Source organism: Thunnus albacares, chromosome 12, assembly GCF_914725855.1.
Source record: "Thunnus albacares chromosome 12, fThuAlb1.1, whole genome shotgun sequence".
NCBI lineage: Eukaryota > Metazoa > Chordata > Actinopteri > Scombriformes > Scombridae > Thunnus > Thunnus albacares.
Window position 1 is genome coordinate 14,992,546 of NC_058117.1, and position 60,948 is coordinate 15,053,493.

At 39.5% G+C, this 60,948-nt stretch overlaps 2 protein-coding genes across 5 annotated transcripts; one reads left to right on the forward strand and one right to left on the reverse strand.

Annotated features, from left to right (window-relative positions):
* Positions 1-8,901: 8,901 nt before the first annotated feature.
* On the forward strand, positions 8,902-48,419 carry tnn (tenascin N). 4 transcript variants are annotated; one of them, XM_044369325.1, is made up of 22 exons: positions 8,902-9,116; positions 15,611-15,808; positions 16,116-16,316; positions 16,572-16,946; positions 21,783-21,916; positions 22,019-22,148; positions 23,859-24,041; positions 24,264-24,353; positions 31,323-31,586; positions 33,992-34,255; positions 34,776-35,039; positions 35,796-36,059; positions 36,584-36,847; positions 37,370-37,633; positions 39,474-39,737; positions 42,268-42,398; positions 43,078-43,216; positions 43,423-43,574; positions 43,678-43,774; positions 43,897-44,061; positions 44,658-44,821; positions 46,562-48,419. In XM_044369325.1, the coding sequence occupies exons 2-22, from the start codon at positions 15,613-15,615 to the stop codon at positions 46,709-46,711; spliced, it is 4,155 nt and encodes a 1,384-aa protein (XP_044225260.1). In that variant the 5' UTR covers positions 8,902-9,116; positions 15,611-15,612; the 3' UTR covers positions 46,712-48,419. The 4 variants fall into 4 exon arrangements, with proteins under 4 accessions (XP_044225260.1, XP_044225263.1, XP_044225262.1 ...); XM_044369328.1 differs by lacking the exon at positions 37,370-37,633; XM_044369327.1 differs by lacking the exon at positions 34,776-35,039.
* Positions 48,420-50,936: 2,517 nt separating this feature from the next.
* On the reverse strand, positions 50,937-59,264 carry LOC122994278 (uncharacterized protein KIAA0040). Its single transcript, XM_044368878.1, has 2 exons — positions 58,943-59,264; positions 50,937-55,572 (listed from the first exon to the last, which is right to left on the reverse strand). The coding sequence occupies exon 2, from the start codon at positions 54,899-54,901 to the stop codon at positions 54,569-54,571; it is 333 nt and encodes a 110-aa protein (XP_044224813.1). The 5' UTR covers positions 54,902-55,572; positions 58,943-59,264; the 3' UTR covers positions 50,937-54,568.
* Between the last annotated feature and the right edge of the window lie 1,684 nt (positions 59,265-60,948).

Sequence of the window (60,948 nt, forward strand, 5' to 3'; positions counted from 1 at the left end):
GCAGATAAGGTGTATTTAGTGTCACAACTGCAACAGATTTACAGGATTTTGTTTCATTGGATTATTTTCACTCTTTTGGAAGTCCACGGATAAGCATATGTCCCCAAATCTACACCATGTATTCTATCCCATAACTGTTTGTTCCATTAACAGTGTAAAATGAGCATCAGCCACAAATGTTGGCAGGAAGTGACACAGTTTTACTTGCTTGAGCTTGTCTCTTTTTTAACTCTCACCTTGTTTCTTCTTCTCAGAGACAAGCAGAAATCACCAGTGAGTCCATGAGATCAAAAAGCATGAAAGTATGAGCAGTGCTGGGTTATGTCAGTAGGTGGACCTGGGGTCAGGTCTATTCATGGGGTCTCATGACAGCATGACCTGACCCTGAAGACTGGTATTCACATCAGCCCAGGAAGCTCTGTAACAGCTGTTGACACCAGCTCATTTGTCAGAATGCTGCTTGACTTGGCTTGTCTATTCCAATTAACTCATTTACTAATGTGCTTCACTGGCTCATATGAATAAGGACTCATTAATTATCATTCTCATGGCAGGTTCGTCTTATTTTATGTGCGCATGTGCCTATTAATTAATTATGGTTTTTTTTGTGAAAAATTGAGACAAATGGATTCACACTTCTGGCAAATGGCTCTTAGTTTTGTAAGTTGTGATCTAAAGCAGATGTGACAGAAAAAGCCCCACCATGTACTGTACTCATGATGTCACGTCTGAATCCAGACCACAGACGATGTTACAGATTATTGTCAGATCATTGTAATGCTCATTACCATATGCTGCCTAACAAAACAGAAGCCACATTAAAATAATCTTTAAAAACTATCTGCCCGGTCACAGTAGTTGAGCAACATTAACGGATAATCACGATGTAGACGTACAATTACCCCACATATGCTGCCTTTGTACACTGTGTGGTTGATAAAGAACATAAAACTTAGCTGTGGTGTGCATTAGAGCGGACTGGAAACAGAGCAGCAGCTTATAGTCTCAAGTGTGTGTTTATGTGTGTGCAAGTTTGATTGTATGTGCACCATGTGGTAACAACAAAGGCCTTGAAAGGAACACATTCAACCAAACCAAACCAAACCTCCAACCATATGGCATTAGTTTGTTTCCCCTTAAATGACTTGAGTCTTTATCTAAACTGCATCCTCTAATCTGATCTGCTTTCCACTAGACTCCCACACATTCAGTTTACACTGTTAGAAAATAAAAACAGCCTCCAAAACATCTCACCATAAACATGAAGAATGTGCCATCTTTGACCCTGCTTTCTCTAATCTGATCTTATCTTTTACATGTAAACATGGGGAAACAGTGTATCCCTACTTCTGCGTGTTTAGACAAGAATGGAAAAATCTACTTTCTTGCCACGGTGAGGGAACGTGTCAGCTTTGAGTTGGCTGTGTTAATCTAGCCTAATAACCTGCAGACAAGCCAGACATTTAGTCCGTCTTTAAACATATTTCATGTGTTATATATCTGTGGGTGCTATTTGGATCTGTCTGTCAGTTCCCATTTCGCACACAGCCCCTCACACTGCAGCTCCCCTTCAGATCAAATCAGCCCTCTCAATCAACAGTTTCCAGATCCTCAAGGAAACATGCAATCAGTGATGTTCCAGTTCAGCTTACCACAGTTAGCCTGTGCGTGATTAAATGTGCCATGCGGTTCAAAGGGTAGAGTTAATGTCCTTCTTGTATATTTACTTGAAAGGACTTGTTGAGAGTTCAGGTTTAAGTTACTGAAAGCGGTTGTTTGAGCCCAGATACACATGCTGATTAAGTTATAATGTACCAGTAAAATGTCTTTACTAATGTCATCAGTAGCCTCAAACCTCTTAAGTGGAGGGTCTGTCTGATATATGTGTTTTAATGACAGGGGGCTAGCCTTTGTGTGGACCCACAAAATCTCTTTTTTTTTTTTGTCCATTAAAAACATGTCAGTGAGCCTCAATGTTGCATGCTCCTTCGGCCCAAAGATTACCTTGACATTAGTTTGTTTAGAAACAGCTCCAAAGAGTAAGAACAGCAATCACGTTTTCAGTCTCAAGAGAGTAGTTCTTTGTACAGCAGATGCCACTGCGCATGTGCAGGAACATGGTTCTGTTTACAGTCGCTTTGTCAGCTTGTTAGGCTACATATCACAACCTATTGACTTTGTACGAAAGTCCTTTGAGAAATTTACAATGTAGTGCAAAGTCAAGAGGTTGTGATATGCAGCACAACAAGCTAGTGAAGCACTGTATACGCAGTGGCGTGTGCTGTACATAGAACTACATAGAACTCTGGAACGTGATCGCTGTTATTAGTGTTTGGGACAGTTTCTAAACAAATTAAGATGCTCATACTCTGAGGTGAAGGAACATGTCACTCAGTGCAACGGTGTGTCTCACTGACTGTTTTGTTTTGATCTATATCACAGAGGAATGCAATATATCAGGCTTTGGACACACATACAATACTTGTAAGTAGGATGAGATCATTGTTGGTTTGGCTCTTCACATGAGATTTAGAAGAAAATATAGAAAATCACCACCCATATAACATAGAGTTCATCGTAATAGCACAGATGTGTTAAGTCAGACATGCACTAATATATAATGCTGGCACGTAGCTGTGGGTGGGCCTGAGTGCCAAGTGGGTGGGCCCAGACCCACTCAGGCCCACCCACAGCTACGTGCCAGCTCAGAAAGCTTCCTTTTTTGCTGGATCATCCAGTGAACAGCTGTCAGTGAATACTGTTGCAATTATCTGACCATTATTATTGTTTATTGGGTATAGTTTTTGTTGGGTGTACAACTGGATTTTATACTGATGTTGCTGCGTCTGCCATCTGTGTGTGTGTGTGTCTGTGTGTTTGTCTGTGTGTGTGTGTGTGTGTGTGTGTGAGTGAGTGAGTGTGTGTGCATGTGTGTGGTTTATGTGGCCACCATGCCAGGCTATGTTCAGGCGAAATTTTTAACATTACTAGGCATGATGGTGCAAGTGTACCTCTATCCATATGCTGCACTGTTGCATCTGTCAGCTGTGTGTGTGTGAATATGAAGCCACCATGCCAGGCTATGCAATGCTGTTAATGTTCATCTTGGTGCCTGTAACATTACCTCTGGCATGTATAATTAAACTGTGGTGCATTCAGGCAAGTATGGTTGCAATGACCTATGCGTTTCAGATCCCATTAAGTGATCGGTCTTTGACACGCCAGGCCCACCTGATTTTCTCTGTGCCCACCCACACTTTGATTTCTGCCTATGCTACTGATATAATGTAGTCATTAGCTCGGTTAACAACATCTTTGGCATAACTGGTTGTGTTTCATATATCATCTTAATTATGGCAGTGCGTTCGGCAGCTTAAATTCCTTTTGTAAACAACAGTTGAAAGTTCTCACACCATGGCTGTTCAAACTGGAAATATATGAGCATCAGGAGAGCTGCTATTTATCTTGGCTGGGAGGAAAAACAAGATGATACCAAATAGCTGCAGCAAGACAGAGGAGTGGACAATAAATGACTTCCTCTATTTAGCAAGCATTCAAACTCAGATCCAAAATCAGCAGAAGGGATTATGTCGGGAGCAGAGATCAAGGTTTGTCAGCAATGTCATAGTTTCATTCTTAACATAGTGTTATTCGAGAATAGTAACAGAATCTAATATAAGTAATTTGTTAGTGGCCATCATAATGGACTACTGATAAGATGTATGTGAGTAAGAGACAGGAGTGCACTGTAAAATCTTATACTTTTATAAATGGCTAAGAATCTGTGGAAATCAATAGAAACACTTTTCAATTTATTATAACTATTGATGTTGTCATGACAAACCTTCATAGGAAAGAATGTGGCCCACGAGGACTTTAACAGTGCTTTTCAGTTTAAATGAGAAACTCTGTAACTATTGTTGCCCCACCACTGTGTCTTAATGCAGCTTTACAAGATGTTTTTAAAATATCACCATAGCAACCAACTACCAGCAATACCCACAGAATGCTAAAGACAACATCTATGATTGGCTGAACTGAAGTCTGATTCTAACCACAAGGCAGATGCTGATATGTGGCCAAGACAAAACTTCATATAAGCATTCAGGAAAGATTGTTTATTATGCAGGATAGTGGGAGAACTCTTATCTGCATCTTAAATGACCGCTTCTAACAGGTTTTGATATGGATCCAAAATAGCATTCTATTTATGGGGGTTCGGTAACCAAAATCATGATGAGGGACTTCCTTAGCTTCTTGAGGGTGATCACCGTTCCTCTTCTTGAAACTTGTGTCTGCACTAAATGTTGTAAGACGATGAGGTAAATATAAACCACATGCTATGACTAACCCTACTAACCAGATCCCAACTTAACTGAAAAGCAGTGTAATTGTTATTGTGCACCCAACCAGTAAGTTTTCACACATTTTTCTAAATTTTTTGCATTGTAAATCTGTCAGTATCTCTATATTCTCTAGCTAAGAAGTTAGAGGTAAAACATAGTAAATGTTTTATGAGAAATTAAAGTAATTTGTTTTATTTCAGGGTGTTTTCATTTTGTTCCAGATGCTTCTATTCAGCAAGTGCACGTGTACTGTACATACACAGGGTTAAGTAAGAATTTAAATACAGACTCAAAATGAATACATTTATTAATTAATAAAGCAGCCTTATCTTCATATAGGAGGCTGATTATGCTGCATTCATGCTATGTCGGATGGATGGGAAGGATCGGGAAAAAAAGGGTTTAAAATACTGTGCATTGGCAAAATTACATTATAACCATTAAATGTGGGTTTAATTACATAGAACGATGTACTTTGGCTGAAGTGAGGCGTCCATGTTGGCTTGGTTTTCAGGCTTGGTTTTATTATTAATTGCCAAGCCGGATATAGCGGAGCTTTCAGAAAAAATTCCAGTTTCCCAGTCACAATTATGACTTGGATGTTGACGTGAACGATATTTACAAGTTGGAAACATGTAATTATGGTAACTCTGATATGGCATGAATGTGGCATTATTATTTATTCTATAAGCATCACAGGGAAGAGGAAGACATTTTATGCCCTGTCTCAGCATCTTCTTATGAAGTGCAGGCAACTTCAATAAGATTATGCAGGTATCTATCAACTGTGGTGACCTTTATATGTCATGGTTCCCATTTTGATGTTGTCAAAAAAAAAGCACCTTCAGCCAGACAGGCAGCCTGACAGAAAAAGAACAAGGATAAATGAAAAGGAATGTAAGAGGTGTGTGGGCTCTTTTAATAAGAGTTCAGAGATTGTCTTTTTCCCGGAAAAGGGATACAAAGTACAGACATGCGTCACATTAAAGGAGACATAATATAAAATTCCTCCTGCTGTGACGAATTCTGTTACATCTGCTGCTAGTGTGGTGGGTTACATTTCCTGGCATGCTGAAACCAACAAGCGCTTACAATGGAAAAACGTAACGCATGAAATATTTTCTCATTGTCCCGTGACGCACTGTAAATGTCATCACATCCCACACAGCATGTCTTTACAACAGAGTGCTTGAATGGAGTTCAATGTGCCGATTTGATATGATGTGTGTTCTTTATGTTCACCGAAGCTGAGGATTCCCCCTTGTTTTGTTAGGAATGACCGACAGATTTGTTCAGATCAAATCCGGAAGGAAAGAGGAATTGATTAGAAGATAATGTGATGGGATTATTTAGCACACATGTAGTGAGTGAGGACAAAACTTCTGATGCTCTGAGACCCTCTCTTTTTGAAAACTTTCTTATTTTTATGATTTCACACAGGGTAAGTAAACAGTACCTGATTAAATGCAATAGAGGAAGTTGTAATTCCACAGGAAAAATGTTTTTTGAGGTACCAAAACCAAACCACAAAGCCAAATGGAAAAGGTCTTTCTTGTGATGTATGTTGAGGGGTTGTCAGGTGCAACACACTCTTAAAGTGTGGGAACAAACTGTAGTCTTACTGATTGGTCTATGTGTGTGTGTGTGTGTTACTGCATTCTTCTGTGCTGGTGTGGAATCGGTTCACCCGATCCAAAATCCTAGTCATAATTAGGTCCAAACTTTCAAAACTGATCCCAGATAAGCAACTAACAGTGTTCTCACATTCCTGCACACACAGACTGATGCAAACACATGCAAGGACACAGATACATATGCCAACCATGATACATACATACTGTACATGCATACTCTTGCTGCCTGCCATCCCTGTTCTTTATACTGTAGCATTTACTGTATGTAGTAGAATCAGTAGTATGTCACAGTTTTTATAAGAAATACTGTTGTTTATTAATGTAGAGTTTAACTCACCTTCAAAGTCTCTACGGGAGGTCTGTGGACCTGAAAGAAACATGAAGCAAATGCAAATGCCTACATGACAGAAACGCCTCAGTCGTTGATTTGTTAATTATAACCAATATGGTGAGGGAAAATGTCTGTTTTCACTATCAGATCAGTCTTCATCTGCCTTTCATCTTTTCTTTCTTCCATAACAACCTGATTCCATGTGATTTTATCCTCTACTCTGACAAAGTTAATTAACTGAACTCCAGATGTACATCTACAGATGCTTCTTTCTAATGACAGAAAAAGTGAGAGAGAGCACATGGTAAAATGAAATTCAAGGCAACTCAATTAATCTTTGTAGTCTTTATTATCTATGCATGATATAATTGAAAGTGTCCTAGTTTCACTGTTCTCTGATCATGTAAATTAGTAGGTTTGGTAGAAAGCTCTGCTGCAGGAATCAGAGGCTGAACACTACACGCCGATGTTGCAAGGATGCAGTGCGTTTTAACTTCCAGAGGAACTGTAAACTCTCTGTAATGACTGTGTCATTATGGAGCATCCGGTGATTTATTCATCTCTGTCCCTGGTCCAGGGAGCAGTTTGTTTCTAGAGACACTGCTGCAGAATGACAGATATTACCTTCCAAGAGCTGCGGTGGCTCTCAGTGCCAACATTGGCATCCATATTCTCTTGGATTTTTTTAACTTTACTATTAAAACACATAATACATCCATGACTTTCCCATTATCACCATTGCCCGCTATAACAGCACTTTTTAAAAATTAAAGATAGAGATTAAACGATATACGTAATGTGAAAGGTTTCACTCAAAGTGACAAACTCACTCAAAACTTTTACCGAACTGTGCAGTTCCCGTCAGCTCTATGGAGCATTTCAACATTTTTCAGCTCATTGTTCCGGTTTTCTGCCCTGCAACTTTACTGGTTTGATTCACTCTCATCAGCCTTGTGTCTAGCCACAGCAGGCAGCAATGCTCTGATAAACCCACTATACACTACTGGTCCAGCATCAAATGGACAGAAAACATTGGCAACTAGCTGGTAAATATATAGTGGAGCATTTAGTAGTTGGAGCTATTTTCCTGAGGTTAGTTGTTAAGTTTCTGCTGAATGTGTAAATAATGAGCTGTTTCCTAATTTGTTCACCTTAACTTTATGGGGTGATAATATGTCAGTGTTGTGTTTAGAGCTTGTCGTGCGCTTTCTTCTTCTTTCTTCATTCTTTTAAGTAAACCAATCTTTGCATTAATTTGTATTTTATTGCCTGTAGATTCTAAAAAAAAAAACAATTACCTTCCTTTATGAATTGTCCTATAAATTTGTCCTTTATTTTTCTCTTTAGTGCGTGATAATTTACTACATCCAGCCTTTCAGCCAGACGTTTCCTGTATTGGTGTTCAAACATGGAAACAACAGAACACTATATTGAATTCACACACATGGTTTTGGTACCAGTCGTGCCATCAGATTATTGGATAAGATTAACAATAAGTAAGCACTGTCCAACATGTTACAATTAAAAGCAGGACCACCATTTGCTCTGTATAAACAACCACACCTGCCCCCTCAACTCCAGTTTCACTTGAACAATCCTTCTGTCTTCTGTGTTCCCACAGAAATTCGAAACCATAGTTATATATTTAGAAACAAACAGTCACTGTCAGCGTAAACTATTGCCAACCTTGACACCTGGAGTCTTTGGTGATGGTAGTAGATGCATAACAGAAACCAAACTGAAACAGAATACTTTTTTGTCTTTTTGTGCTTTGATGTGATCGCAATGCAGGCCGAAGGGGTACGTTTTTGATCGTGAAGTTTGTGGTTTTTCCATCGGCTTGAAGGAGTTAGCCTGCTATGTGTCTTCACAGCATGTTCAGCGGTGGCCCAGAAATAACGTGAGAACATTTCAGAGAGGATAGTGCATAAATATCAAATCAAGTCAAGACTTTGGTTTCTAACTGCCAATCATCCAACCAACAATAAATGGTCGAAACAGTCTTGTGATTATTATCACAATTTTCCAGAATACGATCCCATATCCCCAGAAGGTTTTATTCCAGGAAATGCCACCAGTCCTTTTTTTTCTTTTTTGTCTCCATCTGTAACACAATCTGTATGCCACTTCTATTCTTGTCATTTGAATCCTAATTTTCCAATGCCTGGATTCCAACCCATGTCTTTTAAATCATATCAAGTACTCATGTGTACAGTTTTGATTTTGGAATAACAACGTTTTCTGTCAAATATAACCCCTCCCCAGTGACTCCTTCTGTCCTCAGTCGACTCTAGGTTTTTCTTGGCTTCGCTCTCGACCCCTTGAATCCAACCTTTATCCAGTTACTGTGTTTAAGACCTTACTGCTTCTGCTGAAGCGATTAATTTCAACCTCCTCTGCTACCATAACCAAAAACATATAAAAAAAACAAAAATATTAAAAAGTGAAGAAAGTGTTGAGATGATGGAAAGGGAGGTGTGTTTAGTGATTGGGGTTGGGTGTGGGTGGGTGGGGGGGTTGAAGGAGTAAATGCTGCTTATTATCTCTTTCTCCTCCCTTTTCATTCAAACACTTGAGAAGAGGAGGAATAGAGACACTCCCAAACTAACTGCCCATTGGCCCGTAGGCATTTGGGAGAGATTTTAACAATTGAAAAGGGAGAGAGCAAAAGTCTCTGGCAGTGTAGAGGTCTTTCAGTCATTGGCCTGGGCCTGTCAACAGGTGACAGAGGGAGAGGCTTAGTGAGTGAAGTTCCAAGAAAAGATAGGCAGAAGTAGAAAGAAGAGTTTAAGAAAACCTTCAAGGGTAAGGCAACATTTCAATTGTGTTATTTATTTCTCAGTGATTTAAACTCTGAACTAAATTTGCAATACATGCAATACAGTAGGCTTATGTCTTTTTTTTATAATTGAATTTCTGATTTTGTGAGATAGTGCTGGTCATCATCAACCTGTAGGTATGTGATGCTTTTAAAAGTTTTAGTGTAGATTTTGTTCCAATCAGTATAAGATTTGAAGTCAAGGCTGATAATTCTGCTGTGCTCAATGATGCTCTTGTCTTTTTCTAAATGATTCTAAGGGGACAAATTAAACTTTTTCTTCCTTTTTGGTACTCTTTCTCCCTCTCTCTATCATTTCACACTTCAAATTCCTTCTCATCTTATTCCTCTTTGTCTCCATCCATCTAAACTCCCTTCACTCTCTACTCCAGCCCCTCTCACTTCCACTCTGCTGTCAGGTATTTGACAGTCTAAAGTTTAACTTGACACCTGGAATTTATCAAGTGTCCCGGGACTGTAGCTGTTAGTATCTAAGTTTGGGGTTTGCCTTGCAGCACTTTGATGATGAGAAAGTTCTGGAAATCTTTGTCAGCGATAAATATTGATATGTGAGAGGTTTGACGCACTGAATGAATATATGTGAGCAGTTGTCAAGTGCTGGTGCTCAGTGCATAGTTGCATTTTCTTCTGCATTCACAAGCATTGAAAGCTGTTTTCTTCAGTTTCTTTAGTTTTTTGTGTGTGTTGCTGTCAATAGATGTGTCTTGACATGTTTGTTTGTTGTGTGCCCATTTTATCTTTAAATGTATTCATGTATAATAAAATACATGAGATATTTCAGTAAGATGAAATTTTATTTAGATAGATGAAAACATTTTGAAATTTGAATTAGTTTAAAGGTAATTTCTATTTAAATTAAATATTTATAAATGTTCAGACAACACTGCATAAATCAACAAAGTTATTTTCCCACTGGAGCAGCCGTGAAGGCTTTCAGTTGCTGTAAAATGTATTAGAGTTAATATTTACGATTTGTATATCCAGTTAATATCCACATTGTATTGTAGATAATCCCATATTGTCTGTCAACAAGCCTGCCAGTACTGATTTTCCCCAGTGATAATAGCATATATTTAAGTATAAATATTTATTATAACTATGTGTGAGGGAGATAGATATTCACGCAGGGCTGTCGATCCAGTAGATTTACCTTTAATGCTACTGTGCTGGCTCAGGGGATACACAGAAGCCCTTGCAAAATGAGCTACAGATGTGGGCCCTCAGCCATGTGAAATGATAGAGAGAGGGAGACAGAAAGCAGGAAAGAGAAAGAGAGAGAGAGAGAGACCCACAACCCTGAATGGGCGGTTTATAAAAAGTGTTCAGATTGCATAACGTGACAGCTTTCATGGAAACCTCACAACTCAAACCTTTTTTTATCCACCTTCACAAATTGAAAATGACCCACGGGCACATGAAAGCTACTCAAAACACATTTGTATTATTTCAGAAACTTATCTCTGTCAAGGATTTAGGCTGATTTATTAATGCACGAGTTGTGCTTTTTTTCCGGTGGGTTATGTTTTCACCTGAAAGCCCCAGTGAGGAGAACGGAGCCTCTATGACGCAAGGTCCTTATCGAGGTCTCCTTGTGGTCTGCATGGCAGCAGGAGGCAGACAGAATCATGAAGATATGAGCTCCACTCTCAGACGATAATTGCTTTCAGCCTCGTTTTATTCATTTCAGTTTCCCTGTTCTGTCTGCAAGCTGCTGCGAAAGGAAGGGAAAGGAATGACCACAAACATGGCAAAGTTTACAACCGCATATAAAGGCGCGACCTTGCAGCTCCTCCTTTTCAACCCTCTCATCTTCTCATCCTTAGGCTTCTTGGTTTGGTCCAATGAGATTTGTCTTGAGTTGAAACCTGCCAAAACAATCACCCTTTTGTCTAAGGCTTAATGGCTCTCCTGAGAGGAAAGGGCAAACATGCACAGGCTGACCAGGTCGCCTCTCTCTCTCTGTCTTTGTATGTGTATTACATGATTTTTGTTCGTGTTTGTTTCACTCGCTTCTTCCCTTTCTCTCTTTCTCTCATCTCAATGCTTGCACAATTAGTTTCCAGAGCTCTGAGAATATATAATATAAAGTAGGACTTTTAGAAAAATCCATCTATAAACACACAAGCATCCCTCACAGCTTGTCAAGAGGCCTTCAGTGAAAGGTGTCTGTGGAGCCAGACAGTATTGTCTCTGTGACTGTATTACTCTTATTACCTCTGGAGGCAACCCACCCCCGCACCTCACCCCACCCCTTGTCTGTAAATGACCAGTTTCACACACATACTGTACACACATGGGCAGAGTCCCACACACTGTTTTCTCCCATATAAAACAGTGAACACTCATCACAGGTAGTCAACAAACATTTTACAGGCCTATTGACATAGCTCTGCTTTGACGCAGAAAAGTTACTGTCAGGAAGGAATTTTTAACTGTATTCACGGACATGTTGAATTTTACTTGCAAGGGTTTCAAAGTCATGCTGAAAAGCTATTAGGATGTACAGAGAGGCAGCATAACCAGACTGAAGCCACTCTGTTTTCTCGCTTCATCCTACAGTCTTATGCATGTTGAGTCGGAGTAACTAATAACAGTCAAGTGGCTTTAAAGGATGAATGTGCTGGACAGTGATGGCAAACACAGGGTTTAGCATCTTTAAGTCAAGTTAAGCCCTTCTGCTTTCAAAATAATCAAACTTTCTGCTTTGTGTCTTGACAATCATTTAATGCTACAAACATCCAGTTTTTCATTCATTCAGTGGTATCTAATCGTACTTGTTATTTCACAGTCCAACGATAATCGGCTCCTTCCATCCTTTTATATTTGCGAGACCCACAGTTCAGTCTCTAAATGTTTTGCTCATAGAGACTTAACACAATCTCTCAGGTTTCATTGTTAAAACTGGATGGAAACAATTAGAGAGTTTAAAAAAAAACTGCAGTGCAGAACCAATCCAATTCTTCAGGGCGGCCCTTCATATTGGGGTGGTGACTTGCAGTTCACTATGGAGGAGAATGGGGGGAAAGCATCGTTTCTGGTAAGGCGTGTCCTTGAGAAAACGTAAGAGGTGCATGTTTGTTAGCAACCGTTCTTGCCGTTGTTCAAGCAATAAATCCAACAATCCAGCAATTTATAACTGGGCTTTCAGTCACTCTACCAGAGGGTTTTTATTTTCATAGACCACACAAGCTTAGCTCAGTTTTAAACCTTCACACTAGAATGTTTAATTCAGATAAAAGTCTGAAAAAGCATGTCAGAAACAAAACATTATTATCCATCCTTACATCCATCTAATTATTACTCCATCCATCTATCCACTCATCCATTTGTCTGTTGTTATTCATCAGCCCATCAATCCGTATATACAGTATCTATATATCTGTCCATTCATCCTGCAGTAATCCTAATTCTGACTGCCCCACTTCCCTCTCCATTCCCCATTTCCTCTCTCCATTGATTCCTCCATCTGTCTCTTTCTCCCACATTGGGACATTCTCAACAGTCAGTAGCAGCCCTCTGCTATGCTTGGAAGGTCATAGTGCTATCTTCTCCAAGAGAAATAAGGGAAGGGCCTAAAAACTGTGAGCATCAAATAAAACCTTGACAGGGAGCTATAAACATGCTCGTTAAGCATCTCTGCCCTCCAGCACTAAGTACCATCCCACATAGTATACTGTCTCTAATGTGGCTAACTACTGATCTCTCCATCACACTCTTTCCATCATTCCCTCTCTCTCACCTATTCACTCTCTCTCACTCACTTCATCTCTCGCACTCTTCAGTTTTTTTTGGTCTCTCTCCCCTTACTTTCCATCTGTCTCTCTTTATGTTTCTTTTTCTTCATTTCTGGTTTGCCCTCCTAAGTCTTGGCCATTGATAAAACACTCACTGAAGTCTAAGTTTCGGCCACCACATAGGGTCAAAAAAAGCAATTTCCCAGTGATGTCATGGCTTGGATTTCTTGCACAGACACCAACCTCAAACTTTTGACCAGCAGCAATCAAACAGACAGCTAAAATAACTAAACAAGGTCAGGCATATTGAGTTTGGACAACTTAAAAACAGATTGCACTAATTACTATTTCTCTCCCTAAAAATGGACTGGAGCATTTTGAATTATAGAGCTACTTGAGTTATGTCCTGCGTAAATCATCTGAAGGAAGATTCTTAGACCAAAGTTTATTTTACTGAAAACAAATTGTGTCCAATTGAGTAAAGTAGCTTTCCACCTTTGCTATTTAAAATATGTAAGACCTTTCCATACCACTGAAGGGGTCAGGTTTTCTCGTGTAAGGTGCCTGCTGAGAATCCCTGTTAATCTGATAATGGTATCATTATGGTGGCCTGGGGGATGAGCAGGTTTTAGGCCCACTTGCTGACATTTTAATGTTCCAGCCAATGCTCACACTGTGTCCAGTGGGATTTTTAGGATCTGTTTCTCTCTGCATTTTTTTTTTTTACCTTCTCCATCTGTTTTAGTCTTTAATGCTCAATGAGCAAATAGGGGCTTCCAGTTAGTCAATTTCTCTATTAGCAAACAGGTTAGAAAACAGCTGAATGAATTTACAGAATTACAAATATACAAATATTCTATTCAGCTTTTATAGTTCCCATATTAAAGTGTGGCTAAAACATTGAAATAAGATTGAGGAAGGGAGTTCTTTATCTCTTTTCTGTATCTCCTACCTGATACTGTCCTCTATGGTTATGCAGTATGTGCAGCATTGAAACAAATTTGGGTTTTTATATATATATATATATATATATATATATATATATATATATATATATATATATATATATATATATATACTGCTTTACAGTTTTCCAGTTGTCAAGCATCAGAGCAAGGCCCCCTACAATTTATAGCTGAGCATTCAGTCACTTTATTAGAGGTTTTGTGTTTCCATAAACCACACAAACTCAGCACAGTTAGATCAGAAGTTCTTTCTGCTGCTATTTACACTTTTACACCAGAAAGTTGAATTCAGACCAAAGTAAAAAGGCCAGCTGATCGTTAAAACAGGGCTTCTATTTTGAAAGCATGTAATTTGGCTTCTTGGGGAAGCCATGGTAAGGATTTTTGGTTCACATGACATCACCGTCATTAGACACAATGACATCACTGAGGAGGTTCTGCACCCGTTGACGATCTGAAACGCCTGACCGAGCACAATTAATGGTTTAGGGCTAAAGGATCTCTGGTTAAGTGCTGACTGCTCACATTCTGCAGCCATACTGTGGAATGAGAGCATCACACACACACACACATACACACACACACCTCAGTGATGGTTCAGGTTTCCTCAGATTAAATATACAGCAGCGTGCCCCACTGAATGTAATGTAACTTATATATCGTCCAGACAGTATTTCTGTCTTCAGTTCTCTATAGAACACTGACTGGAAAATATAATGTTGACCCTTTTTCAACCCTGGAGACTCAGGACCAGTCAGCCATGACGACAAACATCTACAGTTTCTGTAGTCTGTTATGCAAAGTTCGTGCTGAAGATACAATCTATAAAAAAATGTATAAATTTGCGCTAAAGAACAGATGGAATATTTAATTTCCAAATGAAGTCTTGTCTCATGCCACTTCGTGTGACAATCTTAGAAGTGAATTTAATGTGGCTCAGTAAAGAGTGATGAAGTTTATTCTTATGAAAGCTTTTTATGTATGGTAAAATCAAACAATTAACATTTTGAAAAATATGCTTGTTGCCTTACCTAAAGTCAGGTAAGCAATGTTTAGCCTATAGCTACAATTATGACTTTGTTTTTTCTTAGGAGAGATAATTCTATTTCCGCTTCTTTAAAGGGAAAATATGTTTATTCACCTTCTTTCCAAGAGTTAGCTCATCAAACCTTTGGAAAGATGGTGAATAAGAGCATCCCAGGTCCAACTATATTGATCAAATAAACACAACAAACAGTAAAGTAAAAAACTGAATAAGTGTATATCCCAAAATGTTGAACTATTCTTTTACTGATATATTATAGCATGCTGGCACTGCAATGGGTTCACTAATGGTAAAAACTTTTGCATTTTTGTTTTCTATCCCAGCGTACTAACTGCAGTTCAAACCACAAAATACCCTTCTGTCCTTTTTACTGTTTCATGGAAACAATACATTTATGATACATATTTGGTTTGGAAAGGGCCAATGCCCTTTAAAAGGAATACATTCCAGCCAGTGTTCTGCGTGCACATACATACATGCTGTACAAATTTAGAAAATAATATTGCAACAAGGTTTTTTTAGGCACGTATCATTTATTTCATTCCATAGTTACACTCGAAATTAGCCTAATGGCTCCAGAAATCATCGTAAAATCATTCAAATTTAGCTCATCTCTTATTTGTGCCCTGTGTGCATAGGATGTCTACCTTGTGTCAAAAAGAAACAGTGAAAATTCAGAGAAATTAATAATGACATACTCTTATCTTGTCCTCTAGCCATGACCACTAGATTTCTGTGGAGGGCCCTGAGCCTGCTGGCCCTACTCTGCACCATCTCACGCTTCAGCTTCGCTGACAACCACCTGGGCCCTTCAGCTCCAGAGCAGGGAGTCACCTTCAGCCATGTCTATAAAATCGACATCCCAGGGAGCACCAGTTGTAAACTAGAGCGCCTGCCAATCCAGGACCAAGCAGGTCATAAACAAAATAAAAATGAAAGAGAGAATGCAACTGAGAATAAGTAGAAGCAAGAACAGGAATATGAAAGTACATGGAGCATTCTCCATATATACAGAGTGCTGATAACCAAAACAGAAATACATAATGATAAATGCTTTTTTTTCTGAGATCATATCTACTATATCATTGTGTGTGAACAATTGTGACCGATATACAGTACCAGTCGAAAGTTTGGACACACCATCCCATTCCCTTGAATGAGAAACTTTTGACTGGTACTGTATTTAGCAATCAAAAAGTTGAATTCTGTCACATTTTGTAGGTCTGCAGACAGAAACCACTACGAATGGAGAAAATGACATCACCTTCAGACACAATCTCATGCTGCAAATGCCCAAGTGTGACTGTGAGGAGTCAGAAGATTTCAAGTCTCTCTTGTACAGAGTTAATGGGTTGGAAGAAGAAGTCAACTACCTGAAGACCCAGTGTGCTCAGGGATGTTGTGGAAGAGGTGGCGCTGCAGGTAGGCTGAATCACAACGATTATATTATTAGGAAGCTGAGCTGAGAGGTCAACCCTTGACCCAGAATTTACAGGATAAACTAGTGGAAAGTGTAGGTTGCAGTAGGGAGGGAGCTGCAGACAATCTTATTTTACACCCTGACAACACTATATTTTCTATGAGCTAGTTTAAAGCAGCGATATATATGTGAAGAGATATGATCAATAAAAAGCAAGTAAAGGAACTACACCTTTACACCTTTACACCTTTCTCTAGGTGTGGACACAAGCTGTAGTGGTCATGGTACCTACCAACACGACACCTGCAGCTGCCTCTGTAACCCCGGATGGGAAGGCCCAGATTGCTCGGTGTCCTCCTGCCCCGACGAATGCAATGACAATGGCCGTTGTGTGGATGGGAAGTGTGTTTGCCATCAGGGCTACACAGGAGACGACTGCAGCCAGCTGATGTGTCCAGACAACTGCAATGACAAGGGACACTGCGTGAATGGAAAATGTGTGTGCTTCCCACACTTCACTGGCGAGGACTGCAGCATCCAGAAGTGTCCCAATGACTGCATTGGTAACGGCCGCTGTGTGGATGGCCAGTGCATCTGTGATGAAGGCTTTTATGGGGAGGATTGTTCATTAGGTAAGCTATGCAAATGCTTAATATCACAAACTTTTTTTGTGTGTGTATAATAACTTGATACATAATTGATGGATATATCTCAGAGTGCTTAAGGGCCCAGTTACAAATAGAGGCTAGAGGCCAGGTGCTCCCTTGGTGTTTTGTTCTCAGGACTGTACATCAATTCCTTCAATAAAGAGTTATTAAAGGGGGAAAAAAGAAAGCAGTAATCTTGTGAACTATCAGTAAGTTTGCTAACTGACAGTTGGCGGAATCTTTGCAAATCCAGAGATTACAATAATTGCATTGAAATGAATTGATTTCAGATCCTGATTTTGTGTTGTAAAGTGGACTATCTGGACAGTCGGAAAGTCTTTGAAAATCCTGGTGAGAAATGTATCTAGAAAAATGTTCAACAATGTATTATAGTCTATTTGTTCCTTGCAGGTCATAGATCATTCATACAAGATTTCTCCCTGAGGGCCATTCTTATCCTGCGTAGCTACCTGCAACATTTCCTATCATGCAGCATAATAACTTTTTATGACCAAGGCTTGAATTTAGTTTAACCTTCTTTATAGAGTCACCTCTTTTGGCTAAGCTGACATAAAACTGTGAATATTAACTGTTATATCATGGAAAACACAGATGCTACAAGCAGCTAAGGGGCCATTAAAAACATAACACTTTCCCCTAAAGCTCAATTCACCTTCATATAAATTTCCGTGCTATAGTATATCATTTAGTAAAACTTTGAGGACATACTTGAATGAATTCTTAAGACTTACACTGTTGCACTTGCACCAGCTGAACAGCTACAATCTGTTTGATTCATGCTTCAGCGTCCATGGCTCATCAGCTGATTGGCGACAGGTCTTTTTCACAGCTGACATTTTGACTTGTAAACGTCAGGATTCAAGTGTCCCAGTACGCCATGACAGTGTGATCGTGAGCCAGTATGCACAGTACCAGGACCCTGAAACCAAAGCAGCTAAACGGAGTACAGCCGTTATTAATTCTGGTAGCTGCAGTTGAAGTATAGTGGAGTCATATTCATGCAGGTACAGAGTTTTCTAAACCAACAGTTCTCACTCTGCTGCTGCCTTATGAATGAGTAATGAATTCTCTCAAATCCCCCATTAAATCCAAGTTTACCTTTTAACATTTGTGACTAAGTTATACATGACTACATCTGAAAGATCTGTAATCATCATTTGCTGGCTGAGAAGGCAGATAAACTACAATTTTGAGTGGAAGCCTAATTAGTTTTCACAATCTGTATAAAACCTGAAAATGAGATAAATAGCATAAGTGTTGATTTGACACATTGAAATAACAGCTGCAGTCTACTTTCCGGTATTTTTCACCTTATTTTTCACAAGCTACTTGCTCCAAATACTGGCGGCCACAATGCAGAAATTTTAAGAAGATAAGCTTGAAATGTTATGATATAAGTTACACTGGGAGCGATCAGCTAGATAATTTCTCTAGAGAAGAGTCACCAGAATATTGGTCTCTCTCAAGTACAAAAACATACAGTCCATAAAGTAATGTTACAGAGTGATGTGTGTGAGTTAGCCATTACAAATTATTATTAACAAGCAACAGCTGATAAAGGCTGCCGTCCATCACATTTGTCATTTTAACCTTTGAAAGCAATGGTCAGCATGAGAAGCTACTGCCTGAATGTTTTGTACTGTGCATTGCCTTTAATGAATAAAAAAGAGCAAGGAGACATAAAATTATTTGTTAGTGTCAGAGTTTAGTGAATCCAGGTATTTGACCAAGCAGAAACCAGATCCAAAATCAAACCAGCTATTAACAATGCTTCTCCACTCTAGACCAATCTCCTCCTCATGCTTTAAGGCTTTTGGTACTGGTGCTCTCTAAGATATAACGATTTTAATAACCAATGGAGAGTCTGCTTTAAAGAACAGAACATTATTGGCCAATTCTAACAGCAAACTATTTGCAATAAACAGTCAACTCCTTGACATAAGTTTCTTTAACTGTACCTAACGTTATGGCAGTTATCATGATGGCCAAAGTGACCTACTTCTGTGGTATTCAAAGAATCTCTCCAACAGTTATTTCAGATAGAGCAGCTGATGGGGCCCGTTCTGACCCCGTCACTGCTGGTAGCCTTGGCCTCCAGACAACTTATGACATCAGGTCACATAATACCACAGGAATAAAATAACGCCTGTCAGTCTTTTTGGGGCTCCATCTAGCTTTAACCCTGTAGAAGAAGCATCATCTTTCCTGTTAAATGCACTGCTCACCAAACCACTATTGCTGTACTGCCTGAGGAACAGAGCACAAAATTATATTTTGTGGCAATTTCAGGCCAGACAAGCAAAAAGGTGAGTAATGGCAGCCAAGCATGGACAGTTTAATTCACTGAGTTCACACTATGAGTTTATGACAGTTTCTAAGGAGATTTTGACAATTTGACTGCAGGTCAGTGGCAGATAATTTCACTTTGTCAAAGTGCTTGTCTCTGCAGAATAGGCTTTAAAATAATCTCCTATATATAACATCTGTCTTTACTTGTCTATGGCATTTCTTTCTCTACATTTAACCCAGAGTACAGTGCACATACTTAAAAAACTGGAGATTTTCTGCAAGTGGATCCATCAAAGGTTGCCACACAACCAATGTCAGGTCCTGAACCACAGTTTTAGAACCTAGAATAGAGCATAAATGGTTCAGGCTCCACAGTAGCAGGTCAGCTACGTCAAACCCTTGATAGCGATTTAGTTTCCTCAAGCTGTGTTTTGCTCTGCAGAGGCAGAGAATACCTAGCTTCGTGTGTAGGTGCTATTGAACAGATTCCAACGTCAACAGTGGCACCGTGTCAGAGGAAAAGTCAGGGAGGAAGGGAAAGTGGGAGGTAACAAAAAATAATAAATTGTGTTGATTTTAGGTGTTAGTAATAATAGTGGTAATAAGCACAGGGAGAAGAGCAGCACAAAAGCAAAACAATGAAGACATTCTTTGCTTTATGTGGCTACTTGCCATTTCAACACCTGGATGATGGATGTCAATCTGCTCTGTGGGTGATGACTCTTGAGGTGATGGTTTTAGATATACTGTACATCTGGGATAGTGCAGTTTAATTCAACACCACTGATGAAAGCTTCAATATTATTTTCTATCTCCACTATCAAAGGCAGATCTCATGTGGTGCTTTAACAATCAAAATATTTTTAGCTTGTCTATCCATAAGATTATGGTGAAAAACAGAGGAAAGTTTAGCAACCACATCTAATGAAGTCTGGATATAATATGGGTGAGATTATGAAAAGTGAACATAGACTCAATGTCTTTAGAGCCACAACACAATGCAGATGCTTTGGATAATTCTTACTGTATCCTCTTTGACCGTCTCGGAAATGTTTCCTTTGATTTACAGGCAATTTCAAAGACAAAAAGATACTGTTCAACATAATGCACCCTTTGAATTTGTCTTGAACCATATTTGGTCACTTCTGAATTGTCTCAGAAAGACGATTCATGTGACTAATGTTAAAATATTAAAAACAGATGGAGAACTTTGTAGAAATTATAGTACACAGGAACATATTTTGAACAGCATTAACTTCTTTTGTGCTCACTCACTGCAGATTTACAGTCTTCTTAAGAAGTCCAAACAAGTTGAATGAGTCATTTTTTCCTTCTTCTAAAAGTATTTAACTAATTTTCAATCAGAGAATACACAAATCTCCATTATGTTCCACTTTTTCCAATATCAACATGTTAATTTATGGACCCAAGCTGTTCTGAAATATTATTTGAGGGTAAAGATTGTTGATCGTCGTGCCTTGAGTAGCAACAGGGGGATATTAGCTGCTACTGGATGGAAAAAGACTGCTACATTTGAGGAAAAACATTAAGCTTCCTTACTTTGCCGTGTGGAACAGCATCTAAACCTGATGTGAATTCTTTCCTTGCCAAAGTTATGGCAGACTCCTTTACCACCCGTTTCACATTTTTCCCTTGAAATATGCTTACGTACTATGCTTTACTTACTAAATCTACCACCATCTACCATATATTTCCCTCCATCGTACCCACAGAAAGTTCTTCTTGTTCATGGAAAGCCTCACTCCGCAACACTGCTGACTTGCTGTCTTCTGTCTTTTGGCTGCTGTTTTGTTATTGTACTCCCCCATACTTATATACCTTTTTATTCGCCCCCCCGCCATATTTTTTCCACCACCTCCAGTGGCGAACTCTGCCCTTGTATTATACGACAACCTCTAAAAAGCAATATCTTTTCCCAGTTTCCATCTCAGGTTCGGGAATAAACCTCAATGCTCAAAATAGTGCATTCCTTTTGCTTGTATCATGACTTTACTCACACGGTGTAAGAGAGAGAGACAGGTAAAAGAGAAGAGAAGCTGTAAGAGCATGTAAAGAATATGAAACAATAACACTATAACACAATGGTGTTGAAGAAATTTGTCCAACCTTCTAGGCAGCCAATATTTTCATTTTAGCGTGCTTTCACCTTCCAGAGACTTAAAACCTGCTTAAGTTAAGTAATCCAAATAAACGATGATGAATGAAAGCCACGTCTACTTTTATTGTTCAAGTTGAATTAATCCTGTAAAACTGAGTAATGGACAATGTTTAGATACATATGTACTTAATGTACCACCCTGATGAAAGAAATGTTTGGGCAACAAACACAGCAAATGGTAGAAGAGTTGCGAAACATGACTTTGATTCAGTTTATTTTATTAGATTTGCACAACTCTTCCATGATCACATGAACATGAAACTGTCAAGGAAGCAATTGAAGAAATAAAAGCTATTTTTCTCTGTCTCTGTGTACCTCTTTTTCTCCTTTAGTCTTCAGTCCTCAGGGTCTGCGGCTGGTCCGGCTGACTGACGTCTCTCTCCTGGTTGAGTGGGAGTCTGTTCGTGGGGCAGAGTATTACATTCTGACATATCAGCCAAAAGATGGAGGGAGTGGACTGCAGCAGGCAAGTTGTTTTTTGTCTCTTTTTGGTCTCATCTGTAGATAATAAATAAAGGATGTAGCATAAGACCACATATTTAAACATCTTTGTTTCAATCCACATTAGGTTCGGGTTCCCAACACAGATAACTCATACCTCATAACAGGACTGATTCCTGGGGTCACCTACATTGTCAAGATACACGCTGTCATCAAAGAAATCCAAAGTGAAGCAGACAAGATTGAGGCTACCACAGGTGAGCACAGATAGTTGTGATTAGGACTGAAAATCAAGCATTATTGAGGCCTTAAAATGAGTTTCTTTTGTCTAAATAACCATGTTTTCAGTGCTGCTGACGCGGAATGGAGCTGGGTGCAGTGTGTAGGCTTTAAATGTGTCAGTGGCTTAGAGCAAAGGTAGACATGACCTATAAAAGACTCATGTGGCAGGGGGGCCAGGTATGGCCTGAGGTCTGGGAGATTTAGTTAGATTTTCTGTGGATTAAATGGTCACATTTGAGGTCAAAATGAAGTACATGGGTGGTGAGGCATGAAAACACAAATGGCAGACTTAAATGTTATGCACAGGGAGGTGTTGCGGACTAAGAAAGTAGATTTTACAGAAGAAGATCAACAAATGTGAGATGAAGGGTCACCTATAAATTTTGAATACTGGATTTGTGAATTTGTGCAATAAGAGTTGGGTTAATACCTAAAATCATTTCAATATCACTTCTTGATATGGGCAGTCACATGTTTAAGATATATATACACGAACGAATGGAAAGTCAGTTCCACTTATGCTAAATTACTTGCAGTATCCCTGTGTCAGATGAGGTATCCCAATCAATCATATACTTCTTTAACACAAATGCTGTGCTAAAAAGCAATGAATAAGCTGCAGCCTGTCATTAGTAACTGGTTCATTGAGCGCTGGTTTGTTAGTCATTCAATTTATAAGTAATTACAAGGAGATGACTCTACGGATGTGTTTAAGGGAAATGAGACTTGCTAACAGATGTGGTTGGCAACAGATGTGAAGAGAATGAGTTTACTAGACTAGGATTGGTGGGACAAAGTGAGACAGACACACAGACAGACAGATGGAGAGATTGAGTTCAACTCTAAAATGTGGTTAGCCTGGTTATCCACGGAAAAATGTCACAGAACATGGCATTCCCATAAAGGCATGAGAAAACACGCCATCATCTGGCTTATGGTTGTGTGAGGAGTACACACGTTTCACTGGTCACATAGTTTTCAACTTCAAACGATGATCTGCTTCAAAAGAGGATTTAAGTGAATGCTTTTCTTCCCCTCCTACACCACCCCGGAAAACACAATAGCTGACTATTAAAATATGCAAAGTCCTTTTTCCATTTAGTACCATTTGTTTTGTTTTGATGGTTCACATCTTTCTGTCTTGTTCCACCATATGCTGCAAATACTCACATCCCTCCTGGCTATTCCCACATTCTAACTGTAGCTGTATGTGCAGTTATATATATTTTTATACTTATGCCCAAAATGCTGAATGTAACTTTGTCTGGCAATATCAAGTGGCTATGTGTTAAAATGCTTAGCTTTCACTTTAAATATGTACTATCTATGACTTCTTTGATGTTAATGGAGTGTTGTGTCAAAAAAAAAAAAAAATTACATGGTAGGACAGAAATACGAGTCAGAACTTACTAGACCGGATTGAAAGTCACTTTAATTTTTTAAAATAGGACAAAATAATATTTTGTTTTATTTGCTTGATTACCAAAATGGAATTCCTGCTCAGCTTCCTTCCCAGAAAGCTCACATGTCAGGGAGATCAAGACATTTGGGAGCAGAGCAGGGCAGATTCTTGCCATTTTAGAGGCTTTAACTTAGGATTTCCAGGGTTTTAAGGGCCATGTCTGTACTGCCCGTTTTCCCTTGCTGTCTATTTATAATGAACTTGACACTTCTGTCCTCCCCAGATGTATCCGCTATTGATAATATCCGAGTTCTTGGCCAGACAGAAGTCTCTATCCAGGTGGACTGGAAGAACCCGCAAGCTGAAGTGGATCACTTCAGGCTTACTCACACTGACCCAGCAGGACAGGAGGAAGAGCTGAACATACAGAAGAGCCAAGAGGCAAGAACCAAACACACTATTGTGGGTAAGTGTTGGAACAGATTAAACCCAAGTTTGCACAGAAGCTGTGAATATATGTAAAAACTGGAATATGTGGAATATGCTCATAAAATCATTTCATATAATTATATCACAAACTGATAATGTAATAAATTTAAATAAAGATGTTTAGATGATCACGTTCATGTAATTAATTGAGTATCATAATGCTACATTTTAGAGTTTAAACAAATGTGTGTTTCTGCAGGTCTATATCCAGGAACAGAGTACGTGATCTCAGTGCAGGCCATCAAAGGAACCACTGAGGGAAAATCTTCCTCTGTCACGGGTGTCACAGGTCAGTGTCAACACATTCAGGATCCATTTAACCTAATGTGGCTATGTGTTACTGTGCTTTAGGGGTGACCAGCACTTTAACAAATTCTATATCATCAGTGATCACAAAATGGACCTAATTTTCCTGAAATGAAATATGGCTGTACAGAAATTGCATTCAGACTGCATTTGTGCTATCTTTGGCTGTTTCTGAATTGGATGACACTTAAAATAATAGATCAGCCACTTGTGGAACTGAAACACATTAGAGACACAGTGAAGATATGCATTTTTCCACTTTGAATTGGGTGCACCATCAAAGACAGACTCTTAGCCCTTGTAGTGCCACCTATAATTCACCAGCGGTCAAAATTTAATAGAAAAAACACATAATCTGTCATACACAATTGTGACATAGTACTTGATACAACCTGGTATTACCTTCAACACACAGCCAATGATAATAGCATAATGAATACAGTTAGCAAGAGGTACAATTATGGGTTAATGATGGAGGGCTGGAATTTACAACCTAATAATCTGGACAGGTTCTAATGGCTGTGGTGAGCATGGTCACTGAGGGGAAATGTGATATCAATGGTGTAACGACTACAAGATACTCCCTGATGGTTGAGGTGAGAAGGTCCATGATTTACAGGCTCCATCTGGTAATGTAGGATTTTAGTGGTGTGGTATTGAGTTATAAGTGCTCAGTTTAACCGTGTTTTGGACCGGTTTTAGGACGTGAGGAGGAATTCATTTTACAGTTTCACTCCAGCAGCTGGTCTTGACATTCAGTTGCTTTAAAGTTATTATTTAACTGACAAATGGTCCACAATGTCACGACAGGTCTTCAGTCACTGCCATTATTCTGCTCATTTGCACTTTCTTATTTTCTACTTATTGGTCTCATATTTCCTTCACTTTCTTTCCTCCCTCACCTCCTGTCTCATCCACCCTGAGTGCTTACTCAGTTCAAAAGCAGTCTCCAGGTTGATGGCTCTTTGTTTTTTTAGACCCTGAGGCAGCCAATTTAATGGTTTTTAGTCACCAGTGTTAGCTAGGTATTTTCAAGACTCACCTCTCTTCTTTTGAAGCCAGTCAGGTACTCAAGAGCCCCTGTCACTGCTAATCTTTTTTTCTTCTGTGTGAGTGTGCCACCTACTCGTGTGGTAATTGCATGTGAGTGTGTTACCGTGTGTGCTAATCTACACCAGACAGACAGTGGCTTGTCTTCACTCCAGTAGCTGCAATCCTTCATTTTAGGTGTTGCACGAAAAGGCTTTTAGAGGTGATTGAAGAGGATAGTCCTCAGTTCTGCTTGCCAGCAAGGTTGTGCTGGTTTCATGATGACTGGCATGGTGCAACAGTCACTTATTATCTCGCTCAACATGCTGTTTGCCTTGGGCCAGCGTGGTTATACGAGGTGAGAGATACAAAGGAGGAAATATGGAAAATACACAAATAACACAGCAACTGCTAGAGTACTAAATAAAAAGGAGACAGTGAGGTAACAGAAAGAAATCAAGGTAAGAAATGAGCAGGAATAATAGGAGAACACAAGTAAAATAAGGAAAAATAAGAAATCAAGAAAGTCAGAATATAAAAAATAACAGGTCACACAGAAGTCATCTCAGTTGTAGCTGCACGTAATGCATTACTGTGTAGCTACTGTTATGATATGAAACTGAGCTTTGTCCTTAGAGGCTATAGCTGACGCCTTCCATTATAGAAGCTGCATTGTAGAAAGATATTACATTTTCTCTTCACTTTTACCATCTGTCTTCCATTCTTTCTCATATGATTTTTTAATCATATTTTGTAGTGGTCCCCTACTCTCATTCAGTCTTATCTCACTCACTCTTGTCACTGTTTTCAGAAACAGAAAATGTTGCTCCAAATCTCACCAAGAAATACATAGTTTTACATACTTTGATCCCAAGTGTGGGAATGTATTTATCTGTTTTATGCAAGATCACACAGGCAAAATTTTAAAACATGTTTTTTATTGACCACGCTGCAAATGGTGCTGAATATGAAATCGGTATCAAGTATGGCCTTGCAACTTGTTTAATATGAAGAGCGGATTGAACTTTATGCTCTATGTAGTTATTGAATGGCACCGCATTTAAAATTTATGGTTGACCTTCCATGTGTGCATCCAGTGTGGCTCTATAAGTCAGCCTCTCTCAGCCTGTGGTATGGTGAAATAATGCTGACCTTACAGCATAGGCACACTCTATACATACTGTACTGTTTGTGTGTGTGTGTGTGTGTGTGTGTGGTATGGTGTCCCCCAACTGCCATCAGTTCCAGAAGTAAGTTCCAGAGGGAAGTAAGTAAAATGATTCAGTGACAGATAACATTTAGGAAAACACCATAATCAAAGGACTCTCTACTCAGTGCAGACATTTCATACTCACTAACGTGCCAAAAGATTATAAGGCGTATAAACACAACATACCGCTACTGCTGATTCAGATTCAATAAAGACACAACCAAAGCCCACTTAACCAAAAGCAGATGGACTTGGCTTAGGAAGAGGGAACGAATGTTGAGTCTTTATGTTATCTGGACACACTATAGCACCTCGTGTGGTCCAGTGGGAGTACCCTGTGTGCTCAGGCTTGTCCATCAGAGGTTTTTTAAGCTAGTTCTGTGCAGTTGATGCCAGGAAAATGACAAGCAAAAATGTGAAAAGGGAGACCTTATAAAGACAGGAAGGAAGGATGCATGAAGGATTCATGAAAGGTCAAACTCAAACCTACTAAATGAACTCCCCCTTCTTTGTTCATTACATTGGTTTTGACAAACAATGAAAAATGTAATTGCTGTCTGGATTATGTTCACAGACAACCTTTTCTTCAAATGAATGAAGCGCTACATTTATCTACCGCACTGAAGTCATAGAGAGGTGGTGGGGGTGTACAAAATAAAGGATATTGTCATGAGACTAAGGTTCGCATCCTGAGCCCAGTGTGTGGTTAGGTTTGGCCAACAAAAGCACTTTGGTTGAGGTTAGTGAAAAATTGTGGTTTCTGTTGAATGTTAATAAACATGTCTCATGCTTGGACTTACTGCAGACTTTTTTCTGTATTAAACAAAGTAAAAAAGTTTAATAAAGCGGTACACTACCTGTGGATATTGTGCTGCAAGATAGATATTTTGATGGAAAAAAAAGGAATGCGTTGTCACTGAACATTTTACTCACATGTTCAGTATCAACATTTTTTTGCAACTTGTCAGATGTGTTAATTGACAAAATGTTCTCATTATGTGGACAGAAACACACAGTATGGACAGAATTATGTTTAGCAGTAAACTGTATAAACATAATGTCTAGGAGATAGGGTTGGTGCAGTAGAAACAACTCTATTGGCCTGTTCAAGTGTGTGAACATGCACATGCATGTGTGTGTGAAGAGATACTGTTCTGTATGTGTGTGTCTTCTAAATCATGGAAGCAGTTGGGGGAGTTTCTACCATTTATAGCTTTAGTGTAGTTATGTGTATTTGATACAACATAGTATCCTTTAAAGTTTGTTTTTTGCATGCATTAGTGTTCATCTTCAATGTATATCAGTAATATACTATATGTACTGCTTGTGTTTCCATGTGTATCAATGTGGGGCTGAACTAATGACTTCACATGTATAATACATGTTAAGTTTGTATCAAACATAATATTTGTCTACGTTGCATCATTTTTAAGAGGTTACACATTGATGCTTGCTTTTGACAGCATTGCTATATCCTTAAAAAAACTGTTGGAAAAACTCTTGGTGTATTAATCAAAACCCTAATCGAGGCTTTCATATCATCCTTATCATATGTTATGTCTAGATGTAGCATACAGACAAGTTAGTTCTGTCATAAAGAGTTATGAGCTCCTTACAGTACAAATAAATTCTTGGACGGACATGAAAACAAATCCTGTAGCCAGGGGACTCCACCACATAACATACATCATTTCACACCTGACATACTGTAGTCTCCAAAAGAATGGCACCCTATTGACACATATTTTCCCTTGGCTCCAACCACAGGCATACTGTACGGCTTAGACTATACAGTGAACTTGTGAGGCTGTAAATGATGAAAGACAGCCTGTTTCTGTGCGTCTTGTGGTCGACATTGCCTCTGCTGAAAATGCCAACCATAATGGATAAGCTGTTTTCCAAATGGCCAAAGCCACAACTCGTATTGTGTAGCCCGGTAGCCACTGTCGCTACACAGCTAGTGGGGTAGAACGTCTGGTGTAACTAGATCCATCATATACTGTAACTTCACAGCAAATGAAGGCACCCCTTCAAAGTAGTAGTTCTTGGAAAAAAGATCTAATAACATACAGAACATATCAGACAGCTGAGACAGCAGCTATACCGCATATACAGTAGGAGCAAAAGGAGCTGCACTTCTTTGTTGAAGAAGCGAGAAGGAATCCTGTGTTCTGAAGGAGAACAAGGCATTATATAAGTATAGTCTTTAGTTAGAGGGGTGTAAGCCAAATAACAATTTGAGTTCATTTGTAGGGAGGGATAAAATGCAACAGCAGACTCTACTTCAAACTGTCAAATGATTTTGTCTTTCATGGCTGTTTTCTGCTGTCTTGCTGCTGTAAATCAATTCAAAAGCCATTCTTTTGATTTACTTTTATTGAACTGAGAAGACATCTGTGGCCAACATCATTTTATGTTATGTATCACAACAAAAAATGTGCAGTATATCATAAAAAAAGCAGAGTTCATCCTCTTCAGATTGCCTGTAGGAATAGTTAAAAAGTTAAAGGTAAAACTTTGTCAAGTAGTCTTTGCCAGAGCTGTCTTGGTGTTTTGCCTTAGTGAACTCAACAAATTGGCTATAGTGTACTAGTATGTGTGCAATTTCTAAATATAATGTATATGCCACTACTGGTGCCACCAAAATGAGATTACTGCTATCATGTGTAACCACCTCATCCCAGTCACTGCCAAATTACAAGTTGCAAACCTACTTACAATCTGCCTGAAGCAGCCAGGTATGAAACACTGAAATCATTAGCAGTAGTCATAAAAAGTTCACAGTCTGTGTGAATATACTGTACGCCACAAAACACACATGGATGGATGCTTTCTGAGCTCACTTTAGCTACTTAGACTACTGAATGACCTCTCATTTTTAGGCCTTGGAGGAAACACTCAACCCTAATAAAACAGAGCGATTATAAATTCTTTCTGTGTTTAGCTCACGACAGACTGTCAAGCAGTGCAGCCACAAGGACAGAAAAGTGACAGCAGGAGAAGAGACGAGAGAGAAAGAGGTGGTATGGAGTTCTTCTCCTGGACGCATCATCAATCAGTTTTCATGATGCGGACTGTGCTGTGACACAAGACTGACCTTGACTGAGCGGTTGCCACAGAGGAATAATCTTAAATGATGATTACTTTTACATTTCCCTTCACTTCCTCTGTGTCTCTGTTGGGTTCTCTGACTATGCCTCTGTGTCTCTCTCTTTTATCCTCTCTCCCTACCTCTCTCCCTCTCTTTGTTGCTCTCTCTCTTCGCTTTCATCGAGATTCCCTCGACAGAGACAAACACCTATCCACACACATGCCCTACTGACTTCTCCGCCTGCCTCTACCATATGTCTCTTGTGATACCTCAAACCCACTGACTTTACAAACAGAGGCATTGTGTTCTGCTCCGCTCGTGCAGCTCATCCTGTGGAACTCAGCGGACAGGACAAGATCATGGGTCGTGTTGTCTGCTAGTGATGTTCTTTTGAAGAGATTCACAGAGCTTTTCCTTTGAGCCAGACTACAAATTCTTTAGTGTTCATATGAAACAAAACTCTGGATAACAAGCTTGTGTGTGAATTTCTACTGGAAAAGTTTTGTATGCCACTTACAGCGGATTGAAAAAGACAAACAACAATCAATGACATTTCTTAAAAGTGCTCTGTAGTTTCTTTTTGACAAAGGCTGCCGCAGACTAGTTGTGATTTTACTCCTACCTGCCACATGCTGGTTCTGATTTTTACTCACATGCTTTATCCACTAAGACCACTTCAACAAAGCTTCATCAAAGCATCACTATTTTTTAAAAGGGGTTTGATTAAAACACCTCTAAATATGTATCATGCTGCTTGAACTCACACAGGGAGGATCCAAAACAGAGGAATCTTTTCATTTGAAGCATTTGTACATATTTTTTTAAATCATATTGACTAATCTTGACTAAAATGAAATCTGAGTTGATTCAGGACGTATATGTATTGCAAAACGCCAGCATCAGTCATTCATAAACTGAATGACTGATGGCTTTCCTATGTTTTCTTAACATGAAACCTCTTGTGGTCATACAAACAATTACTCTCTACAACCATTAATAACTACTAACGATAAACTCAAGGTGGAGGTGGTGGGCAGGTAATGCAGGAGTAGTCTGGATGAAACCTTTCAGGAGGTCATTGTCTGTAGACTTTGCAGTTTACATCCCGTCTCCTACCAACAGTCAACGTTCATCTCTTTTAACCATTACCATGATCTCTCCCTACCCTTAACCAGGTAGCTAGGGTTGCTTAAACTTAACCAAACCTGAAGAGGTGGCAGATAAGAAACTTCCCACATGAATCGTTATATCGGTCATTTTGGAAGGCATTGACAGATTACCTATTTTGTCATTTAGATATGAGGACTTGTTGGGTTTATAGTAAGTTGCCAACTCTTTATTCTTGCCACTAGTTCCTCACAGGTTGTGCTGTTTACTCCTACTGTACCTGCCACACTCTTGTTGACTAGTTGAATGGTTTTCTCCCTTTACTATCCAGGGTGGAGGTTGGTTATAGTTGTCTTGTTTTTGTACAGTATATCATGGTGATATGTCTCTTGGTTTCTGTTTTCTATACCCTGGGTGCAGTTGGATTGTGCTTTGTGCTCAACAGAGTAAGAGGAAAGGCTTAAGAACTCAACTTAAGTCTTTCTTTCTTCTTCTTCTCATCTCTACTTCTTCAGACATCGATGCTCCTACAAACCTTGTCACCACTGAGGTAACAGAGGACACTGCAACCGTTTCATGGGATCGAGTCCAGGCAGAAATAGAGGGCTATATACTGAGCTACACCACTGCTGAGGGCTCCAGTGTCGAGATCCCTGTAGGACGTGACAGCACCTCTTACAGGCTGGTTGGCTTGAGGCCTGGAGTTCTCCACACTGTCTACATCTGGGCCTACAAGGGAGAAAAAGTCAGCAGGAAGAGTTCAACAGAAGCTGAAACAGGTAAACTTTGAATGAGATCTGGGATCGTTAGAGGAGGGGTTGATGTATTTTTTCTTCTGTGTAAAGAGACTTACAGAAAATGACTGTTAAAAGGTCTGATATTTGATACAAAGTAAGCATTGAACTCCACAAAGGTAAGACACAAAAGATCAACTACTAACCCATATTTTTGAACACCATGGTTAACCTGCAAACTAAAAACAACAGTATCCTCTGTACACTTCTTAATTACTCAAGGTCTGGACGATGACCTGTGATTATCAGATACCTCATGCAAGGCCTCTTTCATCTTTATACCCTGCAGGAAAGATGTGTCTCTTTTTCTTAAGATCCTTTGTTCAGGAAACTTACTCCTCAAATAGTAATTATGTACAATGCACCAATCATTTCCTTTTAATGTTTTGTGTGTTGGTGTTTTGCATAATTTTCTTGTTTATTTGTGGATGGCAAGAAGTTAAAACCATCAGTGTAGACATTTTTCACTTTGCCTAATTGCCAAGAGGCAAATTTGAACTCTCACTGAAAAAGGCTTTTTAACATAATTAGGCTGGACACTTCATTTAAAGGTGGTTTAGTGTAGCCTGGGGTTGAATGTCCATTAGAAGTTTGAGAAGAGACAATTTTGTTAAGTCAACTAAGCCGGCTATTTTGTGTCTCTTGTCTCTTATGCTCTGCTGTCTCTTAATCTTGTTCTAGTGAAGGTTAGCAGCTATTGCTGTCTGCTTGCATTTATGCCAGAAGAAGAGTGAATCTGAGAGTTGACTGACTTTTATCCAAATTGCTTTAAAGTTTAGTTGAAAATGGGGACCAAAAACTTCTTCATATTCAACAGAAAAGGAAGATATAATTATCACATTTGTTCTGATGTGATGGATGCATTAAATGCCAACAGTACAAATGTTTGACATGTCAGGAACACAGTAGAAGAGCAGCAAATGTAAATCCACAGTGTTTTATCCTATTAATAATTTTCAAATATGTGGTGCTGTGCGTGTGTGTGTGTGTGTGTGTAAGCATTTGTATGTGTATGTATTTATTTTGTGCCACTAAGGGTTTCCATTGATTTTAGCAAAATGGGTAACAGTGGTTTACTACTTCTGTTTTGTAGAACAGTGCAAATGTACTTTTCCTTTTTTTTTCTATTTTTACACACAATTTGAATCTTTTTTTCATTCAGATTTCAGATTTTTTTTCCTGTTTTTGATTTTGACGAGGGAAGCAGACATGATAGCTCCAATAACCTCACTCATACATCACACAGCAGGAGGGCACATCTGAAGTGTCTTGAAACTCACTTTGCTAGCTGGTGATGGTAGAAGTGTTGTTTGAGATCTATGATATAGAGGGATACGGGAGGAGCAACTGTTGCTGTTTTTTTCTGTCATGAACAGAGAAAGATGAGGCTGAAATGTGTGAGTGAATTTATTTGTGGAATATGAAAGTGTTCACCTTCTGTGTTATTCAAAATCAAAGGGGTGTGCTTTTTACTGCACCTGTACCCACACATTTAGACATTGCAAACTAATGTAAAATCTTACAATATGAACCAAATCTGCTAACAGTATCCCTGTAAGGGTAATTGTGCATTTAAAAACCCAAACAGACAACAACATGGTGAGCTGCCCTTAGTGTGCTGTCCAGTGTGAGAGCCCCAGAAGTAAATAGATCTACAGATATCCACCTCCATGATGTCCATACATATAATGGCTATTAATCAATTAATGATTAATGTCAATTATGGGTCATGTGGTAATTTGGAAAGATAGTGACATCCACCAAGTCTCTGAATGCAGCATATTCTAATGATGGCACATGAGCTGGTAAAAAATACTTTATGAGATCTCTCAATCAGTGTTATTGTAAGACAGAACAACAGTGGTTCTGATTCTTCTTAACAATAAGTGACAATAGGACAATGACTAACTTAACAATATTCTTCCATACTCGTTTGTTTGCAATAGTTGTGTAGTATTGCATGTTTTTATTAACATAGCTCATAGCGTACTAATAGTACAACTGCTTATGGAAAAATGTGATTTGATGTCAAACATGTATTCCTCAAAACAAAAATTGTCAAATAGGGTCATTATAGGTAATATTGAAATGTTTTAAACATAAAGAACTGTTTTCAATTAACCTAAATTTCATTTTTACAACAACACACAAACAAATCTGGTTTATGAGAAAATTACACATTTTTATTAAAATACCAAAAAACCCATTAACCTCTCCACTCAGTTCGATGCAAGTTTGACATCTTATACATTGTTTATAACTTCTTACACAATAACCATAAGGTTATGAGTTATGTGTGTACTGCTTTGTATCAGAGGTGTGTAGTTACTGTTATGTTTGCACTGAATGTAGTGATTAGTAGTCTTTACTAACCATAACTCCCCATGCAGAGCTGGACGCTCCTAGTAACGTCACGGCGCAAGATGAAACAGAGACCAGCTTCAGCGTGTCTTGGGATCATGCGCAGGCCGAAATTGATGGCTACCTCCTAACCTACAGCTCTTCTGAGGGCTCGGGTGAGGAAATCCAAGTTGGGCCTGACAGCACCTCTTACATGCTGACTGGCCTGAAGCCTGGGGTCCTCTACACTGTCTACATCTGGTCCATCAAGGGAAACAAAGCCAGCAGGAAGATCTCAACACAAGCTCAGACAGGTCTTAAATCCAACAGTTTATGTTCAAATCTGAAGCACTTGATTACCTACTTGAAACCCTTTTTCCTGTGATTGACATCTTAATAACATAGTATTTGTCTTTAGGAGATCAAATAATATACAGATGGGTGACCCATTAAAAGAAAAAAAAAGAGCAACATAAAGTGTCTTATTAAAGTGTTGGACCACCAGGAGCCTCCAGAACAGCTTCAGTGCTGCTTGGCTTAGAGTCTACTGGAGGGATGAACACCATTCTTCCCAAAGATATTCCCTCATTTGGTATTTTGATGATGGGGATGGAGAACAATGTCTAACACGACCCTCCAAAGTTGTTCATTTGAGTTGCAAACTGGTGACTGTGAGGGTCAGAGCTTATGTTTCACACCATGTTCATCAAACCATTCAGTGACCCCTCCTGCCCCGCATTTGTTATGTTTCTCTGCTCATACCTTGTCACCCATCTGTATATTGTAGTTTGCATCAGTAGTGCACTGATATCTTCTACTAACATCTTCCTATAGAACTGGATGCTCCTGCTAACCTCTTAGCCCGAGATGAAACAGAGTCCAGCTTCAGTGTGACATGGGATCGTGCCCAAGCAGAAATTGATGGCTACATCCTAACCTACAACTCCTCTGAGGGCTCTAGTGTGGAAATCCCTCTGGGCCCAGATAGCACCTCTTACAGTCTGACTGGCCTGAGGCCTGGGCTCCTCTACACTGTCTACATATGGGCCATCAAGGGAAGCAAAGTCAGCAAGAAGATCTCAACACAAGCTCAGACAGGTCTTAAATCCAACAGTTTATGTTCAAATCTGAAGCACTTGATTATCTGATTTTGAGGAAACCCTTTTTCCTGTGATTGACATATTAATGACGTAGTATTTGTCTGTGGGAGATTAAATAATATACATATGGGTGACCCATTAAAAGAAAAAAAAGAACAACATAAAGTGTCTTATTAAAGTGTTGGACCACCAGGAGCCTCCAGAACAGCTTTGTTGCTTCTTGGCTTAGAGTCTACTGGAGGGATGAACATCATTCTTCCCAAAGATATTCCCTTATTTGGTATTTTGATGATGGGGATGTTCAATTCCAAAGCCCTTGATTATCTGATTTGAAGGAAACACTTTTTTCTGTGATTGGCATCTTCTGAACATAGTATTTGTCTGCAAAACAACATCACGTGTCATAGTAAAGTTTTTGGCCACCAGGAGCCTCCAGAACAGCTTCAGTGCTGCTTGGCTTAGAGTCTACTGGAGGGATGAACACCATTCTTCCCAAGGATATTCCCTAATTTGGTATTCTGATGATGGTGATGGAGAACACTGTCTAACATGACCCTCTAAAGTTGTTCATTTGAGTTGCAAACTGGTGACTGTGAGGGTCAGATCTTATGTTTCATGCCCTGTTCATCAAACACTCAGTGACCCCTCCTGCCCTGCCTATGCTATGTTTCTCCGCTCATACCTTGTCACCCATCTGTATATTGTAGTTTGCATCAGTAGTGCATTAATATCTTCTACTAACATCTTCCTATAGAACTGGATGCTCCTGCTAACCTCTTAGCCCGAGATGAAACAGAGACCAGCTTCAGCGTGTCATGGGATCGTGTCCAGGCAGAAATTGATGGCTACATCCTAACCTACAGCTCTTCTGAGGGCTCTAGTGGGGAAATCCCTCTGGGCCCAGATAGCACCTCTTACAGTCTGACTGGCCTGAGGCCTGGGGTCCTCTACACTGTCTACATCTGGGCCATCAAGGGAAACAAAGTCAGCAAGAAGATCTCGACACAAGCTGAGACAGGTCTTAAATCCAACAGTTTATGTTCAAATCCAAAGCACTTGATTATCTGATTTGAAGGAAATTCTTTTCCCTATGATTGACATCTTAATAACGTAGTATTTGTCTGTAGGAGATCAAATAATATACAGATGGTTGACCCATTAAAAGAAAAAAAAAGAACAACATAAAGTGTCTTATTAAAGTGTTGGACCACCAGGAGCCTCCAGAACAGCTTCAGTGCTGTTTGGCTTAGAGTCTACTGGAGGGATGAACACCATTCTTCCCAAAAATATTCCCTAATTTGGTATTTTGATGATGGTGATGGAGAACACTGTCTAACATGACCCTCTAAAGTTGTTCATTTGGGTTGCAAACTGGTGACTGTGAGGGTCAGAGCTTATGTTTCATGCCCTGTTCATCAAACACTCAGTGACCCCTCCTGCCCTGCCTATGCTATGTTTCTCCGCTTATACCTTGTCACCCATCTGTATATTGTAGTTTGCATCAGTAGTGCATTAATATCTTCTACTAACATCTTCCTATAGAACTGGATGCTCCTGCTAACCTCTTAGCCCGAGATGAAACAGAGTCCAGCTTCAGCGTGTCATGGGATCGGGTCCAGGCAGAAATTGATGGCTACATCCTAACCTACAGCTCTTCTGAGGGCTCTAGTGGGGAAATCCCTCTGGGCCCAGATAGCACCTCTTACAGTCTGACTGGCCTGAGGCCTGGGGTCCTCTACACTGTCTACATCTGGGCCATCAAGGGAAACAAAGTCAGCAGGAAGATCTCGACACAAGCTCAGACAGGTCTTAAATCCAATAGTTTATGTTCAAATCTGAAGCACTTGATTATCTGATTTGAAGGAAACTTTTCTCTATGATTGACATCTTAATAATGTAGTATTTGTCTGTAGGAGATCAAATAATATACAGATGGTTGACCCATTAAAAGAAAAAAAAGAACAACATAAAGTGTCTTATTAAAGTGTTGGACCACCAGGAGCCTCCAGAATAGCTTCAGTGCTTCTTGGCTTAGAGTCTACTGGAGGGATGAACACCATTCTTCCCAAAGATATTCCCTCATTTGGTATTTTGATGATGGTGATGGAGAACAATGTCTAACACGACCCTCCAAAGTTGTTCATTTGGGTTGCGAACTGGTGACTGTGAGGGTCAGAGCTTATGTTTCACATCATGTTCATCAAACCATTCAGTGACCCCTCCTGCCCCGCATTTGTTATGTTTCTCCGCTCATACCTTGTCACCCATCTGTAAATTGTAGTTTGCATCAGTAGTGTATTAATATCTTCTACTAACATTTTCCTATAGAACTGGATGCTCCTGCTAACCTCTTAGCCCGAGATGAAACAGAGACCAGCTTCAGCGTATCATGGGATCGTGTCCGGGCAGAAATTGATGGCTATGTCCTAACCTACACCTCCTCTGAGGGCTCTAGTGGGGAAATCCCTCTGGGCCCAGATAGCACCTCTTACAGTCTGACTGGCCTGAGGCCTGGAGTCCTCTACACCGTCTACGTCTGGGCCGTCAAGGGAATCAAAGCCAGCAGGAAGATCTCGACACAAGCTGAGACAGGTTTCAAATATCAAATTACCTGACCATTATATCCATTTTGAATACACCAGCTCTTCAAACACCCTATAATTACAGGTGTTTTGAAATACAAGACAACTCCCTTGTAAACCTCCCAAAAAAATAAGTGTGTTTTCTCACATGGTAGACTAATCAGAGTCAGCTTGTTTGTTTAAAGTAGTTTTCCAATGTATCCATCCATCAGTTCATCCATCTACTTGCCAACTGCTTATGCAGGTCACGGCGAGCAAAGCAGCCCAGACATCCTTTCCCCCAATAACTTGCTCCAGCTCTTCCTGAGCACTCCCATGCCAGCTCAGAGGTATAATTCCGCCAGCATGTGCTGGGACTAACCTGCGGTTTCCTCACAGTCAGTCATGCCTGGAGCATAAAGAGGCCCTCAGAGCCGTTCTTTCGAAGTGTCCAAAACACCTCTACCTGCTACTGTTGAGGAGCAGCTGCTCCACACAGTTCCTCTCAAATCAAAAATCCTAACTATGTCAGACTGAGGGCATCCAACATATTGGGGAACATCATTTCAGCCTTTGTTTAAATTTAACAATGTGATCCTCTCAGTTACTGCACTACCTAAAGTTTGTGACAACAGGTGAAGGATGGATTGAATATTGGCTCAGCTGTCTCTTTACTAGCATGACCTGATATAATGTCTGCATTTCTATTATTCCCCAAACTTTTAATCGTTCTCCTATATCCTCTAACAAGCCGAAATCCAATCCGAGATATGCGAATGGACAACCCATTGAACAACCATAGCAACAACTCTAGCAACAAATACTGCAAAATGGACATCTGAATGACAATCTGACATCAGTTCAATGGGAAAGTAGAGGTAACTTTGCAAATGGAGTGTTCAGAGCAGGCTGAAGCCCTGGCTTTTGACTTTCAGGGAGCTCACGTTTTGGAACTTTGACCATATTTAACAGACATCCGACAATATAACAGTATATAAATGACAGAAAATTACAAACAGTCCCCTTTAAATATACAATCCAAGTTTTTCTCCCTGCAACAAATAACTGGTAATAAGTTTGGTTCAAAGACAGATGCTGTGTCCAGAGCTCAGCCCAAAAATATTTATTGAGTGTCTCTCAACCCCATCCATTAGCTCAGTCTCTCTCTCCTCCAGAGTGGAGAGAATACACCTTCAAAGTCACTTTTTGATGGCATGTTTGACATCGCTGAAATCTGCTCTGTCTGTGCCACATAGCCCCAGAATCCCAGCATTTCTGGCTGAGCTACAAGGTTCACCCAGATTCCGGCTGGGTTCCAGGAATGGGCTCCCGTGTCCATTTTTCATGGAAAAATTCTCTAAGCTTTTGTTTTAACCATGACTCCATATGCTGAACTGGATGCTCATATGAATCTCTTGGTGTAAGATGAAAGAGAGCATGTCATCAATGAGTCATGAGACCACATGCAGTCAGAAAAAAAGGAACGTACAGTAGTTTTAGCTACTGTTCTGATGAAAGCTCAAGGCCCTCGATGGGGCCTGATACTCCCTTTAACTGCCTGAGATCTTGCGTCACTTACCTTTCAACTGTCAAGGCATGCAAAGCTAGCATGAAGATTTAAATGCAGGCTGAGACAAGTTTCTACATTTGATATTGATCTATTGGTCAATTTATTTAAAATATGATCTTTTATGTTTGTTATATTGCATGTTTTTAGCTAAAAATCATTCTTTATTTACTCACTGTCATTTAGTAATGTTATTAGAAAATGCACACTAAATTATTTGATTTCTCCTTTCAGTGAGAAATGAAACAATACATCTTGTACTGTAGTTTGCATCATAACCACCTCTACTAACATCTTCCTATAGAACTGGATGCTCCTGCTAACCTCTTAGCCCGAGATGAAACAGAGTCCAGCTTCAGCGTGTCATGGGATCGGGTCCAGGCAGAAATTGATGGCTACGTCCTAACCTACAGCTCCTCTGAGGGCTCTAGTGGGGAAATCCCAGTTGGGCCTGACAGCACCTCTTACAGTCTGACTGGCTTGAGGCCTGGAGTCCTCTACACTGTCTACGTCTGGGCCATCAAGGGAAACAAATCCACCAGGAAGATTTCAACAGAAGCTGAGACAGGTTAATACACTATCAGGCAGGATTTTCTTTTGGTAATATTAAAGACCCATTTTCTTTTGAAAAGGCAGTTCATCATTTAACACCTAAAGTGGTGAAGATAAATTAATGATAAGCTAACTTCATAGTACAAAGACCTTTTATCACTTTTTTACCTTCTTTGTGGCAGTCAAGATTTCTGCATTCATTGATACAAAGAGGCACAGAGGTTAAGCAGTTTATATACGGAAAACTATCCTGATAAATGTGATCTGATCCTGGACCTTTCCAGTAAAAGTAGGCCTCAGTCTGATGTTTATATGAGACAGCAGTGAAAATGGTAAATCTGTCAATTTATGCTTAAATCACAGATCTCTGCAGGGGGTGTGAAGTCCACCCCCCACAGACAAAGGCGAATGTGGGACTTCACAGGCTGTAAACAGCTGTTAACTGCTGGGAATTAGTGAGGTCTACAGGCATTCACAGGGCTGAAAATCTGTTTTTTCATGCAGTGAATATTATTCTCATATTGACAGGAGGTGAAAAACATAGAAACAAAACTAGATTACATCCTGAAGTCATAATTTTTAAGTTTTAGCATGGCTGTACATTGATAAAAGAACATTTTCTATGTGTAACATACTAAACCAATGTAACAATGCAAATGCATACAGCCACATTCTAGAAATAGCATTCCTACAAGGTATCAAAACGCCAAGTTGCCTTTCAGTAATGACTCCCAGGTATTGTTCAGGTTACTGTTGTATTATTGTTAAATACAAAAACCATAGTCTGAGAATGCTGATAAGAATTTCAGTCAGTCAGGTTCTGCTACATGTTGCTCTAACTTGTGGAAAGAATGGTTCTACAGAAGCAGAGACAGGTTACTGGCACAGGCACAGGAAAGTTAATACCTTTCTGAAGACGACAAGGACTAATTTAATTCCTATGAAGGTGATCAGAAATTTCATGATGTTAATTTCAGCAAAATTCCTTGAATTGGGTTTTGGAATCCTGACTGTTTTATTATCCTCTGACACGCATGATAAACACAGGTGTCAAAGGTTAAGTATCAGGGGTCAGGGAAAGCATCTGGGTGATTCACTTTGGTCCTAAACCTCTCATTATATGTGGAATTTATGGAGTTTTTTTAGTAAATGTACAGTAAAGTGTACCTTTATATTTGATCTGTGTAATTTTCAAAACAACCAGTACTGTCAAAAATAGTAATTCAAACAAACCATAGTAGTCTACCGAATTTTGTAGACACCTGAAAACCAGTTGGACATAGGGATTTATTTCTTTATTTATTCATTCAGTAATAATGCTGTTTTTGCAAAACAACAATCCATCACTTCTTATGTCATATGACCTCTGATTTATTCAACTGCACATTTCTTACCCATTCAAAATCTGTTTAGTCTAAACTTCAGAACTGCCCGAAAGCACCAACACTTCTGTTCTGGCAGGAAATGCTTTCCACAGGCCAGGCCAGGTCACCGGGTATGTCTCGTAACTCAGTGTGGGATAAAAAAATAGCAGCAGCACCACATGGTGAATGGGTTACAACGGGTATCTTTGTGTGAGCCAGATGATCTGTAAAATCACCTGGGAGCTCTAAGTGAAAGCTGGATCTTTTTCAATTAGGCAGCAAAGGCCAGAGTTTTGGATTATAAACTTGTCTCGTCGTAACTCATTAGCAACCATCGGTGGCTACAGACCAATGCCATGCTGGATTCAAATAGGAAAGCCATTGTGTCAAAAGAAATCATCTGGGATACATAAAAGCATGTGTTATTACATTTGTGACTTTATTGGGCCTAGTAACAGGCACCATTAATGTGTCAGTTGGAGCTGTCTCAAACCAACACCAGTGCGTTTCATAGACTTTTTCATGAGCTGCATTCCACTAATGGTACCAAAGGTGCTACTAAATTTGCCACTATTCACACTATTTTCTCCAATTACAATTTAATTACCACAAAGCTGTTTAATGTTTTCACTGATCTTAAAAGTTACTATTCGATAATTCCTAAATAAAGGCAGTGTTAGCCTCAATCAAACCGTATTCTACTTTTTCTCTTAGCAGAAGAGCACTAAAAGTATAACTCTTGACGTGAGTTAATAATAGATTGCTTGGGTTGATTTTGCTCTTCATGGTGGCATACACTTACTCCAATATCTTGAGCCATGGGAGGTTAAGTCTCCCACTGTTACAGCAGGCGTCTTCGTGTCAGACAAATTATTTCAGCATCTGTTTCAGGCCAAGCCTCCAAAGCATTTAAATCAAGGAGACAATAACTGCTAACTGTTTATCTGTAGAGGCAAATTGTAACTTTGCATGCAGATGTTAGTCATCTCTGGCGTTGAGCTTCAGGTAGAGAGAGGCAAAGAAGAGAAGTCAGTCACAATTATTTTCCCCTGTTTTACACTCCAATGAAAGCAGCACCAAAATCCTCCTATTACCCAACCTTGAGCTGAGTTGATAATGAGCATTCAGTACACACTGTGTTCTTGTGCTGTCATCTGCTTTGATGTACACTCTAACCCACAGATATTGATGCCCCGAGGGACCTGAAGGCCACAGATGTGACGCTGGAGTCTGCTTTTTTGACCTGGATCCCTCCTCTGGCTGACATTGATGGGTACATCCTCACCTACAGAGATGAGGATAGCACCATGGAGGTACTGAGCCACAAGGGTGAAAACACACACATAATTACGCAGAGGGAGAGAGACAGACTTTACACATTTTCCTACAATGCAGTATAATAATGCCACAGCTAAGGTATTGAACTTTTTATCTCACAGTTTGGAAATACAGAAATAAACTACTCTGTATCACGGTATGTTTATATTGATTATTATCCAACAAAGTGGAAAACTGACAGCGTAGGAGGATATACAAAACCTCTTATTCTGTATCAGATAAAAGCAGAGCCACCATGTAGAGTCCTGCAGCAAAAGAGGAATGACAAACCACACAACACTGAATTTATTTTAAGCTCTGTTTTTGCCAAAGCTTTAAAATAGCAAATGGACGCATGTTTGTACTGTTTGAAGCAGGCTGAGGCTAAAGGTGAATGTTCTCAGTAGAACACTGACCTCTTGTGGCCAAAAATGACATTAATCTACTAGAAGTAATAAGCACACAGATGGTGTTACTGATCTTTTCCTTGATATTCCTTGAATTATTGAGGAGCCAACATCATGCCTGTGTCCAAATGAAATTTAAAACACTCATTTTAATGTAATTTCATCATGTCAGGAACACTATATACAAAATTATATATAACATAAGACTATTATGTTACTATGTATTATACTGAGTCAGTAAGATTAATTTGTTGTGTTTTGTGGTCAGGCTGTTGAAAAGCAGCTCGGAGCTGGCGAGAGCAGTTTTGCTGTATCCAGTCTGGAGATGGGCAAGAGATACATCGTCACCATCATTGCTTACAGGGGGAGCAAGAGGAGCAGGGTGGTAGAGACCATCTTCAGAACAGGTCTGTACTGTGTATGCAGCTTCAGTCACTGCTGTCAGCTCCAAGTCTACGGATAACATGCATAATTCTGCATCCTGTCACAGTACATTGCTGTCTTTTTTGTCATTTGTCGATGTTCTATAACGTTATGTTGCACTTTAATGTGATTTTACATCATGAGAGTTACGCGAACATTACTAATGTTCATTTCACATCCTCCTCCCTAGTTGGTCTTTTGTACCCCTTCCCCATGGACTGCATTCAGATCATGAAGAATGGCAATAAGAAGAGTGGCATCTACACTGTCTATATCAACAATGACCGATCCAAACCAATAGAAGTCTACTGCGACATGGACACTGATGGAGGCGGCTGGCTGGTACAAATGATTAATAAGTGAAGACGATAGACATATTAGTGGGAAACAACAACCAAAAGTAAACATTTGCAGTCAGTGAACATCTTGTGCTTGCTGCTTTCAGATGCTGCAGCGCCGTACCACTGGCAAGCTGGACTTTATGAAACGCTGGAGACAGTACATTGCAGGTTTTGGCAACATGACAGACGAGTTCTGGATTGGTAAGCGCTCCAGTGTTCTCAGGGGTTTTTCTGCAGACACTGAAACATGCACATTTAATGAGTAATCGAGTACCAGAGTGTCTTTTCTCTCTTTTACATTCTCTGGCTGTGTGTTCCCTCAGGTCTGGATAAGATATATGAGCTCACCAACACTCCCACCCAGTATGAGTTGAGGTTTGACTTGGGCCTCGGCTCAGAGAGGGTGTACGCTGTGTACGACAACTTTAAGATCGCCCCAGTCAAGCAGAAGTTCAAGCTCACTATTGGCAAATACAGCGGAACAGCAGGTGGGCTTTTGCTCTTAAAATCCTCTCCAAGCCACAAGCAATATAAATACTGTAGCTTTGAAGGCTTATATTTTCTCTCTGGCACTTAACTCAAGTAGAGGGACTTATAGAGAAGAAGAGACGGTAAGGATGGTAATAAGATAGACAAGGGTGGGAATGTAAGGGTTTCAAGCAGTGGGCACACCCATCATGCCATGGGGTGCTGAGAAAAGCAAATACACACCAACAGCAGGTGGGATATTTGTTTCAGAAACTTATATTCAGTCAGTAATAGACAGTTGCTATAGAGGGAAGGCAGTATCTGACAAAGGCAGGGTTTTAGTAGGCTTTGAAGCCAGACAGATACAGACTCACAACAGCGGGATGCTGTGTCTACACATACCACAGTGTGCTGAGACAACATATACTGTGCTACTGTATCTCTCTATTTTTGGCATTTTATTAAATTTCTTCCATCTGTGAGCAGATGGAGGCAGCAAGCTCTGTGAATATATTGCGAGTAGAGGAAAGATGAACTGCATAGAGACGCTTCTTTAGAGTTTTGAACATTTCAACAGTGCTAATTATTATTGTTTATCATTGTTGACGATCCCTAGGTGATGCTATGACGTACCATCAAGGTCGACCCTGGACAACTGTTGATTCAGATAATGACATCGCCCTGGGTAACTGTGCCCTGACCCACCGTGGCGCCTGGTGGTACAAAAACTGTCACCTGGCCAACCTCAACGGCAAATGGGGTGACAACAGGCACAGTATGGTGAGTGAGCAGGGAGGCAGCTCTGCACTGCTGTTTTATTGGATCATGCATGCAAAATGTGATTTTGAAGAACAAAAATAATTATTTTTCTAGATTTTCATGTCATGTCAAGTCAATTTGATAAATATAACCCAATATCACAAATCACAAATTTGCTCAAGGTGTACAGCATACAACACCCTCAATTCAGATAAAGGAGGAGGGGCAATGGAGGACGGATCTCTCCTCCAGAATGGACAGACATGTAGTTGCGTGTTGTGTGAGAGCAAAAATACAATATGAAAAATCGGGATGACGAAATCATGTAAATGCAAATCATCATACATCTTCAAAATGAATTTTTATCTGAAGTGCATTAAATCATACTGTAACTTTATTGACATAAATACAGGATTGTTAAACATGACGCACAAGGTTTTTAAGTAACCTCTGATTTCAGGTGTGGTGTGCCTTTAGACCAATAGGTGGCAGTGAGTATTATGTGATGACAGATTTATACTTCCCCAAGTTACCAGTTACAGCTATTTTTTACAGTCTATGTTTACAGCAAGAGACAAGGCTGTCAAACCCGCATTCTACCAAGACCCGCCCCTACTCTGCCTCTGATTGGCTCATGCCTAAACCTAATCGACCCAACCAACAAAGGCAACGAGTACTAGCCAATCAGAGGCAGAGTAGGGCAGGTCTTCGTGGAATGCAGGTGGGGAAAAAAATAAGGTCTATCAAACATCACGCCCTCACTCCTATTTTGCCTAATAATTTTATTCTCTGTCTTTGTGTGAAGTTCTACCATTTAAATCGGCTTCATTAAGTTAAGATATATTGTTGTCAAAACAATATTGATCTTTGATAGTTGTGGATCCCAAAACTGTATTACAGTCCTTTGGTCTGAGTGGCAAATAAAGTTTTCTTTGAGTGTTGTTCTTGATTAACTCAACAGTTATTGGTTTCAGCACTCAGATTTTATCACAAAGTTTGGAAGTTTTTTTTTCTTTTCATTTTTCATTATGTATACTTCAGCGAACTGCTTAAAGAAATACAGTTATGCAAAATGCATCTCGTGTTACTATTTGCAACTGCTGAAATGATACACAGCAACACAACAAAAATTAATGATTGGTATTTGACATTTTTTCTAAACCTACTTACAAAAAGGCAAAAAGGCAAAAAAAAAAAAAAAAAAAGCCGAGCAGGAGGCAGTTCCCTGGTCAGCAATCAAAGACAACTTCACCCCAGTCCACTTTAACTTATTTTGTTTTGGATTGTTGAGGTGAAGCAGAAGTGGCCTGAATCCATCAGCAGTGATAAGAAAACACATTTCTCACACCAGCTATAAACCATAAGTGTTTTTTACCAGGCTGATAGGGTAACAACAACAGTTATTAAGTCTAAGGGAGACTGATACTGAAGGAAATGCCAGAGGATTTCTCTGCTCTTGTCGAGATTTCATCCATAATATTGCTGCTGCAGATGTCTCCCGCAATGTTTGTCAGCAAAATGCAATAACAGTCAAAACAAGTTTGTATTCACATGAAATGAAGCTAGAGGCTGGTATTTATTAGTGTTTGTCATTCTGCCCGTCCGTCATGCCACCTGCCTCTTCTCCCTTTGTCTCCCTCATTTTACCCCCCTCTCCTCTCTTTCATCCCTCCTCCACCTTCTACTCTACTTTACTTTTACTCATTTCTCCCCTTCTTCGCTTCAATCTCTTTCTCACTCAATCTGTTGTCCCACTTTCAGGGAGTGAACTGGGAACCATGGAAGGGCCACCTGACATCCCTCGATTTCACAGAGATGAAGATCCGACCTCTGGGAGCCATGTCCAGCCGGAAAAGACGATCGTTGATGGCCAGAGAGAAGAACAGAAACAAAATCCTCCAAAAGAAATAGAAGGACACCTTCTACTTAAACCACACCAGCCGTCTTCTGCCGTATCAACCTGCCATCATGTTAGATTTAGGTTTATGTCTTCATATTCGTGCAGTTGAAAGAGTTCAGTGTGGATCACCTATAACCACCCATGAATTCCCACCATTCTACATGCCTAAGTGCCTCAAGTCTAGGACAATATTTACACTTTTTGGGCAAAGAGAGAATTGCTCAAAAGCAATAGTAACTTATTAGCTGTTTGTCTACAATGAGATTCACCAGTAATTCCTAGGTTTAGTGTGATTGTGGGAAAGCGGCAAATAGGAAGCTGCCTTGGAGTTGTTCTGAAGTGAACTGAAGTTGAACATTAAGTTGAGTTTAGTGTATCAGTTATAATGTCATTGTAATAAAACAAAAACTCATGTTTCACAGATTTTGGTAGAAAGCTAAAAAATCAGGAAACAGTGCATTTGAGGGAAATTGGAAACTGAAAATTCAGTTTCTTCGCCAATTACTGCATTCATTTTAAACTTTTTGGAAAAAAAATCTTAGGGCAGCAACCCAGGTTATTTGTATAATATTTGTTAATTTCATGTTTTAAGAGGAAATAGTAGCAGCTTTTCCTGTGTATAGTAGTATTGTCATAATAACATAAATTTAAAACAAAAAAGTGGTACCAACAGCTTGTGTGTTTTCTTCAAGAATCAGGTGCAGACGATTAGCAAGTTAGAGCCCTGAGTTTATTGATCATGACGCCGGCTGGCTGTGTCACATTAGACTGCCACTGTGCCTTAAACACTGTCACATCACATTACAGTAGCTGGTGTGGGACAAGCCAGAGAACAACAATGGATGGCTGTCTGGAATGGCCATATTGCTCCTGTTTTACGATCATATGATAGGGACAACGCATATCAATCAATGTAATGTGCCCTCATCAAACGTCAACAGGAATTAATTTCATCGGAGTTTGTCGCCTTATCCTCAGGAACTTAATGACCAAACTCTTGTTTTCAATCTGGAAAGGTGACAAATGTTATTAATACTGCTTTGACTTTGACTTTATTACTTAATTACATTTTTTTTACACTTTTATCACAAACTCTGTTGGTTTATGTGACAAGGACAGAAGACATCAATCAACCTTTCTGCTAATCTGCCAGAGCTGATTTGTAGTCCATGCCCCTCATAAATTGCATTCCCTAAGATGTCTTTTTAAGCCTTCATGGCCCATAAGGTTTTATTCCAGATAATTCCCAACCAGTCTTTTCAAGGTCAGAAGTTCACAAAGAAATCAGAATGAATATTTTCTGTATCAATTGTGTTGTCAAATCAACATTATAGCTCATTCATATTCATGCCACACATTCACAGAATGAATAAATAAAAAGTTTTTGTGACATGAAGACATTGTCATTTTCCTCATCTAAGGACAATTTGAGCTTTTTTATGGGGTGAACTATATAATTAATGAGCATGAGGCTCTATCTTTATGCTCCACAGATTTTAATGAAAATTTAGACTCTGCACACAGTTGATGTTTTGAAGACTGGGTATCTTACTATAGAAATGTCAGGAAGGATTTTATATATTTTTACTATTACTGTAGTGTCATATTACTGTGTTATTATTTAGCCACAATAACAATATAAGTCTATAGCCATACTAGCAGCTCTGTGAGACTGTACTTAAAACCCCATCCACTCAAAAATAAATTTTTCTTCCTACAGTTGGATGTTTGAGCTTCACTGTGCAGAATGCTGCATGTGCAGAGTTTGACACTAGAAGGTTGTTTCAACGTTCATCTGCTGATAGTGGAAATGTTCTCTGTGCTCATTGAAAATCTAATTTTAAGGGTTGGGCCTATGAGCAGGATTTGTGATAACTAGTTTGGAAGCAAATCTTGGTCCAGTAATCAATTTACACAAGTGTGATGTGGAAACTTGAAGCCTACAGTGCACAAACACTGAGAATGGACTTTACAGTGAAGTAAGAGACATCTTGTGTCCAGCAGTTAAACTTCTGGGTATTTTTATATGTCTTAAAATATGTCTGGAGAGGATCTTTGCAACAATGCTTGGAGCTAAATGCTAACATCAGCATGCTAACATGCTCAGAATGACAGTGCTAACAAGCTAATGTTTACCAGGTTTATATAATTTTTTTCATCTTAGTTCAGCATGTTAGCATGCTAACATTTGCCAAATTTAGTTAAATTTTACCTGATGATTAGTTTTTACAACTCATCCTGATGGGGACATTAATGTGTGTATCAAATTTCATGATCCATAATCAGACATTTCACTGGTGAAAACCAATCATGTCAAACTGATGGTGGTGCTAGATCCAAAGTCATTAGGATTCATCCTCAAGGCATGACTGTCTGGAGAATATGACGTGTCAATCCATCTTGTAGATGTGGGGATATTTCACTGGATGAGTGAAAAATCAGGAAAGTCAGTGGAATTCCACCTTTCAAGGACCATGAATGTCTGTATCAAATTTCACAGCAATCCATCCAAAACATGTCAAGATATTTCAGTCTGGAGCAAAGTGGTGGAGTTACTGACTGGCTGACATTGGCATCCCTAAACCTAAAAACTATAGAACAAGATATCCAAAGACTATCATTAGCTTTAGTTTCAACAATCTGCATCTATTCACAGTCTAACATAACTCAAGGTCCACCCACTATTTTTTTTGTGGAGATTTCAACCACACTCTTGATCAGTTTGCTCAGATTGCATTTTGAATATTTTGAGTTAACATTATAAATCTATTATGAAACCTGAATTTCACCTTGAATCTGTTCCTGTTAAGCCAATTGTAAGGTTGATGAATACACGAGTGCCGTTGATTTTCTCTATCTATGACTGCAGTGTTCCTAGAGTAGGCCATCATAATAACTTGAGCTACTACTTGCAGGAACTGATGACTGTTTGCCGTCTTGTCTAATAACAGTTTCCCAATTCTGTTTTTCCTAATCTGTAGATGGCAACAGCTCACTGGTTGCCTGGGAAGGAACCAAAACTGTACTGACAGAATATAAGCAGCAGATTACTCCTTTTAAACACAAAAAGATACAGCTATCAAACATAAACTGCTCAAACAACACCTCAGGAACATCACTTCATCCCCAAAGGCCAAAAGGACAAAGAGAAAAGAAAAACATTTTACTGTGTATTCATCAAAAACAAATTTGCAGCAGATATTCCTAGCATAGCATTTCATTTCAACTTTAAAATGAAATGTCTCACAAAAGCTCATTGATGGGAAAGGCCTTTTCAGCCACAGTGACTGCAAATTACTTTAAGGAGATTGGTTCCTGCCATTGCTCTGCAAGGCAAGTTGTTCTTTCCGTGCCAGGATAAACACAAAGGGGTGAAAGAGAAGTTTGCCCTTTCTCTTTCCCTCTCTCTCTTTCTCTTTCAGTCTCTCTCATATGTGTGTGTGTGTATAAATACAGTACAGTAGCATGCATACATACATTTGTCTGGCTGTGTTGGTCAGGTTGATACTTATGCCTGAGTTTCAGTGTGATGTATTTTTTCCATGACAGAACGTGGTTGTAACAAGGGAGTGTTTGTTTTAAGGGGTGGAGTGTGAGCTGTTCATGGAAAGAGAGAAGTGCAGACCAGAGAGAGGTCACAAAAGAGAAGAGAAGAGATGTCGAAATAGCCTATGAACTGTCACACAGCAAAAAAGCAAAAAAGTACCAAAATTACTAATGATGATGGTGCAAGTTCCTGTATTATGGGGTACATTATAGCTAAAGCAGACCCCTGGTGGTCTGTCCCGGTATTGCAGGGATACAGTGGCAGCGTTTTGAGTTGAATGATGTATATATTGATCTTTTCATGAATGTATTTTTTTTCCTTGATTGATTTTCACTTTCACACATGTGCCAATATAAAACAATGCATTTTAGCTGGTTCAAATTTTGCAATAGAGGTGTTACTCAAGTAGTCCACCTTCAAGTAGCCTATTCCTGAGCAGCAGTATTATGTGGTGTTTGGATGTCTGACACTAAATTGTGCTTCCCACATCAAAAATTAACAGCCACAGCTGTCTGGCTTGCTAAGTTTATATCCCACATGTGACCTGAATGAGGCTATATATGTGTACTTTTCATGTACAGGTGGAGTCATAAATGTGCAGCTTGGGGCCCCTCATTACAAAGGGTCAGGTCTTCCAAAAAGGTTGACAACCACTTAACTAAAGTGTTAAAAATAAGCTCACTGATTACTATTCACAATTTATCACACATTATTTATAACCACATTAAAACAATTTCTCAGAGAGTTGGATTCACCTCCAGATTTTTTTTTTCACATTTACATGTCAAAGTGAAAAGATTACAAGTTATGAAAGATTGTTCTCAAAGCCACGTCCTCCGGCCTTAAAGACTGAAATAAACAAATATGTTGTTTACATGCTGAAATTAAAGTTATGCTAATACCCTGACAACATTGAGAATCTCACGCAGGTTAAGAATCAGGATCCGTGAGACGGAACAAATTTCCCAAAGTACATGTCTGAGCTTTAATTTCGTCAGAGATGAACTGCTCCTCAAGCCAAACTGATTACTTGCATCAAAGGTTCCTCTGCTATGGCCATCAAACCGATGATGAAAATTACATGTTCATGAAGATCACTGGAGGCAGAAGTGCCTATTAATTGCTTTGCTTCAGCAGCTTACAGTTTAAACCGGAAGTAACTTTCCTCCATCACTTTTATTCATTAAATATAGATTTCTATTTGCATGTGGTTTTTTTTGGTTGTTTTTTGCCATCCACAAGCATTTCTGTAACTCACTACAGCATCCACTGTCAGCTTATCATCAATTATTGCTGTTTGAAGCCATGCACAGTAGAGGTCATGCTGTACATAAATGAAAAACAATTGCAGCTCTTTGTTAGTTGTTGTTGTTTTGTTTTTTTTCCTAACATTTCACAGTCAGTCACAGTTCCTGTGGTCTCAGTAAGCAAAGTGTGTTAACACTCTGCAAAAAGTGATCACGTACACACTGCTCTACACAGTAAATACTGAATTTTGTGAGCATACTTCTTAAGTCTTGGCAGCCACATTGAAAGAGGAGGCAGGTGCAATATGTGATATGCTTACACATAAAGATAATGACTTGGTGTCAAATTTCAAAGGCTCTGTTAACTTCAATTTATATTAGAAATAGAAAAATGAGATTCCACAAAGCTAGAAAAATACTTTATTTCTCTCCCTGTCATCTTCTACAGTGTGCTCTCCTTTATCATTGTATCTCTATATGTCAAGATAAATTATGCATGCAGAGCAACCAACAAAGCCCAGCCAGGCACATAATTAAAAAAAAAGAATCACCTCAGCATTTTTTTCAACTATGGAACAACAAAAACATGTCCTAAATATACAATGTCATGCATAATTGGATGGGATCAAAAAAAGTGGTGCTATCGTATAGAAAACTCTCCAGGATGGCAGATTTGCAGTTCAAACAGATGACAAATCCCCCCTGCCATCCCCCCCAACCCCACCCCTATTCCCTCTGATCAAGGCAAAATGACAAAGGGGAAAAAGCAAAACACATATATTTATATTTCTGCCCTTTGCCTCCTGATTTACATACTGTAGTCCCTAGAAAATCAAATATGATGTGTGAGGGAAGTAAGGAAAGTCATAACACGACAAGGTTCAATATGACAAATACTGCCTAATAGGTGTTGAGGAGAAAAGTGTGAATGGTGTGAACATGTTAACACCTCAGAATAGTAAACATTTATAGGGTTGTAAAAACACTAACAATCCTCTACAGTATGATAGATCTGAAAACTGATAATGAGGATCAGTAACTCATGGTCAGCTGCTAACTGAGTACAGCCGGAGGCCAACTGGAATGAACTTGAAAAAATATCAATATGCATGCATGCCTGAATAGTTGATTATTTTCGCAGAACCATAATTTTCCTGCCTGCCTACATTTTTCCTTGTAATTATACTGATGAAACCACTGGCAGAAAACTGAAAGCAAAACAAATTCCCCTGTATCTTAAAAACAAAATATCAACGATCACATGACAGGTATTTTTCACCCATCAATGCTCAAAATCTGTGATCAGTTGGGTTGTCTAATTATTGCAGCATTGGACGCCCAGCTGTGACTCCCTGCCTTGTATCTCAGGTTTGTGTGTCAGATTCTTTATTTTTAAGAATCATCTTCTAAAATGTCTTCTCAAAACTCACTTGCATGTGAAAGTGTTTTTGTAGTTTTATCTTTCCTGTCTTTTATCTATTTGACTATTATTTCACTGTATGTGCTGTTAAGAAAGCCTGCCTCTGTCATATAAAAACAGAAACTCTGTGAACTGACTGTTATCTCCCTCTGACAAATACAAACCACAATAACATGTTGAGCCAACCTCTGAACATGTCGATGATGTTATTTCTTGGCAAACCTCTCAGTATGGGCGGCGTAGCTCTGATTAGTGATCATGCATTGCTACAAGGGCTTTATTTTGCAGGGCAAGCTTTCAAATTAAGCCCAACAAGTACAGTTTCTCTCTCTGAACATGAAGCAGAAGAGACGAACCCCGATTTCCACACGGGACTGTATCTGTCTGAGCAGTAATGAAATGAGTGGGGCCTGTTTTCCCAGCAGCACTTGAACAAGAAGATCAACTTAGTGCCAGTGTAAGCTAATGCATAAAGACGATGATACTGCTGAGACGCTACTGCGTATCAGGCTTAGAGATGTCATACACCTTTTAAAAAAATGAGCATTCTGGCACAATCCACTTAAAGCCCAAATCATTTGATTATTCCAGAGTTTCTGCTACGTAAATAAGTTAAAAAAAATTGTACTTTTAAAGCACTGATTGTTTGACCACATAACTCTGAGGTATATTTATTTGCATAATTGAGGAGTTCAGCTGAAAGATGAAATAAATGATTATTGTTTGTTTCTCAACCGAATATAATTGACTGTGGCTGGGTTTCCAAGCATTATTGATATAAACAAACCGGAAAACTTAATTGACTTTAGATATATTTGTTATCTAGTATCAATGAGTTTATTAAGAGACTATTAGTTTGAGAGGAATGTTTGGTTTAAATTTTTGTTGGTGGTTTTGTTTACATTTGGATTAAAAATTGTGCCTTTAAGGCTCCCTTGACCTAAATACTGCAACAGCAAATAAAGCAAGAACAGGAAAGATATCGATATGAATGAAGGTATAGTTTTCTTTCAGCATGCTGTGAGTTCAACATTTTGGAAGGCTTTTAGTTCAGAAAGTGAGAGTCAATCATCAGTCTAGATTGCAGCCTGCATGTGAAAAGTAGGCAGTATTACAGCCACCTCAACACTGGGCAGTCCTTAAATTGGCTCTCTCTCCCAAATACAGACACAATGAATTTCACATGGGAGCTCTAAGAACAAAGTGCTCTCAATAACACTGTACTTTTCTCTCTCACACACACACACACATACACACTCTCTCTCTAACCTAACCACACAAGCACACACACACACACATTTGTAAGTATGTATAGGCTTGTGTCTAGCATATTTCTTTCCTTTATGTACCACACACTAAAAAGTTCATACAAAATGCTGTAAACATTGTCATAAAACCTCCACATACTACATATATATATGATATATATTCACATATATATGAATACAAAATTACAAGAATCTGTACACTGTTAAACCAAAGCTGTGTCCATTACAATGTGAAGTTCTCCCCATTTGTTTGAACATTTCCTTTAGCCTCCTTTGAGTCCAAGATAGTCAGAGTTTTTTGCCCCTTTGACACTTCATCAGCTCCACTGCGTCCACTGACCCAAGATCAGCAATATTTTTATTTTTATTTTTTTTTAAAGGGATTCCTACACCATGGTCAGGGCAACCCTGTCAGGTGTCATCGGCCCCGTCTTCACAGAGATCCACAAGTCTTCCGTATTGGCTGCATTTTTTTTCTTTTTCGTTTCCGACCCTGCAGTTGCCATAGTGTGTTTGCAGCAGCAGCAACAGCAGCCGTTGGCATGGCGACAGCAACAGCAGTGGCAGCACACCACCAAAGTAGTGAGGAGGACCAGCAGGGGAAGAATTAGAAGAACCACCAGGCAGACTGTGTTGTAGACACCCTGGTTGTGTTTGTCTGTTGCAAAGCTCCAAAGTTGGTTGAAAAAATCCTGGATGTTGTCTGTTTTCCCATCCATGGCTTTAGGATACGGGGCTGTGACTCCTTTTAATTGAGTCTGTCTGGCAGTTGTAAAGTTTCAATTAATCCTTTAGAGGTTTGTGAAGCTCATAAGACAGTAAATGTGCATAGTAGGCAGCTGGAGACACCAAAAATAATTAAGATATGCTTTTAATTTAAATTAAAGTCCTTTTATGTTATGTGGTTGCCGCTTTGGAGTTTTAAGATATGAAGTTTTACTTTCAGGTCAGCCTCAGTGCTTTCATGTTCTCATGTCTCCTGCTTTTGATGATTGGAGTTTAGATAGATGCCCTGAGACGCAGATTTCTATCTGCTGACTGTGTGATGTTTGTGTATGCTCTCAGGCTTATGTTGTTTATGTTAGTTGGAATCACTGGAAACGTGGAGGGTGACTTCATATATGCCTCCTTCCTTAAAGTGTCCTGTCAAGCAGTTAAAAGGCCAAAGCATTTTTTTGAAACAAATCCAAGAGACCAAAAGAAAATCTGTTTATAGGAAGGTTTTCTTTGAAATGGCCCCGTTGTGATGATTCTGATCTTGAAGAAAGCCGCAAATCAGCCAAGTCTGTTTATTCCGTTTTCTTGCTCTTTGTCCTCTCCTGTCCTCTTGCCCTTTGGCTCTTGATTTAGTTTAATCCAGTTGTAGAGGGGTGGTTGAGTTTGGGTGTGTCTGTGGAACAAAAAAAATACAGAGAAAGTGAACATTTAGTTTCCAGCAGAAAGCTTGTCTTCCTCCCTCTTTCCCTTCCCTGCCTCCAATCTGTCTTTCTGTCTCCATCTTTAATGTCTCTACTCCTGCTCTCCCCTCTTGTCAATGTCAGCCTCAGATTTTCAGCTTTCCCCTCATTAATACTGCAGAGGAGTCATTCAGGATTCTGGGCAGATCTCTCTAAAAGTCCCTCTGAGGAAGACAGGAGGCAAAAGGAGAGAAAGAAAGAAATGGAGGGAGATTGTGTCTGAGGGAGAGATAGTGGAAACCAATCTTTCTAAGAGTCCCGCTGAGGCAGAGAGTGCGACAGAGTGTCAGAAATAAGCGAGAGGAGGGAGAGAGGTAAGCTAGAGAGAACCATGCTGCAGGAGATTCATCTGAATATAGCCGGCTAATGGTTCCCATTGGAGGAGATAGACAGGATCTGGCCTTAGTTTTCATAAATGTCTGATTGTAACATTTTCCTCTGCCCACAGATGAAATCTCTTCTTAACAGCTCTCCTGGAGAAGAAAACATAAGGTGAGGTATTCATGTGGTGTAAAGGGGCTGCAATAAGATAAGTCTTAGAAATAAAAGAAATATTGTTTCTTTTTTCTCTAAGAATATAGACTGTTTGATTAATTCCAAGGCCTTGAGGCGACGTCTTTATTTAAATGGTGTTAAACAACGATAGTTTTTCAATGATTTCAAACACCATTTGACTTAAGTATGTCCCTTAGAGTCTCTGTAGCTCACGGCTACAGGGCTCCTTTGTATTCTAGATGCAGGAGGGAGAAAAGATTTTCATCTCACATTTGGCTGCTTCTTAGGCAGAGAGAGAGAGAGAGAGAGAGAGAAAGAGAGAGAGAGAGAGAGGGAGAGGAAGATGCACCTGCAAGTGGAGAGCAAATAGATTTGGCGTGGATGTCGCTGTGCGTTGCGTCTCATGTGTGAAATTGGTTTACCCTCAGACAGCCCACTAACTTCCCTCCTGTTCATTTTCTCAACAGGAAACTGAGCTCTTAAAGCTAAGTAGCAAGTGCGTCACCTGAAACGTCAAAGTGAGAGTTCAGAGTAAGCAGTTTCACCGAAGCCAGCACTGACCTAAAATAAATCACCACATTGAAAACTATATTTGTCTGTTTGGCTTACTGTTACATTTTTTTGCAACTGAAATTCAATTAATGTTAGTTACAAGGTCACACAAGCCATTGTGCATTTTAGGCCAAGCACTTCTGGGCTTTTTGAGCCTGTAAAGTTTATACTTTGTTTTTAGATTTCAGGTGCAAGCTGACCTTTTTTTAACCTTTCATCGAAGTGTCTGTGGTTTCCAACCTGGTGGTCATGACCCCCACAAAGAGCTAAACCTGGTGGGTTGAAAGATGATTAAGAGGATAGGAAAGCATAAAAAAAAAAAATTCCACTACACAAAATGATGCACATTTCTTCAGATTTTCTTCTAATCTTTGTGTGTTTCGAATTACTTCTAAAAATGATTCAAATAAACTCACCGTTATAACCAGAAGACATGTGATCAGTGACTAGGGCATCGCAAATACACAACCTTATATTTGAAGGTTGAGAACCACCGCCACAATGAAGACTGAGCACATTGCTCTGAGTGATTGTGTCACCGCCGCATTATTCGTGATTATTTTCTTTACTGTAGGTACATGCTGTTGTGATGAGCTTGGCTGAGCTCCATCACCTTTGTGTACACTCTGGTCTCAGTGAGCGACTCCCTTACATTATGAAACTACTGTCAACACAACAAGCCCGAGCCACTGAACAATATGTCTGTAAGAGAGAGACAGAGGCCAGGAGCAGCATAGAGGGGCGATCTAGCTATAGAAAAAGAGATGACTAACAATGTATCAGAGGTTAAGTCATTAAATGGAATGAATAAGTCACTAAGTGTTATGATAATTATAGTCTGTGGCCCGGAACAGTGAGATCACTGAAAGTTGTGTCTAAACATGGGTGTACTAGTGCAGTGTTAACAAGAAGTAACACAGGAAATGTAAAAAAAGATCTTAGATCATGGATGATATGATCTCATTTTACCTTTTTAATGTCAAAATAGTTTTTTTTATTGTATTACTACAGAAAATTCTCAAGCTCAGATAGTTTCACACTCGGATGGTTCAAACTCTTCTCGAGGTAAACATTTGAGTGTCTCTCTGTCGGCCATTTGCAGCTCTGTGGTTTTCACACTCCAACTGGTGGTGATGTATGTCTGAGTTGAGGTTAGTTTGTCATTTAATGAAAATTAAAAACAACAGGTCATTTTATAGACCGTATAGCCATGTTTTCATAATAAAAATAGCTCTGAGTATGTTTTAAATTAAGCTTTAAATATTTCCCTGGCTCATATGATTTCACTGAGATGCCATTCTAAGACTCTGACTGACTCTCTGACTCTTCACTTTCTCATGACATTGTGCTCTCCTGGAGCCATTCATATACAGGAAAAGGCCATTTCTGGGGCACACAAAGCCAGGAAGGGGCTGAGAAAAATGTTATGATTGCGATCAGTATGGCCCCTGCTGCTTTTTAAGGAACATGTGTGACCTAAAAGACAAAGCTGTGACAGAAGGCAAGGCAGGAATCTTTAATGACTTGCCCCGAGCGCACAGTCAGAGCAAAGCCCTTATCAGTCCATATTGATGCACAGTTTGATTGGACCAGCAACAAACTATTAAACCCACGTACTTAATTCAAGTCTCATATCATACGTTCTTTTGCTCAAAACTTGAGCTATCGTGGAAGTGCAGCTGTTTCGCTGTCACTAAAAGTCTAGAGGAGTACAGTTCTCCACAGTGAGTGCACAAGTGCACAAGCCTATTGCAGTTCAGACTTGTGTCAACTCGATCCTGACTGAGTAAAAGGAGCAAAGTGGAGGACATTCTTAGTAGGAGCAGAATGTGAAACTATCATCAGAAAACATTTTTTCTGCAAAGGTCCATTGAACAGAAAGTCATTCTATATGGTTGATGTAGCAAGTAGAGATTATATCACATGGTAAAATTTCTTCTTAGCGCAAAATTAGATGTTTATTTTAAAAGTCAAGAAAACAACTAAGAGTGTGTTATAGTGACACGCTGCAGCACTCAAAGGCAGGAAGAAACTTATCAGTTTATCATCATAACTTGTCAAACATCCTGTTAGATGGTACTGCCAAAATATATATTTTTTTATAAAAAGAGCCTCCCACAATAGCAAGAATTTTGCCTTTGTTTTCCCAGAGTAACACAGCAAAAAGCATCAACAGCTTATATATAAATGCTCACCACTCAGAACTGTTTAAAAGTATTGCCGGCACTCAAGATCTATTTCAAAGCAGCACCTTACCCCGCGGGCGTTTGTGAAGTGGCAGGTTCAAGTCTCCCCTCCTGTCTGATCCAGTCAGCTGCTCAAACTTCTGTTGTTTCTGTTTAGGCATCCGGCTCCTTCTCTGTTCTGATCCCCCTCACCCAGACATCTTGACAAGTCTTCACTTTCTGTTCCTGTTTCCCTCTCTACTCTTGTTTCCCGTCCTCCTCCTCCTCTTTCTCTGTGAGTGTGTGTGTGTGTGTTTTGGTCACAACGTCACTGCACCCTGCCCACTTTGTGTAAGAATGGGCCCTCTGTCTTGAGACTTATGTGTTTCCTGCATGGCGCACTGAATTCTTGTGGTTGCTTTACTTTACTCACACACACTCGCTGAATGATGTCAGACACAGAGGCACAGAGAGGAAGTTAAGTAAACTCAATAGGAAATGTGAGATGAATTCATAAGAAGCCTTTTATTAAATGTGTCTTAAAATGAATTCTCTATGTTAGGATTATAAAGGAAATGTTCCCTCACATGCCCTGATCTGAACATTGGGCAACACACCCTATAGTTGAAGAAAAGGTTGCAGCATTTTTGCATAATAGCAGTTAAACCCATCTCCACCCAGATTTTCAAGTCCCACATTTAGAATGAAAAGGGGAAATGAAAGGTACAAAAGTGCGTTGAAGGTACCACCAGGTTAAACAGAAGTAGTTGTAGAGATGTGAATGAGTGAGGTCATGTGAACACACACACACATAAACACCCACCCATATTTCCTGTGCCTGTGGCGTTGTGGTCAATGTCCTTTCAGTTCAGTCAAGCAAAAGAGGGTTTTATTCAAGTAAGATTTTTTTTTTTAAAAAAGTGTTCTGCTGACATGAAATAGAATTCAATCTACCCTCCTGTCCTGAAAAGGGGAAGATTAGACGTGAATGTGCATTGACTCACATACTGTGTGTCCTCACATGCTGTATGATGCAAGCTTAGAAACATATGTAAAGCCAAATGCAAGAGCTAAAAAGCGGTTGTGGTCACATAACCATGATGTATTTCCGTTAAATGTTTTGCTCTCAGCTGTTTCTTTCACAGCGTTGCCTACACATTCAGAAATTCAAGAGTTTATAAAATGTATATACAAATTTGTTTTTTTTTAATAATAAATTTCACATTCTAGCTACTGAAGATGAAACATTGTGTCTGATAATCCGGAAAAACACACTTCCTGACCATGACTGGCTGAACATGCAGTGTGCTTTTTCATAGCTACAGGCATAGTTACATGAAAATTGATGAGACAAGCCTCGCCATGTCTGCAGGTGTGTCTGAGCCATCTTAGACAAATAGCAACCAGACGCCCACACACACACATGCAACCACACACACATACACACACACACACACACACACAGCGTGCTATCTGACTGGCAGGGTGTGTAGTGTTACACAGTGACGCTATATCACAGCTGCTGTTGAGGCACTTCAGTGTCCAGTCACCTCGAGCGAGTGTTGATTAATGACCTCAGTGTAGCGCCACTTTCCTTGATGGAAATCCTTATTTACTGTTGTTTATATGAAAATGATTTCACTACATATTCATTTGCCTGCTTTTGATTGCTACTGCATACGCACCTGCATGTAGAAGTCACCTTTTCTTCGTATAGATCTGCTTTATACACACTTTTATGCCTGTGGGGATCATTTCAAAATCTCAGATTTGATTCTCTTTTTAACCATCACAAGACACAAGAAATAAATTGTAAAAAGCTGTCAGAGACACTGGCTTAGTGCAACAAAATGCATATTCAGGTCTACTGCACTGGCTGTCACAGTTCAAGGTAATATTTTTTTATTATTTGCCATTTCCTTGATGGAAACTGTATTTTGTCCCTATATTATAAGGAACCTATTATACCTTCCCTTCTCTCTGAGGATACCTTATGTTCAACTTACACTGCAGTGACCCTCGTATGCGTACCATTTCCTCTATGGAAACCTTGCTCTCAATTTATACTGCGCTGACCCTGTCCTATAATGGCTGTGT

What these genes read in the sequence shown, in the direction of transcription:
- tnn (XM_044369325.1), top strand. Translation starts at nt 15,613, where the DNA reads ATGACCACTAGATTTCTGTGGAGGGCCCTGAGCCTGCTGGCCCTACTC. An exon ending in GCCAATCCAGGACCAAGCAG is followed by an intron (nt 15,809 to 16,115) that starts GTCATAAACAAA and finishes CACATTTTGTAG; the next exon opens with GTCTGCAGACAGAAACCACT. An exon ending in TTCAACAGAAGCTGAGACAG is followed by an intron (nt 39,738 to 42,267) that starts GTTAATACACTA and finishes TCTAACCCACAG; the next exon opens with ATATTGATGCCCCGAGGGAC.
- LOC122994278 (XM_044368878.1), bottom strand. Translation starts at nt 54,901, where the DNA reads ATGGATGGGAAAACAGACAACATCCAGGATTTTTTCAACCAACTTTGG.